This window comes from Equus caballus, chromosome 22 (assembly GCF_041296265.1).
Source record: "Equus caballus isolate H_3958 breed thoroughbred chromosome 22, TB-T2T, whole genome shotgun sequence".
Lineage (NCBI taxonomy): Eukaryota > Metazoa > Chordata > Mammalia > Perissodactyla > Equidae > Equus > Equus caballus.
The window spans coordinates 45,589,513-45,651,697 of record NC_091705.1 but is presented as its reverse complement, the minus strand read 5'-3'; the positions used below and the strand labels follow the sequence as shown (position 1 = coordinate 45,651,697).

Here is a 62,185-nt window from a genome sequence, read left to right as displayed (position 1 = left end):
TAGTCACCACACTGTACATTACATGCCCAGAACTTATTTATCTTATAACTGGACATTTGCACCTTTTGACCCCTTTCCCCATTTCCTCCACCCCACCCCCGGCTCTGACAACCACCCATCTGTTCTGCTTCTGTGAGTTGGATGATTTTAGATTCCACATATAAGTGAGATCATACAGTATTTATCTTTCTCTCTCTGGCTTATTTCATTTAGCGTAATGCCCTCAAGGTCCACCCAGTTGTCAAAAATGGCAGGATTTCTTTCTTTTTTATGGCTGAGTAACATTTCTTTGTCCATTCGTCCATTGATGAACACTTAGGTTGCTTCTGTATCTTGGATGTTGTAAATAGTGCTACAATGAACATGCGAGAGCAGATGTCTCTTTGGGTCGGAGATTTTGTTTCCTTCGGCTGTGTATGCAGGAGTGGATTTGCTGGATCATATGGTGGTTCTACTTTTTATTTTTTGAGGGCCCCCCGTTACTGTTTTCCATAGTGGCTGCACCAATTTACATTCCTGCACAAAGGTTGATCTGAGTCTCCTGAGCTTCTCTTCTCCCAGGGGACTGCAGTCGAGCAGATCTAACGTGGGGACGGCCGTGCTCTTTTCCTCCACCGGTACCTAGTGGACGGGAGCGGCAGGACAGCCTCGAAACATTTACACCGCGGACTTCCGGTCTTTCTGACCGTTCAGCTGTTCACCTCCAGCCTGGTCATTTCCGTTGGCGGTATCTGCTGACCAGTCTCCCTAAAGTCAGCCTGCTGGTCAGCGTTACTCAGAAGAGTCAAACTGGACATGCTGAGTTCCTGTCCAGGCTTGAGGTCAAGACAGGTCAAGGGAGCCGATCTTTTTCGCTAGACTTTGTCGTTGCCAGACTGCTGAGGGCACGCAGATGATGGAAGACGGCCCTTGGATTCACTGTAGGATCAGGAATTAGAACAAAAAGCAACACCTGACATCGGAAGAGGCCCCAGACCACATGCGTGGCCATCAGACGAAAATGCGGTCCTGGTGGGCTTAGACTAAGCCTGAGGCACACAATCGCTCTTCCTGGCCGCTCTGCTCAACCGTGGTGGCGGCATCTGATCGCAATAAGGGACATGGGTTTCTTTGAGGGCAGATGCCTCGCCTGCAGCGAAGACCGAGATGCCAAAACATTAGGACTTAAAAGAGGCGGGCTTGGCCAGCATCCAGTTGTTTAGTCTACATCAGGCCAAACGTCTGGGTGGTTGGAAACATCTTTGGAGTTGAATGGGCCACATGACCTGTTCTCATGTTGACACAGCGCGGGTCAGGACCAATGAAAGACACGTGCTCAGGGGAGGCTGTTTTCTGAGTGGGGAGGAGAGGAGGCGGCAAATGTCTTCCATACCGTCCTAGTCTCCCGGCCGCTGTACCGAAGGACGGCAAACCAGGCAGCTGAAAGCAACAGAGGTTCACTCCCTCAGCGTCCCGGGGTCTGGAAGCGCCAAGTCAAGGTGTCAGCAGGCCAGGCTCCCCCTGCGGCCTGCAGGCAGGGTCCCTCCTCGCCGGCCTCTCCCTGGCTCCTGCTGGTTTGCTGGCAGTCCTTGGCATTCCTGGGCTTGTAGACACATCACTCTGATTCCTGCCTCCGTGTCACGCGGCCTTCTCCCCGTGTGTCAGCATCTTCACGTGGCCGTCTCCTCCCTGTGTCTCCCTCTCCTCATGTTGGATTAAGGGCCCACCCTACTCCAGCAGGACCTCATCTTAATTTAACGAATTACACCCGCAGTGACCTATTACTAAATCAGGTCACATTCATAGGTACTGGAGGTTAGGACCCCAACCTATCTTTTTTGGGGGACACAGTTTAACCCATAATACCTTGCTCCTCTTTTTTCTCAGAACCTAGAGAGCTGTGATAATTTTCCTTTAAATTTGTGGTAGGTGGGATGTCAGCCATGATGACTGTGGGATTTCTTGGTGGCGTGGCCCATGTGGCCCACGTGGCAGGCGATGAGTGTGGGCACCAAGCTCACAGGGAAAGACAAGGCTTCTTAAAGGGCTATTTCTCTTGTGTCCTGGCTCTTTCAGGCTGGGAAGCCTGTGAGAACCTGTGTTTCCCACTCTGGTTTGGACAGGGGACAGGGAACCAATGAGGTGGCTGAGAGGAGGTTTTGCTACATGGCTCTGTTCTCAGTGCCTGAGTAGCTGGCTCTGAGGGTGTCCGCAGCCAGCCCTATGGAGCAAGAAGACTGGCCACTGAAACCACGTGACTTTCAAGAGAACGGCGTCCCTGAACACGAGGAGGTCTTCTGCCAGGGGCTTCTAGGATTTAGAGACTTTGAGCCCAGAACTTGAAGGGGCTGGCCCAGATTCACTAGGAATTCTGTGCCCCCAGGATTTGCTGCCCCCAAAGTCGTGGAGTCCCTTTAGAGGTGTGCTGGAGGATGCCAGTGTTCAGGGTCAGGGGAAGTTCCAGATGCGAGATTCTTGGATTGGTGAAGCACACCCACCCACACCTGGATAGGAGGGTGAGTAGGAAAGGTTGGGCGGGTGGGCCTTGTAAGTGGATCCCACCAGACAGAAGTCCCCTCAGGCCTCAGTCAGCAAACCCAGGAAGGAACCCGTCCCCAAACAGTGACGATTGGCCAACCCAAGGGAGGAAGGAAGGCGTCTCCGTGGAGGGCAGATAACTGAGCACGGCCCCTCCCGCTCTGCCCACTCCAGGTCTGAAGATGGCACCGGTTCTCTGCGGCCCGGAAGCGTAACCCACCCAGCTTCCGCAGGCCTCCTGCAGCCCCTCCGCTCTCCTCCTCTAGGGGTCTAGCTGGAGGGACCTGCGGGCACACTGGCTTCTCCTTCTGGTGCTTTGACCGGCTGGACACCCCACTCCCCACTCCCCATTTGTAGGACCTGGGCAAAGACTCAGGGCTAGGCAGGGACCAGAAATAAAATGTTAGCCAAAGGGTTAATGTTGAATGTCCGCGGGGGAAGGACGATTACCTGGTTGGCCAGCTCGGCTGCCGTCTGTGCTGCGAAGGGGTCCGGGGCAGGCAGGCAAGGAGGGTTTCTATAGAGCGCGTGGGAGACCCAGCCTCTCCTGGAAATCCACACTCAGTGGCACATCTTGGGTTCATTTCTGCCTTTAAAACTGTTGACCTGTTGCAAATATCCCGGGAAAGGAGACTCAAAGGATCCTCAAGGAGCTTTATTCCTCCTTGAAAGCAGGCCCAGGGAGATCCTGGGTACAGAAACACCAACATCTCATTATCAAGGGGGATGGTGAGAGGTGGGGCTGAAAGCGACATGGCGGGGTCCTAGACAAATATTTTAAAAATAAAATGACTTTTTTTTTTTTTTTTTAAAAAAGCTATACCTAGAAGTTCCCAAGGTATCAAAAAAAAAAAAATTCAGAGAATCTATTTTGCCTAATTCATTGCATTAGCTAAGAATGTGTGTTATGAGAATATTCCAGAAGGGAGACATTGACTAATTGAAAATGTCTAGGGGCTATTTTGTCTTCTTTGCAACATCCCATGAGCAAATGTGGAGGGCAGCTATGTCCTCAGGGGGACGCTGGGACTTCTTCCTTTCCGGGGCATGGGCACCAGGTGCCTGGCGGTCCCCCTCACGGCCCAGGGCTGGAGTCTCTGTCTGGACTCAGTGTATGCCTTGCTTAGGCCAGCTCAGCTCCTTGGCGTATGCCCCTTTGCAGCTTCTGATCTCATAGTCGTGCTCCAGACACTTGTTCAGGCCCGGCACCCCGGATCTCCAGCCGATGAAGCCCTGGGTCGTCTTCGGGACTGGGGGTGATGGAAGGACCTGGAATGGAAATGCAGGGGGTTTAGTCACCTGGGGCCACAGCGACGTGAGGCGTGTCCAGGGAGGCATCAGGATCGGCCCATGAGGCCTGGTGTGGAAAAGACAGAAGGAAAAGCGTCCCTGTGAACGGGCCCTGGAAGTAAGCGCCTTGCCGTCAGTGGCACTCTGAGACTTGCGTCTTCCCTGGGGATGACTGCCACACACGCTGCCTTGTCTTGCAACCTCAGCACACTGAATTCACGACCGCCAGTGAAATCCCTTTTATTTGGTAAAAGAGCAAAAAGGGGGGAAAAAACCCTGAGGTGCAGAAATATCAAATACCACCGTTCACACTGCCCTTCATAAAACACACGACGATGCTGTGAGACGGTGCCCTGCGGCTGCAAATCTTCCAGTTTTGATTAGCAGGCTGGATGATACTTGTGTGTGCACACATATACCCAAACTGTAGGGACCACGGGAATGAAAAACAAATTTAATTAAAAACCAAAAAGAGGGGCCGGCCCTGTGGTCAAGTGGTTAGCTTCGCGCACTCTGCTTCAGAGGCCCAGGGTCTCGCCAGTTTGGATCCTGGGTGCAGACATGGCACCGCTCATCAGGCCATGCTGAGGTGGCGTCCCACACAGCACAACCAGAGGCACTCACAATTAGCATATACAACCACGTGCTGGGGGGCTTTGGGGGGAAGAGGAGAAGGAGAAGAAAGAAGATTGGCAACAGTTGCCAGCTCAGGTGCCAATCTTTAAAAAAAAGAAAATGAGATCCTATCTGAAACAAAAAAACACAACTTCATTAGTCAATTCCTTGGACAGATTGAAATTTTTGGAAAATGACGGCAAATATTTAGGCAGGTTTTCCCCTCCATTTGAAATACTCTTCTATTCTGCTCTTCCAGGGTGATTTGAACCCAGACAACAGTGAGGAATATTTGTCCTCCCAGAACAACTGAGATAAAGAGCTTTAATGCGCTCCGGGTTATGAGTTCACTCAGCTACAGGGATGTTTGAGCGAGGCGGTGGCAGGAGGGGACGGGCAGGGCCGGCCGGCTGCCACTGGTGGATGCAGCCCCTTAACATCTGTTCTCGATGAAATATTACAATTAATCTCCTGAGAAGCCACATGCAGGGAGGGTCATCAATGAACCCCCGAAGGCCAGGTCTCCTGCGGCCGGCAATCCTGCGGAATTGCTCAGAGGGCGGCATTTCCCCACGAGGCTGCTCCAGGAGGGTTCCGGGCACACACAGACCAGCTTTCAAGTCTCTCCAACTTGTAAGAGAAATGCAATCGGAAACCACCCTGGGATGCCACGTTTCACCCACCCAATTGGCAAAGAGATGAAAATGCCACTGTTAACAAGGGCCTTGTGGGAGAGCAGGGCGGTTCATTCGCTGTGAAGGGCAGTATTGCAATTATCCGTAAGAAAGGAAAAGGCAAACGCCCTTTGACCTGAAATCGGCCCCAGGCACTTATCCTAAGACATCCTGATCCCTGCACACGGACCTCCCGGTGTTAGTGCGGGGGACTCACGGCAGCAAAGGACGGACGTGGCCGGTCTGCATGCCCACCGGCAGGGCCTCCTTCAGCTGCCGCCCGTCCGCACCACGGAATGCTGGGCGGCAGTTTAAAAGAACAAGGCGGGCCTGTATGTTTTTGGATGGAACAACTTTGAAGATAAACTGCTAATAGAAAAAAGATGCATAAAAATACGTAAAATATGGTACAGTTTGTGTAATAACAAAAAAGCCTAGAGACCCACATACACGCATGCATATGCATATTCTATCTGTGGAAGGGTCCACGAGAGACTGGTGACAAGGGCTCCTGGGAGGCAGGGGAGGGAAGGAGGCTCTGCATAGCATGCCTTTGGGTTATGGGATACCTGTTAAAAATAAATGCTTTTTTTTTTTTTGAGGAAGATTAGCCCTGAGCTAACATCTGCCGCCAATCCTCCTCTTTTTGCTGAGGAAGACTGGCACTGAGCTAACATCCGTGCCTATCTTCCTCTACTTTATATGTGGGATGCCTACCACAGCATGGCTTGCCAAGCGGTGCCATGTCCACACCCGGGATCCGAACCGGCGAACCCTGGGCCGCTGAAGCGGAAAGTGCGCACTTAACTGCTACGCCACCAGGCTGGCCCCAATAAATGCATTTTTAAAGGCTCTGTGCACCCAGAGAGGGGATGGAGGAGAGTCAAGGATAAGATTTAAGAGCAGGGCTCTGACGTCAGACACGCCTGCTGTGTGACTGTGGGAAAGGCACTCAGCCTTCGTCAGCTTCAGTTTCCCCATCTGCAAGATGGGTTTGATGAAAATAATATCTACCTTCTAGGGTCATTGTGGAAATAAGATGCGATTACCATCTAAAGCACTCAGCAACCAAGAGAGAATAATAAAATCTAACAATTATTGGGTGCTATGTAAAAGCAGAGAAAAACTTCTGGACGGAGCTCCTCCAAATGTGAACCATGGGTAGGAGAATCTATGGATCTTTTAATTACTTTATTATTAATATTTTGCTGTATTTCTAAAAAAATTTTCACAGTGAATCATATTGCTTTATAATTGGGGGGAGAAACAACATAAGTCAGCAGAGTGCATTCATTCATTCATTCATTCATTCATTTGGCTGACAGATGCGTACCCACGGAGCTCTCACCGCATGGCAGCCACGCCATCAGACCCTGAGGGCAAGTCAGGAAAAGAAAATCCACACAGCCTGACACCCCACCCTGGCCGCCTTTGTGCTTTCTTCAGGATGCAGGGCTGTTTCTCCATAGCTGGACAGAGGGCAGAACCAGGGAGCAAAACAGGCCCATGAGACGAGGCCCAGAGGTGCACAGAACGCAGCAAATTCTAAAGGCATCTGACCCACGTCTGCGGCTGACTTGTCTCAGGTAGGAACTCCATCAAATCCTCTCTGCTGGGATTGCCCCCGTCACTCACTCAGCAACCAGAGTGACATTTCCGAAAGGTACTTGACATGCCACAGCTCTGCTTCCCATTGTAGATTGGGTTCAAATCCCAGCTCCTTCCTCTGGCCTCCGAGGTCCAGTAGGATCTGGCCGTGCCCACTTCTCCATCCACATCCCTTCCCTTCCCGCCCCAGCTCACTAAGCGCCAGCCATGTCACATCCCTCGGGGTTCCTGAAACATACCAACCTCTGTTCTGCCACAGGGCTTTTGCACATGCTGTTCCCTGGGCCTGAAATGCCTTTCCCAGGCCTGGCTCCTTGTCATCCTTCAGTCCTCAGCTCAGTGGGCACCCCCTTATCCTCTGCTATCCTCCAACACGCCACCTGCCTGCTTCCTCCAGGGCACCCAGCAGAGTATGTAATGATTTTGTTGATTTTCTTGTTTCACGTTTGTCCCTCCCCCGACCTCACCCGGAAGTAAGGGCTGGAGTCTTGTTTTCCAGCTCATCGCTGTTTGCCAACCAAGCACCTGGCACCTACTGATAGATAACAGTCATTAGCAGTCTCTAAAAGTGCCAAGTAATGTTCCAGGTCCCTCTCAGGCACCACCCCGCTGCACCCTGACACCACTCCCAGAAGTAGGTGCTTTCCTTAACTCCAAGGGGGGGAAATGGAGACACAGAGAAGTCAAGCCACTTGCTCAAGACCACACAGGAGGTGAGCGGCTGTGCAGTCTGACTGCCGAGCCCGGCTCTACCTGCCCTGCTCTGCTGCCCACTCCCTTCAATGTTGGCTGAGAACGAGTGGATCCGGCCCTCCTGTTCTTGGCTTCCCTCTGCTTCTGCAGAGCCAGGCGCGGCGGCTCTCGCCTGCGCCTGCGTGGGGACGAGTAGCCCGCTCTGTCTCCCACGCGTGGGCTTGGGGAGGGCGTGGAAACTGGGCTCCCCACGTGCGGGGTCCTGCTGCGCTCTTACCTGTGGCGGCTGGCACTCTGGGCCTGCAGTGAACACAGCGTCCGGCGGGGCTTATGTCTTACTTAGGAAAACAAGTATGTAAAACGGCTTTGCGAACCTTGATGTATTTCTCCACTGGGGTCACTGGCCGGATGCAGAACCGCTGGGGAAGCTCGATTTTGGGCTGTGGGGTGGGGTCTGCTTCTTCACCCTTGATCAGCTGAAACACAGGCCCCAGAGACAGGAAACCACGGGCTGAGACGGGTGGAAGTGTCCTCTGCATCGTGCCCCCAGAACACTGCATTTTACAGCTGACAAAAGGGGGGGCTCGTGAACACTGGGGAGCTTGTCGCAGTCACACAGCTAGAAAGGGGTCGAGCGGGACTCGCACGCGGGCCAGCTCAGCCCCAAGTGCAATGGCCTGCTCGTGGCAGCCCGCTAACTTATATTCCCGAGTAGTAATCTGAGAAAACTTTACAGGTTACGGACTCAAATTTGACAATGCCAACAAGGCTCCAGGACCAACCTTTAAAATATTAGAGGAGACTTCCTAGCCCTCCTTTTAATTTTTAAAGCAATTTTGAACTCTTCAAAGACCCAAATTACATATAGAGAATATTAACATAGACTCTTTTTATGCATATTATATTAATAAAGACCCACTTTATGCATAAAATTTCAAATTGTATAACTCTCCACGTATTAAGAAAACTCATTAAGCATGGCATAATTTCAAAGCTAGTGGGGTGTGGTTTCTGCTGCCTTGAGTCATGAACGTTTTGAATGAGGTGGGTCTTAGTCGGGTCCGTACCCCTTCAAAGAAATGGGCTTCCTCGTGTCGTGTCCCAGAGATAGTCTGAAAAGCTGCAACCTGGCACCCACCACCCCACGAAGCCCGCACAAGCGTTTGGTGCGTCTCTATGATGTTTCGTAAATCTGAACCACTATTCTAGACTCAGGAGATTTCATGTAAACATGTGGACTTCCGGACTCTCTTGAACGATCGGCATATGCAGCTGGTCTCTGGGTGGCAGCATCAGCAGGGCTGATGGCGGCTGCCCCCGGAAGGGGCTAGAGGTCTCCTTGTTGGCATCTCCACCCTCCCTGTTAATAATGCCTGGCCCTTGTCCCTTTCTGTTACCTGTGTGCTGTAGGAAATACCAGGCTATTTTCCTAAGGATCCCTCATGGCTTCACTCCTCCTCATTCCCTCTGAACCTCACAGTCACTCACCGAGGCAGCCGAGGACTGTCACCCCATTTTACAGATGGGGAGTCCGAGGCCAAGTGGCCCTGGAACTAGACAGACCAGCTTCTCCCCATGGCGCCTCCTTACTAGCGGTGTGACTTTGCGCTTCTTCGAGCTTAATTTCCTAATGTGTAAAATGGGTGTAAGACAGCGCCCCTGGCACAGGGCTCGTTGTGCGGGTTCAGATCAAGCACCCGGAGCGTGCCCAGCCCGTAGTCAGCACCCCCTAAATGCGTGAGTGGAAGGACCTGTGAGGCGTCAGAGTTCACAGGCTTCACACACCACACGCTCTTTAATTTTATTCTTGCAAATTATACACTTCATAACCGTTTACTCTTGGAAATAATTGATTCTATAACCTCCGGGCTCATAAAATTTATATTTACCTCCTCCAGGGGGGTTGTTAAAAATCCCCATTTCTGGGCCCAGTTTTGCCGTGCTTCAGTTTCAGCTTTCAGGCGGTATTTCCTGAAACAGAAAGCTCCTGAGTGGGGGCCGACATTTGACAATGGTGAAAGCAGCGGAGCCTCAAAGGCCCACCGGGGAGAATTTTGCATTGGTCAGTGCGCCCTGCCTGAGTGACGCGTCTGTGCCAGGGAGGGGCCGGTCCCTGCCCCAGGACCTTGCATGCCGCGAGGGAGATGTGCAGCTAAAGCACCAGTGATGCTGGCTGCACGGCGCCCGGGAGCGATGGACCGGGGTGGACTCTGCCCGGGGGGATGTGCAGGTGCGGGACTCCTTGTTTTGGGGGCCCTGTGAGCCGCAGGAACGGCCCTGTGTTAAACCATGACGGACGTGCGTATTAAGTACCCTTGTTCTCGGGGCAAAGGCCAGGGCAGAGGGAGGGGGCCCCTGGGACACAGAACTTGAGGGGGCCCGTTCCCAGTGCAGAGCCAGCAGCTGCACCACCTGGAGGCAGAGCCCTCCCAGCTACTGCACCCCAGGGGCCTCGCTTGCCTGGCCTAAGCCCAGCCCTGTTTCTGCTCCACATTAAATATAATTTATATGTGACCACCTCTGAGCTGAGCTGAGCTGCAGCTGAAGAGCTGGTGTATCACATTTTGCAAAAATCTAATTAAATGTTTATTCATTTTGATTTTCAAGTTTCTTTTTCTATTTTGAAATCAGTATCTGCACCCCCTACCCTCCTGTGTCTCAGCAGTTTCGGAGGCTCTGGCCAAGCTCTTTGCCCTGGGCACTGAGTATCTGAAACTGAGTCTATTTCCAGTGGAGATGTAACATGAGCCAAAAATATGAGCCACATCTGGTATTTTAAATTTTTTGGTAGCCACACTGAAAAAAAAAAGTAAAAATCAACAGGTGAACTTAATTTTTTTTTTTTTGGTGAGGAAGATTGTCCCTGAGCTAATGTCTGTACCAATCTTCCTCTATTTTGTATGTGGGACAATGCCACAGCATGGCTTGATGAGCGGTGTGTCGGTCTGTGCTCAGGATCTGAACCCAAGAACACTGGGCTGCCAAAGCAGAGCCTGAAAACTTAACCACTATGCCACTGGGCCAGCCCCAGGTGAACTTAATTTTAATATCACTTTTTTTTTTGATATGAAATCTTTGAAATCTGGTATTTTACATTTATAGTTCATCCCGACTTGGAACAGTTACATTTCAGGTGCTCAGCACCCACTTTGGACATTGACTAGAACAGTCTACGGCTTCACTGGCTCTGTTCACGTAGGAAGGGCCATCTCATTTGGGTCTTAAAGGATGAGTAGGAGTTTGTCTGGTGGAGAAGGGAGACAAGGGCATTCCAGGCAGAGGGAACAGATCCTGCTATGGTGATGTTTCCTATTGGGTTTGCTTGGAGAAAGATAAAAATTTTTTAAAACATTAATAGTTGTGTATTTTATGCCAAATAATACTGGCTTTCCATTTTCAAGAGTGATATAACGTTTTCTGTAAAAATAAATCTATTAAGTGAAACACCAGTTTAAAGAAAAATAGGAAGTGACTATTACAAGTTTTAGAAGGAGGTGGCAACAGTCCCGGAGATGAGGAATAAGAAAACGGAGGCTTCAGAGCTGAGCAGTCATGGTTTGCTGTTACTAAAATTCGCTAACTTGCATCTAAATTAGCAACTTCTCACATTGATTAAAACTTCAAAGAGATGGGATAATACTTATCAGTCAGATACAATGCCAAATAAGATATCCTTACAAATGTCTGCTGAACCCAAATCTTTTAGAAAATGAATCTAGTCTTTAAATTAAAATTTCTTATTGTTTAAAAAAAACATGAAAAGCAAGAGAGGGTGTAAAGTGTACGTGTCTCTCATTCAAATGGAACAAATATTGAGATTTCTGTCTACTTTTTAAAAAAGTTCGGTAAATCTTAAAAATGAGAACGAACACACGAGTCGGCTCTCAACAAGCAAAGCTTTGCAGGTGGTCGTAAAGCCAGATGCAAAATCTTCCAGGCCTTCGCGGCGTGCCTAGGAGAAGAGCGAGAAAGAAAAGCCGCCTTGTCGCTCCCGCTCCCTAACATCCACCCCTTTCCTCAGTTTCCCTGACCACCTCCAGCGCACGCTCCTCGCCCCCAGCGGTCGGCCACCTCCAAGACTCGGTGGGGAAACTGAGGCCGCCAGGTGAGCACACTTCATGTGGGAACAGCCCAGCCCGCGGGTTACCGGATCCGGGCGTTACCAGATCTCGTCCTGGGCCACGAGGTTCATGCGCTCGGCAGCGGCCGTGCTGAGCGGTTTCTGCGCCATGGGGCTCGTCTCCGTGTCGCTGCGCCCCGCGCGCACCCGCCCTGGGCTCAGCGTCTCGCGTCGCCCGGGAGACCGGTTGCCAAGCAACGCGGGACGCAGAGGCGGAGGCGGCGCGGCGCCTGGAGAGGGTGGGGCGGCTGGGCTGCCCGGGCGTCGGAGTCCTTGCCCACCTCCCTGCGCTCCTGCCTGGCCCCCGCTGCAGCAGCCGTCCTCTGCGGAAGACAGTGGGGAGACCTCAACACCTAACCCCCCCGCCCCGTTTAACATTTAGACCCGTAATGCAGGTACACACACCGACAGGGGTACCAATCCTCAGTGCACCAAGCTTGATGGAGCCGGTCACAGAGACCTCGTGCCTGTAACCACCGCCCGGGTTAGGAAATAGGTCACTCCAGCCCGCCCCGCCTGTCGACTTCTCTCGGCGGGGATTTTTCCCACTGTTTCAGCTTCGTGTGAGTGGGACCATCCAGGTGTCCTTCGTGCGCGGCTTCCTTGCCCAGTGTTGTTTGAAGGGTTCGTGCATATAGATACAAGGAGCCATAGTGTGTTCGTTTCCGTTCTCTAGTGTTCCATTCTGCAGACGGCATCGGGGCTGAGGTTTGGGCCACCACGGAAGTGCTGCCGTGAATATTACGGCACATGGCTTACGCAGAGCATCCACACGCATTTCTGTCGGCATCCACTCTTTGTAACAATCCCCAAATGAAATCCACAGGTAATATCGCCTTCAGACCCCACACCCTGCACTGTCTCTTTCATGCCCATCGACTCCAATCCCTCATTATTGGGATGATCATTTGGCATTTGGTGTTTGTTGACTGACTCATTGACCTCCTAAGGATTCCACCATACCGTGTTGTCATGGGCCTGGGACTGAAGGATGGGTCTAAGAGACAATAGTAAGTGGGTCTACTGCACAGGCCAGGGGAGCGTTTCTCTGCTTGAGCAGCCATGGGGGACACAGGAGTCCAGAGCCTCATGGACTAGAAGCATGGAGGCGGCACCCTGCCGCTGGTGTAACGTCGTCTCTTAGATAATTACCGCGGCCACTCTGAGAAGCGGGTGTCCGCTGTCCTCGCGGCGGCTCTCCCTCCCTCCCCGTCCCTGTCTTCCTGCGTCAGCAACAGGCCCCTGCTTTCATGGGCGGTTGGAGGACGTGTTTTCCTCTCATAAGGACGTTCCCCACACCTGAGGTGCGTGAGGCTTTTCTCGGCTGTTGGAAGCGCGGGGTGGAGGCCCAAGGTCGGGGCGGTCCCACTGCCCACTCAGCCGAAACAGCGAGGGGGCGGGAATGGGGCTGAATGGGTTAAGCAGCGCCGTGCTGAGCAGGCCTGGGGCGTCCAGGGGATGGGATTTCCTCCCTGGCCTTTCCTCTGGGGTGGCCGTTCCTCTGACAAGAGGGAGGAGGTCCTGGAGAGAACTGAATAGGGTGGCTAGGAAGAGAGGCTGCAACGTCCGCTTCTCCCCTGGGACCTCCTAAGACGATTCTGTTAAAAAGATTAATTAAGAGTAAATTCGTTGCTGAATGTCTGTGAATGCCCGACCCCCGAGGGTTTATTCATCTGCAGTGTTTGTGGGGCTCCGCCTGTGTGCCTGAGGGCCCGGGAGGGAACAAGACGACAGAGTCCTTGTCCTCCCGGGGCTGACGTGTCTGGAGGGAAGACAGCCGATGAAGGCGGGACATGGAGGCACTTACGATGGGGCCAGGAGAGACGCGTGCAGCGAAGGAAGGGAACCCAGGGAAGGAGGCCAGAGGCCACAGAGGTCAGGTGGGGGCACGGAACGGGCTGTTTCAGCCGGTGGTCGGAAGGCTTCTCTGAGCAGGGACATCTGAGCACAGGTCTGGGGAGGGCGGGACCCGTTTGAAGGGACTGGAAGAGTTTTCCAGGCAGGGGAGAAGCGCAGGGCAATGGTCCTGAGACACGCAGCCTGGTGTGTCTGAAGAGCACCCAGGAGGCCAGGGCAGCTGGAGAGTTCCCTGGAGAGTGGGGCTGGGTGCAGAAATGGAAAAGCAAACACAATGCCTTCCAGGAGTGCCACTGACTAGGGACTCGGAGATGAATGCAATGGGAGGATAGTGCACCTGGTATATGAAGTGACAGTAGGATGAATGCAGTTCAGAGTGAGCCCTGGATGTGGCAGAAGTGTGCAGAGGAGGTGATGAGTGAGTTGGGTTTTGAAGGTTGAATAAGAGTTTGCAGTCCAGCCTGTTCTTCTCAGAAATATCTGTGTGGGGAATCCTGGGGGATGAGTCCGGGACTAGAAATGGGGTGTCTATTGTGTTTAAGTGCACAGGCTTTGGGGTCCATAAGGGCTTAAGTCTTGGCTCTGCCGTGACGGTCTCAGAGACTTTGGGCAAGTGGGTTGACTCTCTGAGCCCCGGTTTCCTCATCTGTGGAACGAGCTCCTGGCGATCCTGGGAGGCTGTGAGGAGCACATGAGAAGGGCTGGGCTCTCACGGATAACGGATAATGTCACCGAGGAATAGCGCCTTGTCTCGAGCAGGGCCCTCCGCCTGGGTCACGAAGCTTTGGGAACAGCGTGGGGAGATGGAAGGGAGCTGAGTGGGGCTGGGGTTTGCTCTCTGACCACGTCGGTTTTGAGGAAGAGGCTGTGGACAGCCGCTGACTGGGCTGAGAGGTGAGAGCTGCGCTCGCTGGGGCGCTCCCGGGCCACCCTGAGGCGCCACTGTTCGCCGGGCCCTGGCTGGTGCCTCCCGCCACTCTCTCTACACGGGGGGAGGTTCACTTGTGACTGTTTTGCAGAAGGGAAAAGTGGCTCAAACGACAGGTGGAGGAGAAAGGACTTGAACCAGACCGCAAAGCCCTCTGTCTTACCGTGAACTCTGGGCTTCCAGGGCCCCTCTTTCTCCCCAGGGCTGGGAGCCTCAGTGGGGGTAGGATGGGGCATCCATATTCCTGGTCTTCCTCGCTCTCCCGACTGGTGAGGATGCCCTTTTCTCTCTGGGTGATTTCCAAGTGGCTGCAGCTTGGCTGTGCTGTCAACTCTAAGCAGCAAATGATACTTGAGGAAGAAGCTCGGTGCCGGCTTTTCCTAGGTCGTGTCTCCATTCCAGGTAGTCTCCCGGCACAGCGGAGCCTGTGAAGACGCATCAGGACCCACTGTGCTTCCAGGTGGCTGCAGCTGATAGGGGCCCGAGGTCACATAGAGACCTCAAGATGCCAGTGCCCCAGCCCTCCCTGAAGACCCCTTCCTGACCGATGGGCACAGGACTCGCTTCAACCAGCCGTGAACAGAGCCGGACCCACTGTCCCATCAGCGTGTGGGTATCAGCCCCTAATTAGCATAACCACCTGAGCCCTCAGCTGGAGGGCTGCCAGGTTCAGCAAATAGAAACACAGGATGTCCAGTTAGATTCGAATGTCCTGGAGCATCCTTCTACGACACTACACTCAGACTAAGAAGTCTTTTGTCATCTATCTATTAATTGAGCTGGGCATCCTGTATCCTTTCTGACCACCCACCCTCAGTGAATTTCTTCACTTGTGTACATACCGTGCTCAGCAAATTAGTACATTCACACATATGGAATCTTGTTTTAGTTTTTACTTCTGGTGGTCTGTTTTCTCTTTGTTTCATCTATATCTTTCTCCTTCTCTCCTTATTCTGGGGGTTGAAACCTCCTCCCTATAATATATATATATATTTTTTTTTTGAGGAAGATTAGCCCTGAGCTAACATCTGCCACCAATCCTCCTCTTTTTGCTGAGAAAGACTGGCACTGAGCTCACATCCGTGCCCATCTTCCTCTACTTTATATGTGGGACGCCTACCACAGCATGGCTTGATGAGTGGTGCCATGTCCGCACCCGGGATCCCAACCTGTGAACCCCGGGCCGCCGAAGCGGAACTTGCGCACTCAACCACTGTGCCACCGGGCAGGCCCCTCCCTATAATATTTAAAATAAGAAATTCAGGGACCTCTGACACACACACTTTCTTCCCCTAATACTTATTTTATTTTTTGAAGAAATGTTATTTGTCGTAGATTTCAAACAGGAAGAGCCGAGGGAGAAAAGGACCACCATCCTTGCCGATCATACATGGGAACCGAAGGGAATATTTACAGCTTGCAGAAGCTTTGCCATGTTCCCGCATATTAATATTTTTGGCCCTCTCTCAGCATTCTGGGACAGTTTATTTTTTATTCTTAATTTTTTTTCATCTTGCTGTTGCTTTATAAAACATTTCGACAACTGGAGCCAACTGCTTCCTTTTAGTTTTTAAGCTTAAACAGTTCTTTTTAATTTTATGATTTTTTTTCTTTTTTGAACCAAAGAACGCTCTGTGCAGCGAGCGGCCCCTGCCAGCCGGCTGCCTTTTCGCAGCACGGTGGTTATTACCTCGACTGTGTGCAAAGGCGTGAAGGCTCGAGCTGCAAGCGCCAATTGGCAGGAAAGCATTGATGGTTTAACCGAGCCTCAGCTTGAGGAACTCACGGGTTCCAGTCTTCCACACCCATTGCGCTCTCTTTAGTCACAGCAACAGAACTCTTCTCTCACTTACAAATAGTCTGCACGCCACACACCTACAGTAACAATTAACATTCTCCAGGTCTTGTTGAAGAGAGAAGCCGAGCGCCTCCACCGCACCCCGGGAGCCTCCCTCGGGAGCCGGTGCTCCTTCGGCCTGGTGATCGAGGATGGCTCCTGCTGCGCCCGCAGCCGGCCCAGCGTGTTTCCTCCTGCTCCTCCTCTCTCCCCTTCCTCTCCAGCTTCTCTTGCGCCAGCTCGGAGGAAGGTCTGACCCCTGATGAAAAGAAAAGTCAGTTGGAATGCAAGAGAGCAGAACCAACTTTGCCTTCCAAGTGTGGCTGAGGCTCACCAGTCTTGGTAATTCAAGGTGCTGGGTGCCCAGGATCCCACTTCCGGTGGCTGTTAGAATCGAAAGCAGAGGGGCCCGCGGCTTTTCACTCTGTGCTCCTGCAGTGAGGGCTCCGTGCTCGAGGAGGAGCCTGGTTAGAAATGCAGATGCTCTGAGAACGGAGGTGTCCCCTCTGAAGGGCTTGGACATAGCTTTTAGTCACAAACATTGAACTTGAATGGGAACTCAAGTGCAGTAATTATCAATTATTCCACAGACAGTTTATTTAGCTGTACTGGCCATGTGAAGGGCCTTTGCTGCTCGAGGAGGACCGGCTGCCCCGGGTTCTGTGGACGGAGGGTCAGACTGAGGGTTTTGAAGGGCAACTGGATAACTGGGTAGGAAGGGAGGAGGAAGCTGATTTCCGCATCCTTTATGTAAGATGACAACATCCACTCATTCACTCACCAGGTGGCACCAGGCAGACTCCTCCCGTCTGCCATCTGCTGAGGCCTAAGGCAGGATGACTTAGAACGGCCGTTCATTCATTCAACCAACAAACATTCATGAGTCTTGTCTCTGTGCTGGGCCTTGGGCTGGGCTCTGGGACCCAGCAGAGACAAGACTGGCCTAGTTTCAGCCTCAGGAAGCTTCCAGTCCAGTAAATAAGTAAACCAGGAGATTTTCAGACAGGGACAAGTCTACATAAACATAGAGAGGCTGGTGTGGGGTCAGGGGGTCCCCTTAACAGGGTGGTCAGGGAAGGTAGCATCTGAGCAGGGACCTGAGCCATGCGAGCAGGCGGTCCCTGGCGACAGCGCAGGAGAAGGCCCCATGGGGGCTGGGCCCAGCAGGCCTTGCAGGTCACGGTGGGGGGTGCGGACTTTGTTCCAAGTTCGGTGGGAGGGCCTTAGCATGTTTCAGTAGCTCTGTCCAGTCCAACACGTAGACTTCCGGCTTTGGGCACAGCATGGGACCCCTGCATCCCCACTGCCCCTTGGACAAGGTTCTCTGATATTCTCATCAGGTTTGGCCAGGGGCGTCAAGGAGTTCGGGGCTGAGATTGCATGAGAGACAGGAGGAAGACCGTGCTCCCGAGATCTTTCGCGGACCATCCCCTTCCGTGCTTGGTTCTGGGGTACCAGCTGTTTCACTGCCGCAACCCCAGCCAGCCTGGCAATCCCCAGACGCCATTCTCCTGGCTGTGGTGATTGGTCTGGCAAGAGGACATGTGACTCAAGCAGGGCCAATCAGAGTCCTTCTCGGGGATTTTACAGACAGACGCCAGGCTGAGATGACAAAAGCTCCTTTTCAGTCCCTGGACTGGGACAAGGAAAGCTTAGAGCTGTCTGTGGCCAAGGCCCCTCTCTTCCTGCCCCTGCAGCTGCTGCTCCCCCTACTGAATGGAAGAAGTCTGGTGCTGTAGGAAAAACTGAGGGCGGTGTGCAGAGTGGAGAGGGGAGGGGAGGGAAGGAGAGAGAGAGAGAGGAGGAGGGAAAGGAGGAGAAGGAGAGGAGAGGGGAGGAGAGGAGAGGAGAGGAGAGATCCAGCGATGATTTGAATGTCTGCAGCCCCTGAGGCCAGCTCCAGCCCTGAAACCAACAAGTCCCGTTTCAGTTTTGTTTATGATGGGTTTCTGTCACTTACAACAAAACAGATTGCAGACTGTTTTGCTCTGGACCCTCATCTAACTTTCCTTCCCTGGAGAAGGTCGTGTGCCCAGCGGAGGATCTTAAGATCCTTCTGTTCAAATGGGCTTTGTCTTAACTTGCTTGATCCTGGTCCCCTGCGGCCCCGGCTGTTTCTTGGCACTGGGTCCGGTTTAGCCGCAGCTCATTGGTTCACTCTGCGAGCATTTGCTGAGTGGCTGCTCTGTGCCGGGCCGTGTGAGACCCCAGGGAGGCGGGTGGATCAGGCACAGTCCACAGCCCCCACTGTAGCCTGGGGAGAGTCACTGCTGGAGGGGTAGGGAAGCGGCACAGAGGAGCTGCAGGGGTGGCTCAGGGGACCAGAACTGCGATCCTAGAGCTCTGGGCCACCCTCAGGGCTCCCCATGGCTCCAGTTGGCCCCTGGAGCCGCTCTGTGGCTATTGCTTTATAGAGCTTCATTTTCCCTTCCTGCTGCATATGCCACTTGGCTGTCACTCTGATGATGATGATGATGATGATGATGAATGATCGCTGAAGTTTATTAAGCACTTACTATAATAAGTATTTCCCAAGTGTCACTGCATTTCAACCTCACAACAGCCCCATGAGGTAGGAATGATGATCATTCTTATTTTGCAGAGGCAGACACAGAATCAGAGAAGTTAAGCCACTTGTCTGTGGTCACACAGCTATGAAGATAGAAATCCAAGATCTAGATACGCTTAGTCATCGATGTGGCAAACTAAGGGAGAAAGCTCACCTGGAATAGCCATTTAGGCCTCTTCGATGGAAAATAGTCAAGAATCTGTCATTTGCCATGTTACAATTTAAACAATTCCTAATGACTATAAAGGAAGTGAATAGCATTGCTCTTTTCTGTCCACCCCCACCAGGCTTGAGTAACAGGCCCTCTAGATGAGTATCTCTTGGGTATTTGTGAAGGACCTACTATGTGCTGAACTCCTGGTGAGAGTGGTCTAAGGCCTAGGTCTCATTCCCCCTCCAGATCCAGGCCCTGGTCCGTGCCTAGCACGCAGTAGGCCCTCGGCAGATACTTGTTCAGTTGAGTGAAGTCTGTTCCAGCTATTCTGTTGCTGGAAGCCTCACCTAGGACATGAAATGGCAACCTGAGGGGCTAAGAAACGTGGTCCCCACCTCCGTGTCAGGAGGAGGCCCTTTCCTGTCGAGGACGAGGAGATGGGACCCGCTGGGACCTGCGTATTTGATCTAACAGGCAAGCTGACTTTGTGGCTGGATCTCTTCCAGCATCCTTCACGCAGGCGTCTGGGGAGACGTCTCTTTGAGGCTCCTATTGTTCATTTTCAGATAACTTCATATAAAATGGATTTTAAATGAAAGCTTGGGGCTCTATGAAATCCAGAAGGCGAAGGTGGGAATATCCGTTATTTCAGAGATTCACTAGCGCTGTGATTTTTGAGGCTCTCTGGACCGGCTGGGTCTTTCAAGCTAGTTGATAGGAATAGGGTTGCAATGGCTCCCAGCTCCTGACTGTCTGCTCATCAAAGAGGCTTGAAAGGGAGCGTGCGGCTGGGAACTGGGGACAGTATCTGGCATGCAGCTGAGGGGGCCGCTCTCCGCAGCCGGCCTCACTGTCCTTCGTTGCTTTTTCTGTGCCTGGGGGAAGAGAGAGGGAGCAGAGAGCCAAGGCTGAGCTCCTGAGATCTGTGCGATGCCCGAAGCTGCGCATTATGGAGGGAGCTCCTGGGTCTAAGACAGAGGAGACTTCTAGACCCGCCGGGAAGCTGCTGGTCCTCCCGGGTGAGAGGGAGCTTGGAGCCTTCAGGAAGAAAGGGCAGCCCACTGCTGGGGGCCCCTGCAGCCCTGCTGACAAGTATAAGACCCTGGAAAGTCCTGTTGTCAGCTCAGCCTTTGTCCTGGCTGGGGAGCCTCTGCTCTGGGGAAGGGCACATGGCGTCTTACTTTGTGTAGGGTGCTCTGGCCTGGAGAATGGACTGCGAAGCCGACTGGAGGCCAGGGGACCAGTTGGGTGGTTGTTAGTGATACCTAGACAAGTGGTGACAGGACCTTGGCCCAGAGAAGTGGCATTTTGGGTGGGGAGAAAAACTTAGATATGGTGGGATATGGGAGAAATTAGGAGGATGTATTAGTCTGGACTCTTACTTGAAAGTGTTAGATATTCAGCGCACATCAGCTTGAATGAAAAAGAGGAATTGTTTAGCTCCTGTATATGAAGAGTTCAGAGGCTTCAGGTAAGTCTGTATCCAGGAGTTCGAGTGGTGCCATCAGGACCTGGTCTCCTCCACCCTTTGGCCCTGCATGGCTCCCTGCTGGCTTGTCTCAGGCAGATTCTCTCTGGCAGTGGCCATCAGCAGCTCCAGGCTCCAGGTTGGATGGAGGGTCCCTCTTTCCTTGTTGTTCCTGCACAAGTTCAGGATTCTCTCTGGCTGGACTAACACGAGTGCCCATCTCTGACAGGACCACCATGGCCAGCAGACAGAAGGGCTGATCCATGAGCTGGGGTCATGCATCCACTGTGACACCTATTGGGCAGGGAGACGTGTTGGTTCCTGAGAGATGGTCAAGGTGTAAGCAGGTAAACCCGGCAAATATCCACTGTGCAGGTCATCAGCCCAGTGTCTGTGGGGGAGGAAATGGACATTACAGGGGACTCCGAGCATGATGCTGAGGTGTGACTAGGGCTGGGGCTCGGTACCACAAACTGAGCCAGCACACATGGGGGTGGAGGGGTGAGGAAGGCAGCAATGACATTTGCAGCAAATTGAACCAAAATGACCTGTGCCCAACTTAGGGGTTCCTGATTACAGATTGGTGACAATCCGGCCTTCATCTGCTTATAGCTCAGCTGTCATTTCCACTTTATCTTTTACTTAAGATCTTGTCACACTGCTGTGTGTTTGCTGCTCCTCGTTCAGGGAAAAAGGAAAGTCCTGCGCAATTTTGGTTTTTATCTCCTGGGACGATCAGCTTCTCACATGGTTGGCAACAAGATGGCTTCTACAGGAAAACAAGTTTTGGGGGTCCGATACAGAAAACGTTTTGCTGGTGAGTCCGTGGTGCGTTGTGCTATGTGGTTAAATCGTTAGGCTCCCTCCCCACCCAGCTGGGGGGTGCTCCAACCCACCTCTGGCCCTTTGCTGGGTCTTCTGCCCAAAATGCGTCTTCCCACTCACATGCTTCTCACCCTTCAAGACTGACCTGGAGCCCTTCGGGGTCACAGGGTCTCCCATTTGTCCTTGAGGTCCCCCCGCTTGGGGCTGAGGCACGAAGGATGAGCAGGGGTGAGTGGTGGGGACCAGAAGAATGGGGTCCTGGCAGAAGGAACCACTGCCCCAATCCATGGGGTGGGAACTAGCTTGTCTGTGGCGCCTCGACAGCGTTGTCCTTCCATCTCGCCTGATCAGCCACCTCCGGGTCCCTGCACGTTGTCTCGGCCCTTCATCGCTCCCACCTGGCGGCCAGAGTGTGTTTGATGGTCACAGACTGGGCGGGTTGCCTCCCTGCGCTGAGCCCCCAGGGGCCCTGCCTTGTTCCCATGAGTGACGCTGAGGTGGGGTGAGGGCCGGGCCGCCGAGCGAGGCTCCTGGGGTTCGACTCCCCTCCTCCTACTTGCCAGCTATGCAAAGCTGAGAAGGCTCTTTCCTCATCTATGAAATGGGGATCATAACACCCACCCCGACAGTTGTCATGAGGAGAAATGCGTTGACACCATAAGTGAAAGGTGTTTGCACGAAGCCCGGAGCGTGATGGCACAATGAAGGTGTTTGCCCTTAGGGTCAAGTAGGGGCTTCTCATGGTAGCAGCCGTCCCGCCTGGGCTCCATTTACCTTGACCCTCACCTCCAACCTCTCTCACCCATTCCTCACAATCTGCTCCTGTCACACTGGACTGGTTTCCATGGAGCCAATTTCTGCCTCAGTGCCTTTGCACCTGATATTCCCTATGCCTGAAACGCACTTTCCCTTACTATTCCCTTAGAGAGCAGCTCTGTTGTCGCTTCCTCCGTGAAGGCTTCCATGCCCCTCCTCCTTTCCCTTACAGCGTGTTCTCATAGCGAGTTTTCACAGGTGAGTTTTGCTCAACGCTGAACTCTCAGCATCTGGTACAGAGATGGCTCCTGGTTGGCACTCAATGGACAAAGGAGACAATGATGAGAATGTGTGTTCTTAGGACACACTCATGCCAGCTGCTCCAGAGACCAGCTGGTTGGTCAGTGTGCTGAGTGTAGGGGACGGATTTGCAGAAATCAGGACAAGGCAGGAGCGAACCCAGGAGTCTTCGCGCCTCTGTCTTCCTCCCTCCTCTGGGCTTCTGTGCTCCCAGCTGGGAGTGCTGTGGCCTGAGGGAGGGTGACACCCTCGCTGGGCCTTCCCACACCCCCACTGAGCCGCGCCCAGCTCACCGTGCACGCTAAGGCGGAAGTACGAAGTCCGACTTGAGTTCTTGGCTCCTGTGGGCTTAAGTCAAATATAATTTCAAAGTGGTTTTTTTTTTTTTGGTGGGTATATTTTATACAGAGCATCTTTCAAATCAGAGAGAAAGAACATTTTTTCCCCTTCTTCCCATGAAAGGCAGGGGGTCTAAGACATTTAATAGCTTTCATATTCCTCGCTCCAAATATATTATTTCAGCACAATGGTTTCTTTGCGGGAGAATTGCTTAAATGATTCAAAATGGATTTAAAAATATATTTCAAGTTTTAATTTTATGCACAGAACATTAATGAGCAGAGTGCCTCAGAGACTGCCTGTCAGTTTAACATATTCACAATATTCTCAACACAGATGTTATTCCATCTAAATCCTTTTAGAGGGGAGAAACCAGTAATTTTTTTCTTGGAGGATGTCAGAAAATATATTATTTTTGAAATTGTATTTTGATCCCAAAATTCTGCGGCAAATACCATTGTTCGGGTCTGGGTTTATCAAGTCACTTGGACACCAAACTTTTAAAAAGTCAATAAGGGAGAAGCAGCCCAGGACCTTGCTTCGTGTCGTGTCACTCGTGTTCTCTCACAAGAACTCTGAGACAAGAAATGGGAGGCGAAATAGTGGAGACTTTACCGAGCTGTGCATTTGAAGGGTTCGACATTTTTAAGCAACAAGGCGTTGCACATATCTTGGGTTCAATGCAAGAACGTTTAGAAAGAGTGGCTCTCATTTTTTTGTCTCGTCTGTTCGAAGATGCTGGCTGCCAGCATCAAAGCTGCTGAATCTCCTTCGCTTCTCAGACGATGATTCATGCTCAGTCGTTTCCGTGTATATACGTGCGAGCGTTGAGTTCATTTGTTCATAAATATACATACGTAAGGCAGATGCACATTCGAAGAGGAATATTTCCCTCCAGGGTGGTGCCAGCAGTGTTTTGTCCGACTGTGGCACCCAGCAGTGGTGTGGGTGTGGAGGGAACAGCGACAAGTGCTCTGAGCTATGTGAACGTGGGTGGAAGACTTGAGCTCTCTGAGAGGCTTATCTGTGAAATGGGTCAACGATGGGAGCAGCTGGGTGGGGGAAGGACTCAGACGCACATGGGGAGAGCCCCGTGAACTGCACCCCCTATTTTCATCATGTCACGGACATTTTCCTCACTCTGTCCTTTCTGAGGGCTATTGCCCATGGGCAGTCCTGCACACAGTAGGACCCTGAGAGCCAGTGCGAGCTCCATCTCAGGTTGCCTGCAGCCAGGGCTGGTTCTCGTTCACGCCAGCACCATTTCCATGGGGTTCCAGTAAGAGCATCCGCCCCTGGCCAGAAATGTGGTTGTGACATGCTCGCCTCACAATCACCCTCCTGCAGTGTGCTTGCTTATCTGAGGGACCTTGTCCAGAGGGTCTTCTGGAGTTCAGGACTCCATCCTCCCATCCCCTGGCCTGTCCGGTGCAGGAGGCTCAGGGAGCCTCTCAGTGGACGAGGGCCCAGTGCCTGATGTATTCTCAGCCACTTTCTGTCTAGGATTCTGGAACATCTTAGTTCTTGGGATATAAGAAAGAGATGTTGAAAGACCCCTCTCCATTTTTTTTTTTTTTTGCTGAAGAAGATTCACCCTAACATCTGTTATCAATCTTCCTCTTTTTTTCCTAAAGAAGAGTCATCCTAAGTTAACATCCGTGCCAATCCTCCTCTATTTCTTATGTGGGTCATTGCCACAGTATGGCTGCTGACGAGTGGTGTGGGTCCACATCCAGGAACTGAACCCAAGATGCTAAAGCAGAGCGCGCCGAACTTAACCACTAGGCCATGGGACCGACCCTGCTTCCACTTTTTAACAGTAAAAGAAACCTCATTTTGAAGATTATTAAAGTAATGCATGCTCACATAAATATATGATCTTAGAGTTGCTGTGGAGGAATAAATGATCCCAGAATAGCTAGGGAAATGTGAGAAACAAGGACAGTGATGGGGTTACGATACTACAGGCACAATCTGGGGGCTGGGGAGACCTTCCTAAGCAAAATGGAAACTCAGAAGCGATAAAGAATGATTTTTTTGACTCTATAAGTTCTGCAGGCCAAGGATACCACAAAGACAACACACAGGACCAATCTGGAAAAAAGATTTATACCCGAGATGTCAGACAAAGGGTTAATTTCCCTGCAACACAAAAATTCAAATAATTCAGATGTGTTTAAAGTAAAAAGTGACTGTTTTACCTTCCTCCCAGGCTCTGTCCCTAAAGGGACTCGCTTTTAATAGTTGGTGAATTTCCTTCTGGACGCACTTTCTTCCCCAACAAGCTGCAAAAGGAATTTATTTCAGTTTTCTCTTGAGCTGCAGTGATGGGCAAGCAGGTGAAGCAAGCTGGATTATATTTTTATTGATTGCACTTTCCCAAACTTGTCATTTTCATCCAACCTATCATATCTCTGCTATTATTTACCTAAGCTTTTCTTTTAAACGTACACACTTTTAAAAACATACATTTAGTTAAAAAGGAAACTTTAAATCATTACCGTGAATGGAAAACCAGTAGTGTTTGCCGTACGTAGAAGGAGGTCATAAAAGCCATAAAAGCCGACGTTATTAAATTCCACTTGGATGTTGTAGCTGCCTGCCTGCTCTCTTTATTAAAAAGGGTGGTGGCAGCCTTAGGGACGTTAAAAATTGGCCAGCCCCCAGAAGAGACTCTCCTTGGCCGAGCCTGCAGGATTACAGAGGAATAACTTTGTCAGTGTGCGTGACTACTTTGTGCTTTGTGACGCTACCTGCACCTCCCAAATCACCCTGTGACCTCCCCTCGGGGTTTGTGCCCCCTAGGACCTGCTAGTTAGACGGCACTGGAGGGAAGGAGAAGGCCACGCTCCTGAAGCCAGCACCGTTTGCAGTTCAGTCTTCAGGCTTCCAAATACCACAATTTTTCTTTAAAATGAACATGTCCTCAGAGGAGGACTCAAATGGATGGAAAACTTGCGTAATCCCCCCAGCATGTTTTTCAAAACTCCCAACGTGGGTTTTCATGACTTGAACTTGTCATCATAGTATTTTGAGATGAGATGCACTGAAATATTTAAAGAAATTTGGTTGTAGCCAAGGACAACTGAATACCTTTGATTTTTTTTTTTTTTTTTTAACATAAGGGAAGGAGTAATAATTTGGTACCGTTTCCAGAGAGGTTGCCAGTCACAGCTGGGAAAGATACTGTTTGTTTCTGGCAAGTCAGAAAAGAACAGAGAATCTGATCTTGAGATTTCTTTTTTTTCTTCTTTTTCATCTCAGTGCTTTTCTTCCTGACACGGAAAGGTTTGTCTTTTTGACAGGCTGATGGAGAGAGCGGCGCATCTGTGACCCGAGGAGAGACTGGAAAATCTGTGTCGTCACAGCGAGCTCAGATTTTGCAGCTTCAGTGTGAATTTTAGAAGCGATCTTGCTAAAATATGCCTCTCTGAGTGGGTCCTGTGACCAGCTCGGGGCCGGGCGCTGGGGACACAGGGAGCAGTCTGTGAACCGAAGGAACATTTGAGCCCACCGCTGACCATGGAGGGGAACAGATTCAATGCCAAACAGGGTCTGTCAATAAGCAGCTCTTACCCTTGGTCTTAGAGCTGTGCTCCGAGGCACCGACTTCCGAAGAACCCCAGAGAGAAGGCAACAGTTCCAAGTCCTGTACTTTGCCCCCTGTGATGACATTTCTGTGTCTCACTATTTGTAACGTTTGTGTTCCCAGTTGCTGTCCACAAACACGGGGCTCGCCTCCTACCCCTCGTATCCAGCTCACCGCCCGGCACACAAATGGCAGAACTGAGGAGACAGGAAACGAAGGTCCATATCCTGAGATGGAAATAGGTACACCAGGTGCGTGAGTCCCCGGGGTCGGCGCCATCACTGCAGGTGGACGCGCCAGGCTCTCCCCTGCTCTGCGAGGAGGGCTCAGCGTCTGCCAGTCTCCCAGCAGTGACAACAAGCGCCTGGATTCCGTAATTCAATTGAGGCGAAGAACGGGGAGAAACGAGGCGGCTGCAGTTTATGGCAAGGAATCAAAGAGGATGAAAATAAGAGAAGAATTCACGAGAGGAAGAAAACTGCAAAACTGTAGACCCACCAGAGCGAGGTTCTCATCCTCTCACACAAGCTCCCCCCGCCCATCCCGGAGAGGCCAAGCTCAAAGCCATCACCAAAGTGATTACTCACCATCCGCTGGATGGATCGCTCGGGCCTGGGGAGGAGGAGGAAAAGGAGGGAAGTCAATTGACAAACGCTAGGGTCCACTCCTCCCTCACTCCGCTCCACGAGCCCAGAGGGGTTTAATTTCCCGGTCTGATGCTGTGGAGGGAGAAAGTTTGAAAAGCCTTCAAAAATGTTTAGAAACTTCCTTAAGCCTGAATTTTTGAAATTGTTTTTTTATTTTCATAAAATGTGGTGTTTATAGTTTGTCTGTGCTTCTCATTCTTCCTGCTTCCTGGGGCCTTTGCACAGGGCCCCGCTTGAACTCAGCTTCATCTTTACTTAGCAGCAGAGTGACCCTGGGTGCAATCGCTCCTTGTTCCGCGCCCCGTGGGCTCGGCTGTAGGAGGGGGATGGGGGAACCCGGCTCTCGTGTTCTTGCAGGGCTGGGGAGGGAAGTTTGCGAAGCCCCTCCTCAGAGCCTGGGGCATGCCCTGCCTTAGCTGGGGTCGCTGCAGCCTGTAACTTCGGGAGACTAATTACAAAACTGACCTCTAGGAAGGAAGTTGTTGAGGGGGGAATCCAGAGGAGACACAACCAAAACAGAAATGGGAAAATACTTGTTGGTTTTCTCTTGTAATGAATAACACTAATAGGTCACATTTGTACTCTGTGTTGGGTTACAAAGTGCTAAAACTCATTATCTTGGGCGTGTGTGCGTGTGTGGGCGTGTGTGTGCGGTCATTCCCACTTTATACACCAGGGAACCCAGGCTCAGAAAGGTTAAGTCACTTTCCTGAGGCCTCACAGCTAGGCAGTGAAAGTGTACCCTGGACCTGCTTTCCTGCCTCTTACTCCTGCAGACCCCCCAGGCTGCTCATTACAAGGGTAGTTGTCCAATTTCCTGAAGCTGGGAGCTCAGAGAGAGGAACCCAAGAGTTTGAGGGCCCCAGAGTTTGTGGCTATAGATTAATACTTGGTGCACAAGGCTTTAGGCAGACGGTTTACAAATCCAGGGAGCATTTATGGGTGACCTACAGAGGGAGAGGACAAAGGCCCTAGTGCCTGCCCGTGGAGCTCTGTGTGGCTGCGGGGAGGGGAAGGGTGTGGTCACAGAGGCAGGAGGGAGCCAGGGGAGGTGGTGATAGGTGAGCCATTGTGAGAGTGCAGCCAGGTGGTCAGTGCTGGTGGGAAGCCGAGAAGGGCGGACCCTCTGCAGCGGAGGCGCAGGGAGAGCACGCGTGCTGGGGAGGGGGTCAGCGCAGGCAGGGCCGGAGGAGGCACGGCGTCTCCGCGTGGGCTGCAGTCTCTCCACTCCTCTTGGCTCGTGTTGAGGTTCCATGGCAACCTTCTGAGTCTGCACACGATTCCCCGTGAGAGCAGCAGAAAAACTTAAGGAACTCCGGCTCCTCGAGATCCTTATTAACAGCTCAAAAGCCGCAACTCGAGTTTGAGAGGGCTTGAAGGGAAGAGCTGCGTTTCTAAACGCCCTTGCACTTTCCCTGAATCTCCATCGATGCTGTGAGGGTGGAGGCACTGGGGTAGCTCTGACCCCATATATGGGAAACAAGCTCCCTGTCAGCCAAACACGTTGACAACAGCGAGGTTGGAGCTGGGAGAGGAGCAATTTGACAACAGGGTTAACGGAGTGGAATGTTTTTTGGTTGGAATCTGTGACTTTTTGTTCCCGCCAATTGAATGGAAAACAAAAATTTTGAGCAGGCTCCAATACCCGGCTCCATGCAACTGCTCCATCCATGCATCGGGATGCTCCAGACTGGAGCCACTGCGCTGTGACATGGAGTGGAGTTTGGGGGCACCCACTTGCTTCAGCGTTCCAGTTTTTAAAAACAAGAATGGATTTCATGGCAGTGAATCCGGGCTGGCTTTTCTGGCAATTATTGTTGTACTTCCGGGATGGCCTGGCATTGGATCCAGTTTGGGCAAGTCTCCTCACTGACGGCACGGAAGTCACGTGCGCCTGCCGAGGAGGCGGGCACGTGTGAGGGACGGGGCTCACTGAGGGGGAGGGTGCACACACAGGAGGGCGCGCACGCTGAAGTGCGTGAAGGCTGACGGCACGGATGCGGATGTGCAGCCAGGTGGGGTGCACATGCTGAAATGGGGTGAGCGTGAGGAGAGGGACACTCTGGGTGTGTCTTGTGTGAATGTGCCAAAGCAGAGTGAACCCCCTGGAGCAGGTGGACACCGTGAAGGACTCAGGACTGGCTGCACCTCAGTTAAACCAGCTGATGCTAGTTCCCACTCCAATGGCCCCTAGGGTCCTGTGGTCACCCCCAGGAAGGACACTCCTGGATGGTCATTTCCGTGAGGTGGGAGGATGGGCGCTGCTCATCCTACTGGGCTTGAGGTTGTCGAGAAGGCTTTCCCCAAATGCCCTGCCTAAAATATCCCAGCTGGATGGGACACCTCTCTCCCTTCCTGCTTCCCTTCTTCCCTCCTAGCACTTTGTGTACCCAAGGTATGGAGTGGCATAAGCAAAATCTGACTAAAGGGTGGACTTCTTTGAGATGGCAGCTGTATCTTGCTTATCAGCTTACAACCCTGTGTGTAGGGCCTTTTCCACTCATCTGTTCACCCATTCATTCATCCATCATTCGTCCACCCATCCATCCACCCATCCATCCGACAAACATAAACAAGCACCTGCCATGCCAGGCACTGGGCTTGACACTGGGAATAAAACAACAGAAACGGTTCATGCTGGAACGCCGGTGCCTGGTATCCAGTAGGCACTCAGTAATGTTTGTTGAATAAATGTGTGACAAAATAAATTATATGAAGCTTAGAAAGCATGTCCATGTCCTCATAAAGAACTGGTAAAAGGAGGGCTTTACAATTTGGGGGACAGTCGCATGTCCAGCTCACATGAACAGCCCGAGGCGGCCCCCCCTTGGTGGACGCGACGGGGAGGAGGCCGCTGCACCTCCGGAGCTGTGACCAAGTTCTGCGAGACAACAGAGCCCGCGAGGAGGCGCTTCCTGCCCCGCCTGCCCAGCTGCCGGCGCGTGGCTGAGCCTGTGGGGTTTAGGATGACAAACTCCACTCTGACTGTGCTGGTGACAGAATGGAGGTAGAGACTTCGGGAAAGCACACGTGAGGGCCGGGAGTGGGCAGATTGCCGAGGGTGGGTGAGACAAAGGAGAGGTCTGTGTATGGGGGTGTCGTTTGAGGAAATGAATAACATCCTTGGGGGGGAGGAAGAAGGAGGGTGAGGCGGTCTCTGCCTGTGGGCAGAGTGGCCCTCGTTTTCACCTGTGGTGAGCCCAATTCCATTGTCTTCAGAGCCAGGAAAAAGCTGGAATGTTTCCCCAATGAATGTGTTTTTGCTACATGCATGTATGGTTTGAGGGTGTGTGTGTACATGTCCCTGACTCTGTGTGTGTGTGTGCACGTGCATAAGTGGTGGAGTGTGGCAGTACATTGTGTGTGTGAACACAATGTCTTTGGACGTGTGCATGGAGTTCTGAGCTTGCAATGTATGTCTGTGTCACAATGACCGTGTGCAATGCATCTTGAGCAGAAAGGTGGGGCAGTGTCTGAAAGCCTGAGTGCCAGACAGACCAGGGTTCAAACCTGGCTCTAACGCTTACCAGCTGTAGGGTCTTGGCTTACGATGAAACCACTCTTTGCCTTAGCTTCCACATCTCTAAAGTGGGGCTGATAGTAGCACCAACTTTGTTGAGTTGCTGCCAGGATGAAATGAGACACTCTGTGTCAAGACCTTAGAGCGGTGCCTGGCACGTAGAATAGCAGATGTCTTTGGTGCCCTGACTCATAACCTCTTGCTTCCCCTATAATTTCAAGTGTGTCTGCTGCGAGTTCCAGGAAAGCTTTGACTTGCCTCACCATCATGGCATCTCGCCTTCAGGTGTGCCATGTAGCTTTAATTACTGCCCCTGCCCCGAGATTCTTTGATGCTGCAAACCCCTGGTGGGAACCTGCTCATCAGGCACACACATTCAGCCTCAGAGTACAGGGGAGTTAATACCCTGGGGGAAACCCTCAAGCAATGGGAAGTGAGAGCTGACGGTTAAGTAGTTCTCCAGTAGATCCTGTGTCAGCAGCTCTGAGAGGCGTCCTCTTTCCGCTCTTTAAAGATGTCGTTCCACTGCCTTCTGGCCTCCATTGTTTCCAAATGAGATGTCAGGTGTAACTCTTGTCCTTGGTTGTCTATACATAAAGTATCTTTTTTCTCTGGCTGCTTTCTAAATTTTCTCTTTGTATTTAGTTTTAAGCAGTTTAACCATGATGTGGCCAAGTGAACTTTTCTTTGTATTCATCTTTTTTTGGAGTTTTCAGAACTTCTTGAATCTGTAAGTCTATGTTTTCCATCAGATTTGGGAAGTTTTTAGCCATGATTTATTCAGATACGTTTTCTGTTCCAGTCTTTCTCTCTTCTCCTTCAGGGACACCTGATGTACGTATGTTAGACTGTGTGAGTCTGTGCCACAGATCTTAAGGCACTGTTCGTTTTCTTCAGTTCTCTTCCGCTCTGTTCTGCACATTAGATCATTTCTGTTGATCTGTATCAAGTTCACCAACTCTTCTGTCATGTTCAACATGGTATTAAGTACCCTAGGGAATTTTAAATTTCAGTTATTACAATTTTCAGTTCTAGAATTTTCGTTTTGTTCTTCTTGATAATTTTCATTTTGCTGTTGAGAGTCCCTATTTTGGCAGTTATTAAGAACATATTTTCCTTTAATTATTTTTATAAAATCTGCTTTAAAGTCTTCATCTGCTAAGTCCAACATTTGGACCATCTTGATTCTGTTTCTATTGGCTGATTATTTTTTACTTTTTACTATGGATTACATTTTCCTCTTTTTTTGTAGGTCTAGTGGTTTTTGATTGAATCACAGAGATATGAAAACTATATTGTAGAGACTCTGGATTCTGCTATCTTCCTCTGGAGAGTGTTCATCCTTGTTTTTTCAGTCAGTTCAATTACTGGCTGATCTCGAAGTTTTTTGTAGGCTTGATTTTGCTACTCTGTAAAAAGGATAAGGTGTTTTGTGAGCTTCTCTTAATGAGACTTAACCTCCAGCACTGCAGACCCCCTGTAGTCCTAATGAGCTTGACTATGTCTTTGTTAAGGAAGCTCTGGAGAAGGCCCTACTCTATGGTGTGGGTCCCACTCCTGAGAATAATGTGATGTCTCAGCTGGATGACAGGCATGTTAATGAGGTCTTAATAATATCTGTGCACTCTGGAAGGGCAAGAGCTGCAACATCTCTGGTATTGTTCAACTTCGAATATGCCTATACTCTCATCCACATAGCAGCCTCTAATTGGCAGACCTCAGATAGTCCACAGCCTTTGCTCAGTTAAGGAGAGGCTCCCCACATGGACTTCTGGGCCCATTTGTCTGCACAGCTTCCATATTTACGATGTCCCAGTCCACAGGTAGCAGCTGTTCCAGTTGCCTTTACCTCTGCTTTCTGCCCCCTCAGCTCAGGGGGACCACCATACCCTACAGAGGTTCCTCCTGCATCATGGCTGAGAAACGTCACTAGTTACACACTAGGCATTGCTTGAGCTCACTTCACGGGTTTTCCTTTTCTTAGAGGCTGTAACCCTGGGCTGCCTATTGCCCACTGCCTGGAAATTGTTGCCGCGTATATCTTGTCCAATTTTATATTGTTTATGGGGGGAAGACTGGTGCAACACCAGTTTGTCTGTCACGGCCAGAAGTAGACGCTGAGAGGCATTTTATATGCTCCTCAGAAGTGATACTGAACCCACTTAGCCTCTGGGAGGCCTTCATTGTGGTGTTTTCTCTTTCCTTTTCTTCTGTTCCCACACGCATGCTCCCTGGGATTGCCTTCCAAATGTGTAACTGTGCACAGCTCCTTCTCCCAGGCTCTAGTTTTTGGGGGAACCAAACGAAGACACAGAGCAAATGTCATATAGATGTAGCTCTTGTTACAAGAGCAGCATATCTGTGATGGCACGCAGAACGTGTGTCTGCAGTCTCTCTGTGTGTGTTGTGTCTGAGTGTGTCCCCCAGCAGTACATGTGCACTTTGTCTTCCCTGCGTGTCTGTGTCTCTCTGTGTGAACGCACAATGCGCACTTGAATGTCCAGGTTGGAAAGACACTGCAGACAACAGACATCCTGAGAGGCCGTGATTTTCACGAAGTCCAATTTTTCTTCTCTTATTACCTCTGTTTTTGGTGTCATATCCAAAAAGTTATCGCCAGATCCAATATCATGAGGGTTTGTCCTATGTTTTCTTCTAACAGTTTTGTTGTTTTGGACCTTACATTAAGATTTTTGATCCATTTTGAGTTAATTTTTGTATATGGTGTTAGTTAAGCATCCAAATTCATTCTTTTGCATGTGGACGTCCAGTTTTCCCAGCACCATTTGTTGAAAAGACTCTTCTTTCCCCACTGGATGTTCTTGGCACACTTATCAAAAACCGTTTGACCATATTTGTGAGAGCTCATTTCTGGGCTCTCTATTCTATTCCATTGGTCGGTCTGTGTCTATGCCAGAACCACGTTGTTTTGATTACTGTAGCTTTGTAGTAAGTTTTGAAATCAAGAAATATGCATCCTCCAGCTTTGTTTTTCCTTTTTAAGACTGCTGTGGCTATTTGAGGTTCCTTGAGATTCTATATGAATTTTAGGATGGGTTTTCTATTTCTGTAAAAAATGTCATTGGGATTTTGATAGGATTTCATTGAATCTGTAGATTGCTTTGGGTAGTACTGATAACTTGACAATGTGGTCTTCCAGTACATCAACATGGGATGTTTCATTTATTTATGTCTCAAATTTCTTTCAGCAATATTTTCTAGTCTTCGTTGTACAATTCTTTTACCCCTTTGATTAAGTCCTAACTATTTTATTCTTTTTGATGCTATCGTAAATGGAATTATTTTCATAATTTCTTTTGGGCTGTTCATTGTTAGTGTAAAGAAATGCAACTGAGTTTTGTGTGTTGGCTTTATATCTTGTTACTTTGCTGAATTCATTTATTAGTTCTAACAGTTTTTGCGTGGAATCTTTGGCGTTTTCTACATATAAAATCATCTGATCTGTGAACAGAGGTAAGTTTACTTCTTCCTTTCCAACTTGGATGCATTTTCTTTCTTTTTCTTGCCCAACTGTTCTGGATAGAACTTCTAGTGCTATTTGGATAGAAGTGGTGAAAGCGGGCATCCTTGTCTAGTTCCTGGTCTTAGAGGAGAAGCTTTTAGTCTTTCGCTAGTGAGTATGAGGTCTTTTCTGACATTTCCCCTGGGCATGCATGGTCACTTTCTAATTTTCCACATGTATACAGCCTTTTTTGAATGTCCTAGTCTTTAATGTCTGGCTCCCCAAAGTGGAAAAAGACTAAAATGATGGGTAGGAAAAAAAGTGTCCTGGTCCTTTAAATCCCTGGAAGTCACTTCTCTTGGAGAGAAAGGGACTTACAACAGCTGGGGGAAGCTCAGCAAAATGGCTGCCTGTCTCTGTCTGCACCTCTGGGATCAGAAGCAGCGATCGGAGCACAGATCCCTGATATTTGGAGCACAGGGTCCTTTTTGCCCACTCTGGCTTCTGCAAGCTGTGTGCAAGCTGCTCCAGGAACACGTGCATGGCCACCTGCCGTTGGGCTGGAGTGGGGCATGGGTAGCTGCTTCTGGACCAAGAGCTGAAATGGACCTAAATTAACCAAAATTTGCTGTCCAAGCCTTCCCTTGGAAGTTGCAAGCTTTCCATGGACCCCTGAGTTCCAAAATAGTTACATCAGACAGATTCCGCCAGTGCAGTTGCTGTCTGGGTGGGGAGACAGTTTCCGACTGCTTCCTACTCTGCCATTTTTCCCAGAATCCTCTGCATGACCCCTTTACTTTTATCCTGTCAGAGTCTTTGTAGTTAAATTGTGTTTCTATTGTACAACATACGTTGGGTCTCGTTTTTATCCATTCTAACAGTCTTTGTTTTTTAATTGGTGTAATTAGACCATTCACATTAAATTAATTATTGATATAATTTGATTAATATCAACCACGTTTGTAACGGCTAGCTAGTGATTGCCAGAGGCTTCTTTTCCTGCCTTCTCTGGTCTTAATTGACCATTTTATGTAATTCCATTTAATCTCTTCTCTTAGTGAATCAATTATACTTCTTTTTAAAGCATTTTTAGCAGTTGCCCTAGAGTTCACAATATAAATTTTAACTATAGTGATGCACGACATGACGATGTTTCAGTCAACGATGGACCGCATATATGACAGTGGTCCCACGAGATTAGTACCATACAGCCTAGGTGTGCAGTAGGCTGCCCCATCTAGGTTTGTGTAAGTGCCTTCTGTGATGCTCACACAACAGAGAAGGCATCTCACGATGCATTTCTCTGAACAGATCCCTGTCGTTAAGCACCGTATCACTGTGTGGAAGTCCACCTTCAGTAGTTCCGTAAAGCTTCGTGTGTGATGCAGATACTTCATAGCACAGTCCTCTCCATCCCTCCCTCCCAGCCCCTGTGACATTGCTGCCGTTCATTTCCCTTCTCCAGGTGCTGTAATCACCCAATACAATGTTACTATTTGCTGTGTACTAAATTGTGCACCCCTGCTTCCATTTCATATGTTGAAGCCCTAACACCCCGTGAGATTGTATTTGGAGACAGAGCCTATAAGGAGGGAATTAAGGTTAAATGAAATGGTGAGGGTGGGACCCTGATCCTACAGGATTAGTGTGCTTATAAGAAGAGACATCGGAGAGCTCGTTTGCTCTCTCTCCACGAGCACACACCAAGAAAAGGTTGTGTGAAGACAAAATGGTTGTCTGCGAGCCAGGAAGAGGGTCCTCGCCTGAAACCGAATCTGTCGGAACCTTGATCTTGGACTTCCAGCCTCCAGAACTGAGAGAAAATAAATGTTTGTTGTTTACACCCCCTTCCCCCACTCTGTGGTGTTTTGTTATAGCAGCCTGAGCAAATTAAGAAACTATTGTTACTTTAAACAGTTATCTTTTAGATTAAATATGAATAAGAAAAGTAAAAGATTTTATTTTATTTTTACTTATTTTGCTGAGGAAGATTCACCCTGAGCTAACATCTGTGCCAATCTTCCTCTATTTTGTGTGTGGGCCACTGTCACAGCACAGCCACTGATAGATGAGTGGTGTAGGCCCGAGTCCGGGAATCGAACCTGGGCCTCTGAAATGGACTGTGCTGAACTTAACCACTAGGCCACCAGGGCTGGCCCTAAAAGATTTTATTTTTGTTTATGCCTTCTCTGATGCTTTTTCTTTTTTAAAAAAAATATCTATGCAAATTTCTGACCTCTATCACTCCCCTTCTGCCTGAAGATCTTTTAACATTTCTCACAGAACGTGTTCACGGACAACACCATCCTTTGGTTTTTGTTTGATGAGAAAGTCTTTATTTCTCTTTCAGTTTTGCAGGATAATTTGTGTGGATATAGAATTCTAAGTTGGCCCTTTTTTTTGTTTTCATTCAACATTTTAAATATTTCACTCTACTCTTGTTGCTTGTGTGGTTTCTGATGAGAAGTTTACTGTAATTGTTATCCTTGTTCCTTTAGAGGTAAGGTTTTTCTGCCCCTTCTGGTTTCATTCTTCATCTTTGGTTTTCTGCAGTTTGAGTATGATCCACCCAACTGTAGCTTTTTGGTATCCTCTGAGCTTCCTGGGTCTGTAGTTTGATATCTGTCATTAATTTTGGAAAGTTCTCAGCCATTATCTCTTCAAATATTGTTCTTCATTCTCTTTCTTCTTCCTCTGGCATCTTAATTACATGTATCTTACATCTTTTGGAAATTTCCCACACTTCCTGGGTGTTCTGTTCTGTTTTTATCATCATTTTTTCTCTTGGCTTTTCAGCTTAGGAAGTTTATACTGATGAATCTTCAAGCTCACTAATTCTTTCCTTGGCCATGTCCAGCCTGCTGATGACCCATCGAAGGTATTCTTCCTTTCTGTTAGATTATTTTTGATCTCTGGCATTTCCTTTTGGTTATTTCTTAGTATTTTTATTTCTCTGGCTTCATTCTCCATCATAATGCATGTTGTCTACTTTTTCCTTTAGAGTTCTTAATATATTAATCATAGTTATTTTAAATCCTCTGCCTGATGATTTCAACATCTGTGTCATATGTGAGCCTGGTTCTGATGCTTGCTGTCTCTTCAGACTGTGTTTTTTTGTTGTTATTGTTTCCTTTTGAGTTGCCTTGTAATTTTTTGCTAAAAGCCAGATGTGTTCTATCAAGTCCTGGATATTGAGGTCAACAGGCCTTTACTGTGAAGATTTATGTTATTCTGGCTTAGAGTTGGGCTACGTGTAATGTTTGCTGTAGCCGTAGGTGCCAGAGGCTTCAAATTCTTCTAGTGTCCTTGTTTTTAAATTCCCTCTTGACTTTGAACTTCCCTAGATCCGCCTCCTCAGAGACAGCCTGTGTCTTGGAGCTCGATGCACTGTTATACAGGAGCCTGTTGGTGTGGTGGTAGGATGTGGGGGTGGGGAGGGTTCTGTGATCTTCAGGTTAAACCTCCATTCTTTTAATGGGCCCATGAGAGTGGCCTGTGACCTTCACAAGTGTTTCTCACCCATACCTCCACCCTTAAGTGAGACAGGAAGGCCAGAGGGGGTTGAAGGGAGAGGAATGGCCTCCCCCCAGCTGGGATAAGGCTGGCAGTCTTTCCCCGGAGAGCAGACCTTTGTATGGAGAAGGCCCTGAGTGTACCTCACAAGGATTACTCTTTCCCTCCAGGAGGGGATCTCTCTTGGGTCTTCACAGTGAGAAGCGTGTGCACTTCCCGGAGATAAAGCCCATGTGATTGTGGGCTCCTTCTGAGACTGCACCCCCAGGAGGTCCTCACTCTTGGCTACTTCATGCTCGGCCTTTAGCAACTCATGAAAATTACCAGTTAACTGTTCCCACTAGTTATGGCTCCAGCAGCTTCTGCGTCAGGTGGGCACGGCTCACCTGTGACTCTGGATTCATCAGTCTTTCTGGAGTTCAGAGTGGCACTTTATCTTGAAAACTCAGTCTCTGATTGGTCTAAGGAAAGTCATTGATTTTCAGTTTGTTCAGCTTCTTTGTTGTTGTAAGGATGGGAGAGACGACGTCCAAGCACTGTTTACATGTCGGAGCTGAAACTAGAAGTCTACGGTATTTTTCATATCATGGAACACTTTTTCTCTTTTGGTATGTTTTGTTTTGCTAGACCACCAAGACAATGTTTGGAAGGAGGGAGCCAACAAATGTCACTCACCAGCAGAACATCTGATCCTCTGCAGTGGCGTTGCCATATATTTCACTTGTCATGACAACCCTATGCCAAAGGGATTGACACCCCAATTTACAGGAGAGAACTTGGTGAGGCTAGCCACCCGTTCAAAGTTACATGGCTCGCAGGTGGCAAAGCTAGGTTTCAAACACGGCTCCAGTGACAGAGTCCTTCCCACGAATCCAAGCCGCAGGGCCCTCTCGGCCTTGTCTTTGGTTGAGACGTAACTGAGCTAATGAAAATGTCTGTCTTTGCAGTTGTTTCTCACATCCATCCTAGTGGGTCAGGCCTTGGGAGTTTTCAACACCAACTGTGAGCCTGGGCCAAGACTTCCAAAGACAATGCTTTTATTCCCTTGAATGAGAGTCAGCAAACTTCCTGTAAGGGGAATTTAGTAAATATTTGCAGCTTTACGGGTCACGTGTCTCTCTTGCAATTTACTCAGCTCTGCCGTTCTAGCACAAAGCATAGACATTACATAAATGAGTGGGCGTGGCTGTTTCAACAGAACTTTATCTGTGGACACTGAAATTTGAATTTCATTTAATTTCCACACATCACAAAATAACACTCCTCTTTTGGTTCTTCTCTGTCTGTTAAAAATGTAAAATCTGTTATTTAGCTCAACAGGCGTACAAAAGCAGGGGGCCAGCAGGATGAGGCCCACGAGCGGCAGTTTGCCCTAAGTCTCACAACCGTCTGTACCAGGGTTAGGATGAGGGTAACACAGCTAATAAAACAGTCTCAGAGAAATGATAATGATGATAATAATAGGTATTTATGAGACAGGCACGGTGCTAAGTCCTTTATATGTGTCATCTCCCTCAATTCTCTCCGCAGCTCTCAGAAGGAACTATCGTTATCATGCCCATTTAACAGACGAGAAACTTGAAGCTCAGAGTGTCACATACTCACCAAGGGACAGAGCGGAAATTCAGGCCATCTGAGTGGCTCCCATCGCTTCTGCTTTAGGGGAAGATGAGGATGGGTTGGAACATAACTGGTAATGAAACCTGAAACCTGGGAGAGATTCTCTATCACTTATTAAAAGGATGGAAATAAAGGCTTTTCTCTGGACTCAAAAGCTGGGACACTCCTATTTTTCAGATTTCGTGGACTCATTCTCTCTTTTCCTGGTGATTCAAGGATCGTGTGTGAATTGTACCTCTCACCCTCCCCAAGACAGTCTGTCTTCTCTGAATGACCATCCTGGAGCCTGCCACGTTGGATGTCAGCCCTAGACGTGTGTTAGCGTGAGAGGCAAATTGCAGAGCTTCTGGACGTTGTTGGGAGCTTTGGCATAATGTGTCTTATTACTGTGAAATGATGGTTAAGCAACCAGAGTGAGTGAACGTGTAGTTTAACATATAATATACTTTAATGAAAGCCTGGATCTGGCCCCTTAGCCCGTGTAACAGCTTCCTGCCTTTGTACCAGGCGCTTTGCACATTAAAGTAATTGCAAAAACTTATGAGGACGCCAGGAAAGTTTACTCTTCCTCTTTATGGAGAAAACAAATGTGTTTTTCTGCAGACTCTGCCAAGCCTCAGTTTTAATGATTTAGCAGATGGAGCCGGCACATGTGAGCCTGCCGGGCGCAGCTGTCCGCTTTTTCCAGTCTGAGGGGTTTGTGACTGCACCCATAGCACTGACATCGGCAAAACAGCGTCCTTCCCGCAGCTCCACTCTGCTAACCCACAATGTCACTTAAGGTGGGGTGGGGGACCTGTCGGGAGACCAGGGCGAAAGCAACTCCAAAGGGTTCGCAGTTGGAAAATCTGACTGTTTTCTTTCACTGTTTGACTCTCATTAGGACTGAAATCCCCTTGGTGTGACCTGCTCCTGCTGGAGCGGGTGCCCAGGACGGTGCGTGAGCGGGGTGGGAGGGTTAAGGCATAGCTGTTGCACTTCTCCAACGTCACTGATGTCGTGCCCACCACGTGCTCCATCGAGTAAACCGTTGGTGTGCAAGGGCAGCAAGAGAAAGGATGGGATTCGCTTTTGAAGATTTATGTGGCTGTGAGCGTGTAACCTACTTAGGCTGAATGTTCAACTGTTCTTCCCATTAATTGCTTTTTGTTTTGAATTCAACCAGAATTCAAAACTTGGGTGCATTCTTTGATTGACCGTCTTCAGTATGAATAGTTTAGGGAAAAGGGATACAAGCATTTAAACAAGTTTGGTACCTGGGTTTATGAACACTACACTATGCAAAGTGGTATTGCTTTCCTCTTACTGCTGTAACAACTTAGTACGAACCCAGCAGTTTAAAACACCAGCTGTTTATTGTAGCTCTGGAGGTCAGAATCAAGGTGTCTGCATGGCTGCGTTCCTCCTGCAGGCTGTAGGGGAGCATCTGTTCCCTTGCCTTTTCCAGCTTCTAGAGGCACCCGTATTCCTTGGCTTGTGGTCCCTTCCTTCACCTTTAAAGCCAGGAGCGTAGCGTCTTCCAGTGCCTCTCTCTGACTCTCCTGCCTCCCTCTTTTTATTAGAAGACCTTTGTGATTGCATTGGGTTTACCTAGATAATCCAAAATAATCCAGGATGGTCTGCCCATCTCAAGACTCGTAACTTAGGCACATTTCAAAGTCTCTTTTGCCATAGAAAGTGGCATATTCACGGGGTTCATGGGCTAGGATGTGGATATCTTTGCGAGGCCATTATTCTGTCCACCACAGAAGAGTTTTGCATTAAATCTCCCTTCTCTGATGGGGTAAGGACATTCCTAGGAATAAAGCCTCCTGGGAATACTTGGAATCATGAAACTAAATTATGTGGTTCAGGCTTTCCTGGTGGCAAGTAACAGAAACTCCCTTGACTAGCTTAAACAAAAGAGGGGAGTTGTTTTCTTGAGCTCTGAAGGCCAGGAAGAAGAGTCAGACACTGTGAAGGCTCAGAACCGGAACCAGAAAAAACCCACGGGTCAGGAAAGCCTCTCTCTCTCTGGAACCCATGACTCCTGTCCCTGCCGTACCCTCATGCTCCTCTTTCCTGCTGACCGGTTGTAACAGTCAGGTTGGGCCGCCCGAACAAAGGACTGCAGACTGGGAGCCGTAAACCAGAGCAATGAATTTTCTCACAGTTCTGGAGGCTTGCAGACGGCCGCCTGCTCCCTGTGTCTTCACGTCATCTTTCCTCTGTGAGTGTCTGTGTCATCACCTCTTCTTGTGAGGACATCAGCCATATTGGATCAAGGCCCACCTAGCAACCGCATTTTAGCTTAATTACCTCTGTAAAGACCCTGTCTCCAACACAGCCACGTTCCGAGGCACTGGGGGTTAGAATTTCAAAATGCGAATTTTAGGGAGGGGAGACACCACTCAGCCCCTACCATCAACTTTCTCCTCTCCTCTGAGCACCTGACCACCCCATGGCTCCTGCTCTTACTTATCTGCAAGCAGCCGGTGGAGACCATTTAGGCCCCTGAGCACGGAATCCACACTCCTCGAGGAGGAAACCGGGGGGGGGTCTACCTGGGGTAGGGCAGCCACCCGCATGCCTGGTGCCGCTGGCCACAAAGGTAATGCTCATAGTGTGTCAGTCAGGGTGGGCCAAATGCCGTGACAAACAACCCTGAAATCTCAGTGGCTTCACATGCTCAAATCTTGTCCTTCTTCATGGCCCAGTGCCGGGGGTGGGGGGTGGCAGGGAGGCCGCTCCGCACAGTTGCTCGGGGACCCGGCTCTCACAGCAATTCTGGTCCACGCCTTGGAGGCTGCAGAGGCTCGGTCGGAAGGCACAGCTTTGCTCAGCTTGGGTTCCACAAGGTGAAGGTCAGGAGGTCAGGAGAAGTGATGTTTGACCTTGAGTCGGAGTGGCACAGTCCTCATTGCTGGCCACGGTTATTTCTCAAAGGGTCTGTTTCCTCTTCAAGCTAATGAGCTCCCAAGTGCCTCGCCAAGTGTCTCCTGGTTAGGGTGACCAGCTGTTCTGCTTCTCCTGGGCCTGAGGGGCTCCATGGGATGTGGCACTTTCAGTTTTAAAACTGGGTGAGTCCCAGGCAAGTCAGGGTGAGTTGGTCACCCTACTGTTTGTTCAATAACTGAGATCACGCTGATCCGCCACCCTGGAATTAGTGAGAAGCACAGGGAAGCCCACACACAACCACCGCCAGCTACCCTGATGGCAAATGTCTGTTTTCTTAATCTCGGTGATCAAGCTCTTTCGTTTAACATCTGGCCTCAGGGCAGAATCCAGTCTGAGGCTCTCTGGGCCAGGCACCTGCACGGGGCTTTCTAGAAAATGTGAATAGGTCTCATTGTCGTGAGATGAGAATTTAAAATATGGCTATCTAACTTTTATTGAAAAATCAAAAGATATGACAGTGCAGGGCTGTATTTCCACGCGGCAGCAGTGGTGGGGAGCCGTGGGGAGGGCCCCAGGTGAGATGGGGCCTGTCTTCGCGTTCCTCACGTTTGTCATCACTCTCTCTTTTCTCTCACATCCAGCCCACTGACCATGACATCACCAGCCTGGCTGCTCAGGCAATTGAGTTTGCAATAGAGGGTGCTCTGTTTCTTTTCTTTAACCCAATCAATCAGTCTCGAAGAAGAAACCTCAGTCTGGATTTCTTCTCATGAGACAGCACTCTCTTTGGGGTAGCCGTAGACTTCACCCCCATCCCAGTGGCTAGGATCTGTTTTGCTTTCCTGGGGAGAAGGGGGACAGGGCAGCTGGCTGGGCAGAAGTTTAGAAACCATTTTCCCCAGCGGTTTTGAGTTGATCGCACCCTGCCTGCCTTCCCGCATCGTCGCCTTCCCATTGAGGTGCCCAGACCTGCGGCTGCCGGGGCCTCGGGGTTTCAGGGAGCCCACAGCAGAGTCATTCACCTGCCATTTTTCGGAGCCACGGGGCCTCCACTGCCTTTTGGGCTTGTCGTATGGAGTCAGAAGTTTCTACTTACCAGCCGAAAAGGAGGCTGAAGGGCTTGACGCCGGCTTTGAAATGGGTCCCTGGGGTTTGGATTGTGTCCTGTCTCCTGGTGTGTCTGCTTTTCTCTCTGAATCAAAAGAAAAGGAAGAAAGGACAGACTGTGGTAAAAAATATTGGAGAAATTCTAAGCAATGCTGTCCTCCTTTATCTCTAAAGGATGTTCGCTGAGCCCCTCTGAGACTGCAAGAGCCACTGCATCCGTTCCTGGCTCCAGGGACCCTTACAAAATTCGAGGACAGTGATGGCCAAGGGAGCTTGGTGACGTGGGGGCGGGAAGACGCGACCAGGGTCTCATTCAGAAGGGCCAAAAGCGGTTTTCTTGAAATATGGATTCCCTGGCCAAACGTTTGCAGGGTGTCTCCCATGGGGCTGGCCCGTGTGGGGCCTGGGGTTACACTGGTGTCCTCTTCCAGGCAGACCGTGTCAGTCAGGGTTTTCCAGAGAAACTGAACCAATAGGGAACACACATGTATATATGTAAAGAGATTTATCCTGAGAAACTGGCTCAAGCTGTTATGGAGGCTGAGCGGTCCCGCAATCTGCCGTTTGCAAGCTGGAGACCCGGGAAAGCCGGCGGCCTCCTTTGAAGGCCTGGGAGCCCGAGAGCCGCTGGGGAGGACTCCGGGCTGCGTCTGAAGCCTGAGAACCGGGAGCTCCGAGGGCAGGGAAGACCTACGTCCCTGCCCGGACAGGCAGAGCGACTCCCTCCTTCCTCTGCTCTTTGTTCCGTCCAAGCCCTCAACAAATGGGGTGCGGCCCACCCACACTGGGGGTGGGGGGGGGGGCGATGTGCTTCACTCAGTCTACGGATTCAGATGCTAATCTCGTCCAGAAACATCCTCACGGACACGCCCAGAATCGTGTTTGACCAAACGTCTGGACACCCTGTGGCCTGTCAGGTGGACACATAAGATTAACCGCCACAGGTGGGGAGGGCTGAGTCCTCATCTGAATCCCAGAAGCCCAGGAATCTAGTCCCAGAAGGAGAATGGCTATGGGACGAGCAGAAGCAGGTGTCCTTGACCCTGTGAGAGGGTTTTGAGGAGCGAGGGAACCATTCAATCTGCACTTGAGGGAGGTCGAGTCTGTGGTTCCAGCCGCTTCAGGTCAGCAGGGCTGCCCCTTCCATGGCTGAGGCCCTGGAGAGCAGGTGCGCCAGCTCATTCCTGACTCTACGAGGCGCTCAAACATTCCTTATTTTTTGGTGGCGGTGATGGGGAGTGAACAGACGGGTCTCTGCTCCTCCCTCTGTGGCTCTGCGTCACCCCTTCACCCTTCTCCCTGCTCCCCGACTTTTAGCATCAGATAATGTTGCAACTCTTCCCATGGCTGTGTAGCAACGACTGCTTGATGACCATCACCATAATTTATCTCCAGACAGATTCACGGTAAAGAAGAGAAAGCCACACAGCTGATCGCTGCTGCCTGTGGAACATGATTTATCTCTACACATTTGTTCCTTTGTTTCTTGCAGCCTGTGGGCAGGGTTTATCGTCAGCAATTATAACGGAGTGGGGGTGGGGAGATTCTTGGACCCCGGTTGGGACATGTGGTATTGAGTGGTGCCATAAGTGGGATCAACTGGTCAAAGGATGGAGCTACTGAAGGCATTTTGCTAGGCTGTGACCATGCATAGAGGTTCTTGAGCCAAATAGCGTCCAGTCCTGCCTCTCTCCCACCTGTGGTCAACCCACTCTGCCCACCGTTGCTTTGCGCTGAGCAGGCTGAGGGCTTTGGGAGCTGGGAGCATGCCTGGGCTGGATGGAGTGGCCTTTGGACGTGTCAAATCCAGCGTCTCCGGAAGTGTGAGCCGACTGTTGCCTACGGCACACATGTGTGGCCCCAAACAACAGAAAGCCCCAATCGGAGAACCTCCTGCCCTTTGCATTCTTTTCAATCCCTCTGACGACCTCTCGGCTCAACGCTGGGCTGTTTTCAACACCTCTCTGACGTTTGCTCATCTCCCTCTTCAGCAAAGACAGAGTAGGACTCAGGCTCAGAAACCTCAGCAAGGACATGCAACTGGAGGTGGACCACATTTAGAAGATTCTGTTACATTTATGTTTATGGGTAGTTTTTATTGATGGAAAAGGATGCTTGTTTTTCTTTTAGGATAGCAATTTAAAATTTACTTTTAAATATATTTAGGACACAAAAGCGAGAGTTGATTTAAAAGAAAAGATCAAGTTTGGGGTGGGGGCTGCGGGGGAGGCGCTGTGCAACCTCCCCTTTGGTTCCCCTTCGGTGGCAATGCCTGCAGTGTGTTGCCCTTTATGTGCCGAGGACCTGCCTCTTCACAGTGGGTCAGGCCAGCGGCGCGGCCTCACGGGGAGCTGGTGAGGATGCAGAATCCTGGGCCTGCCCACCTGGTGGAATGAGATTCTGCACCTTCACAGGAACCACAGGCGGTTCGTGAGCAGGTTAAAGTTGGAGGCGTCTTGGTCTAACACGTCAGAGAGGTAACTCCCATTTCCTGCGAGACTCCTTACCGTTAGGGGCCTCACTCCTCAAGATCTAGAGCCCGAGTGTGTTGTTCAGCATAGGTAGATACTTAGTAAAAGTTGTTGACTGTCACCACACCCCTCTCTGTCCTCGGACGCCAACAGTGGAGGGAATGCTGATGGCTCTGCAGCCAGAAGCAATGAATGAATGAATGAATGAATGAACTGACATAAAGTTCTTACCAGCACCCACCATTCCCCAAACAAGACGCTAAGCTGTGAGGATGCAGAGATGATTAAAACAAAGAGTCTGCCCTCAGGGAGGTCATTGTCTCCTAGAGGAAACTGAGGCACGAACGTGTCATCGTGATACAGCAGGGTGAGGGAGGCAGGCACACTGTATACAGGGACTCCTGGGAGCAAAGGAATAGGCATATCGGCTAGTCCAGGCAAGGGAAGTTAGGGAGGGCTTCCTGGAGAAGGAGACCCTTCTTGCTGAGTTTAAAAAGATGAGCAAAATTTGGGTAAAGAAGAGAAGAAGGGAATTCCAGGTAATGGGGATGGCAGAAGGAGAGGCAAGGCGTTGGGAACAACATAGTCCAGGGACGGCAGGCAGGGCCAGATCGTGGAAGGTTCCAGAGGCCGTGCTACGGAAGCTGAGATTTTTATGGGGTCTTTGAAGGGTTTTAAGCAGGGGGATAAAAGAGGTCAACATGGCCATATGTTTCAGCTCGAGGTGGAAAATGAGGGCAGGGGTATGTGGAGTGAGGCTGACCTACGCAGGCACTACTGCTGTGGTCCAGGTGAGAGGGGAAAGAGGCGGGAAGCAGGGCACATGTGGGGTGGGGACAGTGCTGAGAAATCCCCTCTTCCCCTGGGTTCTAGACCCCAGGAATGCTCCTTCCCTCTGCTTCAGCAGAGATGTATCCAGTTCTTTGCTCAGCCTGCAGCCAACTCCAAACTTCATGGGCACCTCCTTGCAGCAGTCAACTTGAGTTGAGTTTTTCTTGATGTGGAACATTTGTGGGAAACAATTCCCTCCCTGCCTTGAACTCATGCCTTCCTATTGTGATTGCAGGTTCAAAATCGTCCACCGCTGTGAAGTTTGTAGTAGGAGGTGTCTTAGGTTGAGTTCCCCACCCAGACGCAGACTCTGAGCGTACACAGTTTATCTGGACGATGAAACTCCATGGGGCATAAGGAGACGGGAAAGGGAAGGAAGCCAAGCATTAGCAAGCCATCCATTGCTGTGGGCGCCTGGAGCTTAGTGCTGCTGGGGAACTCTGGGACGCAACGTATGTAACTGAATTGACCCAGCTGGTGGTCCTTCCAACTCCTACCAGCTCATGCGCCCACTGTGCTCAGCGCTCCCCAACTCTGCGTCCAGTGATGTCCCATTTGGCAGCTTGAAATTAGCCACGGTAGGAGTATTTACACCGTGGAAATCGGCAAACACTGCAACCAGGACTCCCCTTCCCCGAGATGTCCTGTTGTTAATCATTTCCCAGCACACCCCCGGCGGGCAGAGCAGGCCCTGGCTGCCCGAGAAGCTTGGGGATGTGGACTGACACAGTAAGGCTGAGAGGATATGGGCGGCAGTGGTTTCAGAATCATCACTCCATCATCCCAGTCATTTCCTCGGGTACCTTTGCGGACTTGACAATGAAGTGAACGAGTTAGGCAGATGGCCATTCTAATTATAATTTGCAATTTAGTTGCCAAGGATCTCTATGTCTTCGACAAGTCCCTTCCTGTGGGGAGAGCTGCCTAGTGTGTTGGAAAGGACTGAGGATTTGCCTCAGAAAGCCTGGATTGGAAAAGTAGCAACAACTTTGATAGCCAACAATAGGGGATTGGCTAAATAAACGATTAGACAACCTCACAAAGAAACACTATATGAACCAAGGAAGCAGAGGGAGTAACAAGTCAGGAAGCAGTGTGTGCAATAGGATGCAATTTTGGTAAGAAAGGTAATCTGGACGGATGCGACGCCAGAATGCAACGCTGGTTGCGAGCGGCTAATTTTAGTGTGATGATGATGATGACGAACGCGTGGCATTAAATGATGCGTCTGTTCTTCAAGGACTGGATCTGTCTTAGCTCCAGTATTTTCTAGGCGGTTGATTTTAGATAAATCAACTTCGTGAGCCTCAGTTTCCTCACCTGTAAGATAAGGATAAAAATAGGACCTGACTCATAGGTTCAAGTGAGGCAAAGGAAACAAAAGGGCTTTCTAAAATATAAGATGTGTGCAAATGTCCCTTATGATTATTAATTTATCCTGGGGACAATGATCCAGTTTCTGCTGTGACAAAGGAGGACATGGAGGCCCAGAGAAAAAGATCCGTTGAAAAAGACTTCTGGGCACCAGCAGAGCAGTGCCAAAACCCCAGCCTTTGGCCACAGCAGTGTGGACGCCAGCCCCCCAGTATTTATAGAGGAAGGAATAGGGGGTGAATGTCCTGAGATGAGTACTCCCCGAGCCTGTTTCCCTGTCTTTTCTGAGACTGTTTTGAAATGACAACTAGAGATGCAGTGACGTTACTGGGAACACGGGTCCCCCCTTCCTCTCTGATGCGTCCCTGGAGGGGCTTCTGCTAACAGCACCCCTGGGGCAGACACAGCCGTGATCCCACGGAAGAGCTGGAACTTTCTCTGCTGATGCCCAAATCTGTGGAATGTGTCTTTCTTCCAGGGATTCATGAGCCAGAAGCAAGTGACTGTAGGACGAGGTAGGGGAGGGGAGAAAAGGGCTGCCTTCCAAGACCCGGTGCCCCGCAGCGCCATAGCTGGCCTTGGATGCAAGGGCTGCAAAGGGCGCTCGGAACGCCTACAGACCGCCTCCAGAAGGAAGGGCGAGCCAAGCTGCTGTTCTCCTTTCCTGTGAAATTCACCCGGACCTGGCGCTCTAATGGTCTCCAGGAGGTTCACTCAAACAAAGAGAAGATGAAAATTCCTGGAAGAAGAAGAGAAGTTGGAAAGAAATGGAAGGGTAGGCTCCCACAAGTCAGGTCTTTCTGTGAAGACTTCAGGCTGGTGCTCCTTTCCCGTGGCTGCGGCTGGCTCTGAGGGTCAGAGATGCCGGGACAACGATGACAACGACAAGGATGAAGACAACAACGGCAACAGCAGCAACAACAGCAAAGCCCTCTGATGGCCTCCCGTGGACCTGCCCGGGGCCAGCGCTCAGTGCTCCCTGTCTCATCAGCGTAACAAGGCCGTGAGGAGAGCCCAGTTAATGCCCAGCTCAGGGACAGGAGCTGGAGGCTGAGAGAAGTGTGGCAACTTCCCCAGCTCACCGGGCTCCCACCAGGTAGAGCTGAGGTTGGAGGTCAGGCTCTGCTCCACCATTCTGCTGCTAAGATCCTCATTCTTGGGAAAAAGCCAGTTCTGTGTAAGATTATCCTCTAAAAGCTAAGAGAAGGCATGGTCCACATTCAGCCACAGAAGGGCTGGGTGAGGCCCTCAGGCAGTGATCTGGGTGGGGGGTGGCCATGGACCATGTCTCTGGTTGGAGAGAGCAGATGTCTGCTTGTGTCCTCCTCTCTTCTCTCCTTCCCTCCTTCCTCCCTCTCTTCCTTCACTTCCTCTTTTCCTTCCTTCCACAAACATTTGTTGAGCACTTACCGGCCCCGACACTCTGTCTTGGGCACTAGAGTACCTTCAAGGGGAACAAGACATGGCCCATTTTCTCTTGGGGTCATAGCGTGGTGGGGAGACAGACTTATCACCCAGTAAAGGCCAAGAACGTGCTCTAAGAGATGCATGCGTGAGGTCGCCTGGAACACAGATGAACACCTGCCTCTTGCTATTTACTGACTGCCTGGCAGGTTCTCTTCCAAATGACACTGTGTGTACCCATCTCCCTTGAACATTTGATCTGTTCCAATAAAACCCTATTCATCTGAATGCCAGTTGATGAAAATTCATCAATTAAGCAGATTCAGATGGAACAGCTCGCAGCCAACGTTTTGGCTGCAGGTTGAGGTGTCCTCTGCCACCTTCTGGGCTGAGAACTTGTTCTGCCCCTCCCCCGATGTACCCCACCACTAGGCAGCTGGGTGCCATGCTTCAGAAGAACACGGGCTTCAGCTGGTGCTCAGAGACAGCCCCTGCGTGGTCTGGAAACAAGCATCCATTGTCTGGACAGCATCAGGGCTGCTCCCGGGCTTCCTCAGCATGACCAGGTGTGTCTGTGAACTTTCTTCCTGTCGCTGGTGGGGAGGGCAGAAGCTGCTGTCCTGGCCATGGCCGTTGAAGGTGGCCAGTGGGCTCTCCCACCTTGCGCCCAGGTGGGCTTTTGTCCCTGTCCGTGTGGGCTGCCCATCGGACGAGGGCTGTGGGCTGGTGCAGGGAGGACCGCGGTGCTGGCTGGTGGATCATCAGGGCAGCATTGCCCTGACTGCTCTGCATTTTGATTTTTTCAATGAATCCTAGCAAAAGCTAGGTCCCAAGGCCTGAGGTCACACTGTATTTCTCATCCAGGAGGTAAACTCTGATGGGCAGTGCCTCTATAATTCACATCTGTTTTGTTTGCCTACCCCAAATACACCTGCACTCTCCTCGGGGTCCCTGTGGTTGGGTGCACTTGACCCCACCCATCTTCACAGATGGCAGGAGACCCTGGTTTAAACGGATCCGCGGGATCCATCCTCTCTCCTTCCAGGATTGGCCCAGGGTGTGCGTGTGACCAAGTTCTGGCCAGTGACAGGTTAGAACCTGGACTTTCACAGGGACTCGTGAGGAAGAAATATCTTTTTTCTCTGGAGACTGGAAACTGGAATGTTTCTTTTCACTCCAAGCATCATGGAATTCGTATTTTGGAACTTTTGGTGTGTCAATCAAGGATGGATCAAAAAACCCCTCTTGAATTTCATGTTTTCAGTAATTTCTAATTAGGCATTACTGTTTTTTCATTCTTGACTGTGATGACCCCTCTCTTCCAACCTTTTCTCATTACGTCAGAAAGGATGTTGCCCATTCCTTTGGTCTCCATTTGCAAATGTGTAGCAATCTGAGCACCTTCTACATTTCTTCACTTCTTTCATGGTCACAGGTTGCTTAAGTTCAGCAACCACAGCACCGACAGCCATCTCACCACTTTCCTGGTGCCCACTGGCCCACCTGATGTTCTCCAACTTGCCTTGGCCATGGAGCACACCTGTGTGTGAGCACCCTGCATGCTCTCCAGGGTGGTACCAGCACAGCCTCTTCGTTTGTGTTGATGCCAATGTCCTGAGCAAGTTGGCACTAAAACTTATCTACCCGTCCTTTAAGTCAGTTGATTTTGCAAGGGTCACACCATCGTTTATTACAAAGTTGACAGGCCCCGACTTTGTTTAATAATGATCTTTCTTCTCCTTGGCCCCATAGCAACAGCCACAGCATCACACCTTGAGTTAGGACTCAGACACTGCACCACATTTTACATCTTTGGCATAAGTCCCAGTGAAGTGGGAGCAGGGAGGGGACGCTGGCCTCCGCTGGTGAAGGACTCAGGGTGGTCAGAGCATTTTGTGGGGCAGCCGGCTGGGTGTTGGTCTGGCCAGGCAGGCTGTCAGGGTGAGTGAGGGACAGAGTGCAGGGCACCCTTGACAAGGAGCCCCTGTCCGCTCCTCCATCCCTACCCCCATGCCACATACACGGAGCCTCCCAACCTTTTCACTCAGCTTCCCTCATATTTTATTTTTCCAAAACCGACTTTGTTTTCCTCGAAAAATTTTACATCCACTTGTCAAAACCTGCCTCTTGCTGACCCGTAAACCCCTTTAATATTGTGACTGTAATCATATTAGATTCACTTCTTAATTTGGAAAGGGCTGGTATGTTTACAAGTATCGTGCCCCATCTGGGAGCATGGTTTGTCTCTCTGTGTATTTAGGGGTTCTAGAATGTTCTTCAGTAAAATCTTGTGGTTTTCTTCACATAGACTTTTCAGAGTTATTCCTTTGTTTATTCCTAGATATTTCATAATTTTTTAAAAAAAGCAATTGTGAAGAAACTCTATGTGTTTCTATGTTAAACTTACCATATGTGTGTTTACTTAAGTTGCCTTTCAAAGAACACGCTCTTGAGTATGTTGATAAATTCTATGTTTTGTTCTGTTTTCTAATTTTTTAAATTTTTATTCTCTCTGTATTAATTCTCTCCTTCTGCTCTCCTTGGGTTTATTTTGTTCTTTTATTAGTGCCTCACTTTGACTGCTTTCTTCATTTAGTTTAGTTATTTCTTGCTCAAATATGAAAATATCTCAATCTTTCACTTTTTTCTCTGAGCGCAGACGTGGCCATGTCCCATACCTTTCTACGTGGATTATTGTTGTTTGTAGCATATTTTAAAAATACCTTCTAATTTCAGTTTTGGTTTCATCTTCGACTCATTTCACAAAGTGATTTTTAATTTCCGTCAGGTTGGAAATCTTTTTTATTTATTTTTGTTTATCTTTTTGTTATAACGTCAGAGAATTTTATCTGTACAGTTTCTACATTTTGAAATTTTTTAAAGTTTTCTTTTGGCCAAATGTATATGATATATTTTTATAAACATCCATGAACATTTGAAAAAAAAATGCATGTTCTCTGTCTTAGGCATACAGAATTGAATATCTGTCTATTTGTCATGCATTTAGCAAATGTTTATTGAATGCTCACTAGCTGGTGAGCATTAGGCTGGGGGCTGAAGATGTGAACAATGGACAGGCAGACACTGTCTGAGACGCTCCGGGCTTCAATTCCAGTGGCAGTGGGGGAGGGGCAGCTAGCTAGGTGATTACAAATGCTGACCTGAATGTCGTGATGAGCCAAGTGGAGCAGCCAGCAGAGGACGGAGGCGCCCTGGAAAGTTTTCTGCAGGAAAAAACATCTAAGCTTAATGACATCTCCAATCCGTTTGCTCCACAGACTGTGTTGTTTAATGCATAAAGGTTCATGACTGTTACATCATCACTGTGGATGCTAGCTTTCATAAATACAGAATAAACCTCTTTGTCATGCTTTATGGCTTGAATTCTATTGTGTCATATTTCCGAGAGTCCTTTTCATGCTTGTTTCTTTGCGTTTGCCACGTGGATATACACACACGCATGCTTACTGTACATTTGTGTGTATGCGTCTTCACACGTCTCTGTGGCGTGTATCTTTGCACTTTGCCTGGGGGCGGCATACTTTGATTTTGGGGGTGTCTCTTGTAAGTACTGTGTTAGCAGATGTTCTTTTTGAACCCACTGGCTCAAATGACTTTAAATGTCCTTTGTTCTCATTACTGGCAAACGAAGCTTGGGCCATTCAGGCAACTATTTGAATAAATGATGCACTGTACAACAGCCAAAGCCTCCCTTGCCACGTGCCAGTCCCTGTTTTAAGTGATTTATGTGAATTAAATCGGTTGATTCCAGAAGCCACCCTCGGGGTAGGAGTGATTATCATACCCATTTTGCAGGTGAAGAAACCGAGGCTTGGAGAAGCCAGGCGGCCCGTCCTAGTTCTCACAGCTCCGACCTGGAGCAGCAGGAAGTGGACCCCAGGCCACCTGGCTTCACAGCGCACATGTGTAAAATCTACAATGCACTCCCTCTCTGGTCCCACTCACCGGCCAGGAAACTGAGATCAAATCACTCCGGAAGTGGGAACAGCCAGATGGGGCGGCCAACAGTCTTGGTTGTCCCAGGGGGTCTCATGGGGCTCCACGGCACAGGAGGGACTTTCAGTGCCACGACTTGGTCTCCCTGGAGTGGGGACTCTGCTTCCTGCTCGAGGCCCACCCCACTGTGGCCTTGGACCTCCGCCTCCTCCTGCCGTCGGGCCCACAGAGCCCTGTAAAGACGCTGGGGCGTGGGCGAGGAGGTGATCTGGTGGAACTGCCTGGAACTTAGGGACATGCTATGATTTACAGCAAATGGGGGGACTAGTCAGTTCACAGCTTCCTTTGTGACTCCTTCGCCAGCTTCTCCCCCACACAGAGAAGTCCTGCGAGCATCAGAGGACAATGGGGCCCTTCAGGGTGGAGAAAGGGGCCTTTCATGCCTGCCCGGGGCTGTGTCCTTTGAGGGACCCTCCTTGTCCTGGGAGTCGAGGTTGTGGGAGGATCAGAGCTGTGACGAAGATAGGGTTGGGGTGGCTAACAGGACAGCCTGTGGCAGAAACTGGGGATGTGGGGTCTCTGCTGGGAATGAAGGTGGGGCCCCCCCGCAGGCCTGGGGGCTGTTTGGAGGCCCGGTCCCCACTGTGAGGCAGCCAGGCAGTGCCCACCTCAAGGCAGGTTCCGGGGGCAGGAGAGGGGGCACCTTGTCCCAAATGGCCCTGCCAACCTGCTCAGAAGCCACCTTCTCTGGGACTTCTCCTGACTCCCTCCCAGGGATAGCTGCCCCGACTTCTTACAGTCGCACATGGCCTGAGCTGGCCTGTCGCCCCACCGGAAGGAAAGCTACAGGTGCTTAACTGTGTTTGTCTACCAGGCTGGACCTAGAAATATGGCCTGCCCTTTGCCCTCCCTCCCTCCCTCCCTCCTTTCCTGGCTCCCATCCTCCCTCTGTCACCCCCTCCCTTCCTTGCCAACATGAAACACCTAAACAGTTGCTCATGACCCACAGGACTGGCTGACGGTGGGGGGATAAAACCAACGCGAAGAGCTCTTTTGCCCCACTGGGCATCTCTGCGTTACCCTCCGGGGAGGGGAGAAGGGCCCCTCAACTGTCTCTCTGATCCTTCCCTGGGGCCCTGCTGCCCGCCAGGAGGAGGGTGTCTGATGCTGGCTGGTGGGGGTGGGGGCTGTCCCCTCTGCATCTGGGAGACCCACCCAGGCCCCTGAAGAGTGGGGAGTCTGGTTCTCAGGGTGGCCCCTCCTCTGCCACCCTGTCTCTCCTCACCCCCGTTCTTGGATAACTCTGTCCTTTGGGGCTTCTGCACCCCCTTTTCCTTGGACTCCCTTCCCCTCCCCCGCAAGTCGCGAGTCCCAGTCATCTTATGTCTGGAAAAGTCTCCCAGCCTCGGCTGCTGTGAGAGTCAAAACCCCTCTTCTCATCTGGAATTTCTGCTGCTGGTGGCAGAGGTCACGCCTCATGGGAGGAGGAAAGGCGGGGCAGGGGGCAGCCTCACCTCGAGCCTTGGGGCTGCAGCCCACCCCTCAGTCTGATGTTGACCTTGCTTGCCGGTCCTGACGAGGGCACCTCCCTCATAACGTCCCTACCCTGTTCTGATTGCCGGGGTTTCTTTCTTCTCCATTTGGGGGAGGGCTGACGAGGGAGGGGAGAGAGGCCTCAGGGATATGGGCGTGGGGTGCAGAGGGTTGTGAGTGGGGACCCTGGGGACTCCAGCCCAGACTGGGGTAGGGAAGGCTTCCTGAGAAGGGGTGGCAGCTTAGCTCGGAGCTGCGGGACCAGGATGGAGAGGTGTCCCTGTGCAGTCGGGAGGGAATTTGACAAATTGGGAGAAGAACAATGAATGGGTGGAGCACGCCCCCGGCGAGAGCCCTTTAGGACAGCTGTCTGCCCCACCAGCAAAGTGTGTCCCAGGTCTAGGACTTCCTCTCATCTCTGGAGCCACTGCCGTCCCGGCGCCTCGCAGCATCAGGACCGCAGCTGGGATTCCTGTGTCTCTTCTAATCCTTCCTGACCTGTTCTCTACACCGCAACCAGAGAGATCTTACAAAGAAAAATCAGATCACGTGGTGTCCCTGCCCAACGCCTTGGAGCCCTCCCACCGCAGTGTCCACACTCCTCACGTCTCCTAAAGGCTGGTGACTCACTGCTGCCTCCCCTCCCACTCGCTCCACTCCTGCCAGCTGGCCAAAGCACCAAGCTTGTTCTCACCTCAGGGCTTTTGCACATGCTGTTTTCCCTGCTCAGCCCCAGATGCTGCCATGCTCCCTTCTCTCACCTCACTCAGGTGGGGAAGAGGCCTTCCCAGCCCATGTCCATACACACCCCCTTGCCCGTCTCCCACCCCTCCCTGCCTCATTCTGTCCCCTCTTTCTTCCTGGCGTTTGGCATTGTCTCGAATTATATTACATACTTGCCTGCTGCTCATTTAGTGTATCCATCCTGCACTAGACTATAGGCTCCTGCTTGGCACTCAGTACTTAGCACACAGCAGGTGCTTAGGAAACATCCGTCTGATAAATGGATGATGGGAACACTACCTCCACGGGAAGTGAAAGCAGAGGCAGGAGTCAGATCATACAGGGCAGCGGTTCTCCGCTCTGGCTACACCTCAGCATCACCTGGAACGCTTTCCAAAGAGACTGGTGCCCTGGCCCAGGTGTGATGGGGACACAGGCTGGGCTGGCCCTGGACATCAGGTGATACTGGTGTGCAGCCAGGGCTGAGAGCCCCAAAGCTGGGCCTTGGCGATGATGTTTAAGTGTCCTTTCTTTAGGCTTGGGGCACCTGGGGCAGGTGACACAATAGGATTTGGGGTTTTCAAAGATCACTCTTGTTACAGCTTCAAGAGCCATTTGAGAGGAGCAGGAGTGGACACAGGAGGCCCACTCGGTGGCTGTGACTGAGGAATGGGGGACATGTACGGGGACGCCATACTTATTTCTCCATTCCCAGGGCCAAGCACGGTTCCTGGTACAGAGCAGGTGTCCAGCAACGGTTTGCCAGGCGAACAGTGCCTCACTGAGGAATGCAGACCCACGTTCTTTCCGTCCATCAGCTCACACAGAAACCTCTGTACCCGCTGCTCAAAGTGTGGTCCCCAGACCAGCGGCATCAGCCTCACCGGGGAGCTTGTCAGAATGCAAACTCTCAGGCTTTATCCCGACCTTCAGAATCAGAGGCTTCAGAAGGTGGGTCCAGCAAGACAACCTATGTTTTCACAAGCCCTCCGGGTGATGGGACGTGCTCTAGTTGGAGAGCCCTGCTGTGACGAGTGGTCAGCTGGGTGCCTTTCACATTGGGACGCACATTTCAAGGCGTTGTACCACTAAACAATTTCCAGCAAAGCCTGTTGTGGGTCACGCCACCAAAAGACAGCATTGCCTTTCCTTTATGGGATGCTGAGGTCTCAGAGAGCTGTGGGGAATGGCCATGAACTGGACTCAGTTCATCCCTAGGTCTTATGAAGCTCTCACTGCATTCTCAAGAAAATGCCAGGCGTGTTGGGGGAGGGGTTCAAAGAGAAAGCAGTCAGTGCCCCCAGTGGCCCCTAATCCAGCTGAGGACTGTGTGTTTCCTAGGGCTGCTCTAGCGAAGTCCCATGGGCTGGGCTCTGGAGGCCAGAAGCCTGAGATCACAAGCTGACAGGGCTGGTTCCTTCCGGAAGCTCTGAGGGAGCCCTTCTGTGCCCCCTCCTAGCCTGGGGGCTGCTGGCCGATCTCTTCTTCTGTCTCCACATGGTCGTTTTCTCTCTGTGTCTCAAGTCTCCCTTTTCTCATAAATACACAGGTCATTGGATGTGGGGCCCACCTAAATCCAGGAGGCTCTCATCTCGAGCTCCCTAACTTGATTACATCTCTAAGGACCCTATTTCCCAATATGGTCTCATTCCTAGGTTCCAGGGGTTGTGATGTGGGCATATCCTTTGGGGGCCACCATCCCACCTGCTACTGGGAGTTAGGACTAAACGCAGGGAGCAATGTTGGGACAGGCCAGGCGGCTGGGGCGGGGGCTGCCTTCCCTTTGTCCAGAGAAGAGAGGACAGCAGGAGTTTGTCCCAACAGCCAGAGCTCCCCAGTCTTGGCAGTGAGTTCCCCATCCCTCAAAGCTGGGTGACCGTGTGCTGGGCAATTCTGAGACCTTCAGCCCCTGGCCCCCAAACCTGGCTGATGCTCAGCATCAGGGAGCGGCTGGGCCCTAACCAGAGGCCGAATCCATCTGTCTGGGATGCAGCCCGCGGGTCGAGGTTTCTAGGAAGGTTCCCAGCCAGGTTTAGAAACCACTGCCTTAGCACAAAATGTCCCTTTGGTAGATTAGGGCTGCTGGACAAAATACAGGGTGCCCAGTGAAGTCAGCATTTCAGGTAAACAGCAAACAATTTGTTAGTATAAGTGTGTCCCAAATATTGCATAGGTTATACTTACACTAAAAACATTATTCGTTGTTTATTCAAAATCAAGTTTAGCTGGCATATTGTACTTTTTTTTTTTTTTTTGCTGAAGTTTGCAATCTTATACTAGGTGATTTTTTGGATTTCTTCCAACCTGAAGGGTATGGAGGTGTCAAGGATCAATTGGGCACTTACTCTGCGCCGGGCAATGCGCTAGGCACCGAGGACGCAGGAGTGAAGACCTGCCCTCAGAGACCCTCCTTTCTAGCTGGGGGCGGGCAGTGGACAGTGTGACGGGGGTGGACAGTGTGACGGGGGTGGACGGTGTGATGAGGGTGGACAGTGTGATGAGGGGTGGACGGTGTGATGAGAGTGGACAGTGTGAGGAGGGTAGACGGTGTGATGGGGTGGGCAGTGTGATGGGGTGGACAGTGTGATGGGGTGGACAGTGTGAGGAGGGTGGACAGTGTGATGAGGGTGGACAGTGTGATGGGGGTGGACAGTGTGATGGGGTGGACAGTGTGATGGGGTGGACAGTGTGATGGGGTGGGCAGTGTGATGGGGTGGACAGTGTGATGGGGGTGGACAGTGTGATGGGGTGGACAGTGTGATGGGGTGGGCAGTGTGATGGGGTGGACAGTGTGATGGGGGTGGACGGTGTGAGGAGGGTGGACGGTGTGATGGGGTGGGCAGTGTGATGGGGTGGACAGTGTGATGGGGTGGGCAGTGTGATGGGGTGGACAGTGTGATGGGGTGGACAGTGTGATGGGGTGGGCAGTGGGCAGTGTGATGGGGTGGGCAGTGTGATGGGGTGGACAGTGTGATGAGAGTGGGCAGTGGGCAGTGTGATGGGGTGGACAGTGTGATGGGGTAGGCAGTGTGATGGGGTGGGCAGTGGGCAGTGTGATGGGGTGGACAGTGTGATGAGAGTGGGCAGTGGGCAGTGTGATGGGGTGGACAGTGTGATGGGGTGGGCAGTGTGATGAGAGTGGGCAGTGGACAGTGTGATGGGGTGGGCAGTGTGATGGGGTGGACAGTGTGATGGGGTGGACAGTGTGATGGGGTGGGCAGTGTGATGGGGTGGACAGTGTGATGGGGTGGGCAGTGTGATGAGAGTGGGCAGTGGACAGTGTGATGGGGGTGGGCAGTGTGATGAGAGTGGGCAGTGGACAGTGTGATGGGGTGGGCAGTGTGATGGGGTGGACAGTGTGATGGGGTGGGCAGTGTGATGGGGTGGACAGTGTGATGAGAGTGGGCAGTGGGCAGTGTGATGGGGTGGACAGTGTGATGGGGTAGGCAGTGTGATGGGGTGGGCAGTGGGCAGTGTGATGGGGTGGACAGTGTGATGGGGTGGGCAGTGGGCAGTGTGATGGGGTGGACAGTGTGATGGGGTGGGCAGTGTGATGAGAGTGGGCAGTGGGCAGTGTGATGGGGTGGACAGTGTGATGGGGTGGGCAGTGTGATGAGAGTGGGCAGTGGACAGTGTGATGGGGTGGGCAGTGTGATGAGAGTGGGCAGTGGACAGTGTGATGGGGTGGACAGTGTGATGGGGTGGGCAGTGTGATGGGGTGGACAGTGTGATGGGGTGGGCAGTGTGATGAGAGTGGGCAGTGGACAGTGTGATGGGGGTGGGCAGTGTGATGAGAGTGGGCAGTGGACAGTGTGATGGGGGTGGGCAGTGTGATGAGAGTGGGCAGTGGACAGTGTGATGGGGGTGGGCAGTGTGATGAGAGTGGGCAGTGGACAGTGTGATGGGGTGGACAGTGTGATGAGAGTGGGCAGTGGACAGTGTGACGAGGGCTGGCAGGACTCCGTGAGCCACAGTGGGTGGGACGGGTGGCTCTGGAGGCGGCTCCTGGCTAAGATCTGGAGGAGGTGGAGGGGCCAGTGCTGCAATGACGTCCAGGCGGAGGGAGCAGGAAGTGCGAACGCCGAGAGGTGGGAATGAGCCTGGTGTGTCCCGGGAGGAGCGAGAGGCACTAGGCTGGAGCAGAGCGAGTAAAGGCGACGGGAGGGAGGAGCAGGTGACCTGTGCTCCTGGGTCTCTGGCAGGCGGGAACTCAGACAGGCATCTGGATGTTCTTGCCATGGAAGCCACTGGAGGGCTGTGGCAAGGGAGGGACAGGATGGGGTCTGGGTTTTACAAAGGTCACTGTGTCACAGCCGACGAGCTGGGCTGGGGTGGCAGTGGCAGAGCTACAGAGAAGTGGGAAGCTTTGATGGGTGTTTTTGGGGTGAAGGGGGTGGGACTGATACAGAATTGGATGTAGGGATGAGGGAAAGGGGCTCAGGGGTGACTCCTGGCTGATGGACGCTGTGCCAATTGCTGTGACACAGGGCTGGGGAGGGGCAGGTTTGGGATGGTGGCGGGGGGGTCAAGAATTCTGTCCCTCCAGCCAAAGGCAGCCCAGTGGAGCAGGGATGACAAGGGGACGCTGGCTGATGTGTCAAGGGACTTGTGACCACCACTCAGGGTAGCTTCGAGTGGAGTCTGTGAGGCTCGCTCTGGATGCATACGAACTAGGGGATGCGAGTGACTGGGATGCTCTTTGGGGCACGCCAGCCCTTTTTTCCAGAAGCAACGCAACAGTCAAACAACTTCAACCTGTCACCCCCTGGCTCTAGGAATTTTGTAGCTCATGTGGTTGGCCAAACATCATGAATTTTTAATAATAAGAAACAAGAATCCTGAGCAGAAGGTGGCGAGCCCATTGGTCAGGGTGGAGGGGAATTTGGGAGCCCACAGTTTCCCAGAATTCTCTTCTGCGGTCCCCGAGTCTGCTGTGTGTTTTCAATCGTTCAATCAATTGATGAGGGAGAGACTGAGAGCATCTTATTTAACTGCCTGGTATCTTCCTTCAGGCTGGTCCAATGCAGGGCATGGGAAGGTAGAAAAATATCTAGGCGGATGGGTTCCCTCTTGACAAAAGGTGTCCTCTTCTTAGCAGTCGATTCACTGTCGGGACAACGAGAGGAGTCCAACCTTCCACTCCGGCTTCCAGGACAGAAGAGCTGTTCTCAGAAAAGGCCCTGAGATGAGAGCTGCCACTTGAGGGTCATACGAAGCAAATCCATGATGGATGCATTCTGCGGCAGCTCACAGAACATCCACGTGCTCTGGTTCCTCATAAGCAAGGCTGTGGGAGGTGGGTTGTTGGTTCTGGGCTCACTTGTCAGCTATGTATTCAGGGACCCAGCCTTTTCTGTCTTTCTGTTTCAGCATCCTTAGCATATTGACTTTTCTTCCTCCTGCATTTGCCTCATGGTCAGAAGATGGTGGCCATAGCTCCGTGTGTTGCATCTGATCTTGAGGCAAGAAGAAAGAGGGGTTGTGCTAGCCACATGACTCATTTATCAGAAAAAGAAAAGCTTTCCCAGAAAGGCCACCATCGGACTTCCGCTTGGAGCTAAGTCACATGGCCACCCCGAGCTGCAAGGGAGGCTGGGAAGGTGGGAGGCTGGGAAAGTGGGAGGCTGGACTTCCGAATCAGCTTGAAAATTTCGTGATCCACAGCTGGCCACTGACGCCCAGATCCAGCCTGGGATCTGGTCACAGAGAAGAAGGGGATGGATGTGGGCAGGGATCTGATAGTGTCTCCTCCTACACGGCGTCATCCTCAACGCTGACGTGCCACTGTCCAGGGAAAACAGGGGTGCTGGTGGTAACCGTGCCGTGTAGGATGGAATCTACCGGTGCATAAATGCCAGCTGGTCAGTTAGGGAGGATGTGGATCCAGCCCCATACACTGAGCCCTGTGGACACACACGAGCAAACAGGAGCTACATTTACTAAGTGCTTACTGTGTGCCCAGCACTGGATGTTAAAGTACAATTTCATTTTCTACTCTCAAGACCCTATGAGATGGGTACTATTACTATTTTCATTATGCAAATGAGGAAGCCCAGGCTTTCCAGGGTAACTTGCCCAGGGCCACACGAGGTGCAGGAGGCAGAGCGGCACCCAGAGTGTGTTTCCCGAGTCTGGGCTCTGGACCACTCGGTCCTGGCCTCTCCTTCCAGGGGCATCTGGCCAGGCTTCAGTGTCCTGGTGTCTGAGAGGAGGGCACAGAGCACAGGACGCCATGATTCGGCCAAGAGTGACAACACTCGTGTTCTGTGCTTGACTTCGGACTCACAGCTGCCATCACGAGCTTGTCTGCTCCTGAGGTTACTTGCAGGGTATCTGTCTCCCCCCACCGATGTGTCAACCCAGGGTACAGGGGTACGTCTGTCCCACTCACTGTCGTAGCCCCCGAAAACAGATACAACTTTCGAAAATGAGCCCCAAACCCGGAGTCATGATAACAGATGCTGCGAAAGGCCGGTGTTGGTCTGCAACCGAGCCGCCGTCGTACACGGGCAACTCTTAAGTCGTGAGCTCAGAGGTGAAAAGTAGCAGAGATTTCTAAAGAATTTTACAAAGGGTAATGATTTTCCGGAGCAACGCTGGGCTGGCCAGCTAGGAATGAAATCAGAGAGTAAGTAAATAAAGATGCTCAAGATCTGGTTGCCTGGTTGGAGTTCGGGGCTCAGGCCGCAAGGGCGCAGCACGGGAGACACGATGCTCCCAGGCATGCGTTGCTTCGCTCCCTAGGGCTTTGCAGGCAGACTCTTTCACTTGGCAGTCTTTTCTTCTTTGTCCAAGAACAACCAAGCTCCAGAATTCTCACAGCAGTTCAAGGCCAGAGAGGAGAGGTGCGGTTCAGCTAGAAGTAGTCCAGGAAGGCTGTCTGGAGGAGGTGGATCGTGGTTGGATGGGTCAAGACCACTGGCACCACGTCTCAACAATTCAGTTCACCAGTGTGGCCAGATACTGTCCTAGATGCAGTGGGCAAGACAGGGGCATTGGATGGAGG

The 62,185-nt window shown here is 50.9% G+C and overlaps 1 protein-coding gene and 1 long non-coding RNA gene across 4 annotated transcripts; one reads left to right on the top strand and one right to left on the bottom strand.

The window, feature by feature from the left end:
• Positions 1-3,159: 3,159 nt before the first annotated feature.
• CIMIP1 (ciliary microtubule inner protein 1) lies at positions 3,160-11,715 on the bottom strand. 2 transcript variants are annotated; one of them, XM_001490402.5, is made up of 4 exons: positions 11,561-11,715; positions 9,287-9,368; positions 7,772-7,873; positions 3,160-3,786 (listed from the first exon to the last, which is right to left on the bottom strand). In XM_001490402.5, exons 1-4 carry the CDS (start codon positions 11,626-11,628, stop codon positions 3,625-3,627), a joined length of 414 nt encoding a protein of 137 aa, XP_001490452.1. In that variant the 5' UTR covers positions 11,629-11,715; the 3' UTR covers positions 3,160-3,624. The 2 variants fall into 2 exon arrangements, with proteins under 2 accessions (XP_001490452.1, XP_070103362.1); XM_070247261.1 differs by having other exon boundaries at positions 11,432-11,660.
• On the top strand, positions 11,710-39,056 carry LOC111770043 (uncharacterized). Of its 2 annotated transcripts, none has more exons than XR_011430830.1 (7): positions 11,710-12,080; positions 12,194-12,343; positions 14,705-14,911; positions 16,204-16,481; positions 20,560-20,677; positions 20,978-21,147; positions 38,813-39,056. It is a non-coding gene; the product is annotated as an uncharacterized lncRNA (long non-coding RNA). The 2 variants fall into 2 exon arrangements; XR_011430831.1 differs by lacking the exon at positions 38,813-39,056 and adding an exon at positions 25,856-26,966.
• Positions 39,057-62,185: the final 23,129 nt, after the last annotated feature.

Excerpts from the sequence above, each read along its gene's own strand:
- CIMIP1 (XM_070247261.1), bottom strand. The coding sequence starts at position 11,517 with ATGAAGTGTGCTCACCTGGCGGCCTCAGTTTCCCCACCGAGTCTTGGA. Across the intron at positions 9,369-11,431 it reads GCGAGGAGCGTGCGCTGGAG|GAAATACCGCCTGAAAGCTG; the intron begins GTGGTCAGGGAA and ends TTTCTGTTTCAG. Across the intron at positions 3,787-7,771 it reads CAGTGGAGAAATACATCAAG|GTCCTTCCATCACCCCCAGT; the intron begins GTTCGCAAAGCC and ends TTTCCATTCCAG.